The 72,089-nt window shown below is 40.2% G+C and overlaps 2 long non-coding RNA genes across 3 annotated transcripts; both read left to right on the forward strand.

Annotated features, from left to right (window-relative positions):
- Positions 1-865: 865 nt before the first annotated feature.
- On the forward strand, positions 866-45,954 carry LOC141410313 (uncharacterized). Of its 2 annotated transcripts, XR_012434923.1 has the most exons (4): positions 866-972; positions 37,064-37,145; positions 37,454-37,507; positions 43,863-45,954. It is a non-coding gene; the product is annotated as an uncharacterized lncRNA (long non-coding RNA). The 2 variants fall into 2 exon arrangements; XR_012434922.1 differs by lacking the exon at positions 43,863-45,954 and having other exon boundaries at positions 37,454-39,290.
- Positions 45,955-51,373: 5,419 nt separating this feature from the next.
- On the forward strand, positions 51,374-57,631 carry LOC141410314 (uncharacterized). Its single transcript, XR_012434924.1, has 2 exons — positions 51,374-51,565; positions 57,123-57,631. It is a non-coding gene; the product is annotated as an uncharacterized lncRNA (long non-coding RNA).
- Positions 57,632-72,089: the final 14,458 nt, after the last annotated feature.

Genomic DNA, 72,089 nt, shown 5'->3' on the forward strand with positions numbered 1-72,089 from the left:
TCCAGAATCTACAAAGAACTTAAACAAATTTACAAGAAAAAAAAAAAACAAACAACCCCATCAAAAAGTGAGCAAAGGGTATGAACAGACACTTTTCAAAAGAAGACATTTATGTAGCCAACAAACATATGAAAAGAAGGTCATCATTACTGGTCATTAGAGAAATGCAAATCAAAACCACAATGAGATATCATCTCATGCCAGTTAGAATGGTGATTATTAAAAAGTCAGGAAACAACATATGCTGGAGAGGATGTGGAGAAATAGGAATGCTTTTACGCTATTGGTGGGAGTGTAAACTAGTTCAACCATTGTGGAAGACAGTATGGCGATTCCTCAAGGATCTAGAAACAAAAATACCATTTGACCCAGCAATCCCATTATTGGGTATATACCCAAAGGATTATAAATCGTTCTACTATAAAGACACATGCATACATATGTTTATTGCAGCACTATTCACAATAGCAAAGATTTGGAACCAACCCAAATGCCCATCAATGATAGACTGGATAAAGAAAATGTGGCATATATACACCACAGAATGCTATGCAGCCATAAAAAGGGATGAATTCATGTCTTTTGCAGGGACATGGATGAAGCTAGAAACCATAATTCTCAGCAAACTGCAGGGGCCTTTGAAAACAGTATGCTAAGAATAGATAGGGCTCAAGGACAGTATCTCCAATTGAACTTTTAATGAACTCCCGTAGGTGCCAAGAAGGCGGGCAGATAAGGAAGAGCATAGAAACAAAGAACTGAGTAGAAGGTTACATCTGGGAAAAGAAAGTTTGTTTTGCATTGCATTCTTTCTGCTGACGTGGGGTTTATGGAGTATAAACAAAGTGAGGCGGAGGCTCTGAGCACGGCCGCCATGTTCTCTGTGTGTCTTTGTCTTTTGTGTGTTCTTTCATTCTCCACCACCCCCGGCACGGACCCCAACAAGTGGCGCAGCGAGCAGGGTCAGCATGGGTGAGTAGGGGAGAACAAGAAGGGGAACCCCCTAGGGGCGGGTAAGGCCCAGATATTGTTAAGGGGAACCTTCTTAAGCTTTCATTATGGGGAATTCCATCTCTCTGGCCTCAGAATATTTACGGCTGTTTCAAGGACTGTTGCTGTCTATAGGAGTAGAAGTGAAAGAAAAAGACTTTGAAGTGATTGTTTGCTCATGTTGAACAACATTGTTACTGGTTTCAGTATCAGACTAAAGTGCAGCTGAATCGGAGAGAATGGTTACAGGTAGTAAAAACTCTGCTTAGAGCTCTCCAGTTAGGGGATATTATGCCTATAAAATTGTGGACCTTGTGTGACTCTATCACTCAGACATTAGAGTTACTTGAGACTGATTCAGAGTGTGGTAATGTAGCCACAGGAGGAAAGGTATCTGAGGATTTGGAAAAAAAAATAATAATAAATCTGAAATGGAGCCCATTTGTGCCAGGATAACAGAGGATGGTGGGGGTAGCAAAAGGGGGAGAAGAGAAAAAGCCAGCTCTTCCTTCTTCTAAGGGAAATTCTGACCTGCAGTGTATTATGGAAATGCTTCAACAAATATTACAGATACATTCTTCTAATTCACCTTTGTGAGCTTTCCCTGTTTCTTTTCCTTCTGCCCTGTTAAAAGAGGATTTTCCAGTGCCTCCAACCCCCCAGCTTCCTTATCTTTACCTTTGTTTGGCAAAGTTGAAGCCCTGTTCACATCAGACATACTTTAAATTTATACTAAACACCTGTTTAATATGTCAAAACCAGTGTATATGTATATCTTGTTGTTTGTTAAAATATTATGAGTATTTCAATAGTTAATAAATAAGCACATTAATATTAACTATTAATATTAATATAGTATTAATAACCCCAGCTAGGAAATTGTTATGTTATAGGGGTACATAGGTTCCACCAATTTACACTCCAAACAGAAGTTGAGTATTCAAGCTGCTTAACACATTAACTACCTCTTGATATTTTCTGTGTTTTTAAATTTTAACCATTGTATTGTGTATGTAATGATTCTCAATTTGGTATTAATATACATATTTCCTAGTGAGTAATGATGTTGGACATATAGGCTTATTGTCATTTCCTTGTTCTGCTACTTTTGGTTGGGTTATTTGCCTTTTCTTATTAATATGTTGAGATTCTTTATATTTGGGGATATGAGTATTATTATATATTATATATACTTTTAATTAAAAAAAAATTTAAGGAGCTGGATCTGTTTCCAATTATTTGTGCTTCTTTTGCTCCTAATACTCAGTTTTCAAATGGTGGCAATAATGTCCAATTTAATGCCTTACAAATTAAATTTTTAAAAAGAAATGAAAGCTGCCATTTCTAACTATGGACCTCAATCTCCTTTTATCCTTGGTCTTCTTGATATTTTTCATCAGAAAATTTGATAATTCCTATAGACTGGAAGACTTTGGGGAAGGCTTTTCTTGATCGTTCTCAGTGGTTACAATTGCACAGCTGGTAAATGAACAAGGCACATGTATAGGCTAGGAAAAATATTATGTGTGATCCCCCTGGACCCACTGAGGAACAACTCACAGACACGGGCCAATATGCTACTCTTAAAGCTCAGGCTGGTTTAGATGATGTTGCCTTTACTCAAATCAAGACTTTGTTTTTAAGGGCCTGAAATAAAGTAGAGATAACAGGAAAAACTTCCCTTTCCTATGTGAAGATTTTACAGGGCACAAATGAACTATATCCAGATTTTGTAGCCCGTCTTCAGGATGCTGTCTTCAAAATTGTGGGTGCTGGCCTTGCTTCAAAAATTTTGTTACAAACATTGTCTTTTAAAAATGCTTATGCTGACTGTTAAAAATTGTTAAAATCATTAAAGGCCAATGGGGCCAATTTAGATAAATATATTAAAACTTGTGTTAGTGTTGGAGGGGCTATTTATAATGCTCAATTATTTGCTGGAGCTTTGTCTAAAGCCTTAAAAGGAAATAACAAACAAGGTGTTTGCTTTCAGTGTGGTAAACCTAGACATTTCAAAAAAGAATGTCATAAAAATTGAACACTTTTATCCCTCAAGGCAGAAAGCTGCCTTCAGAGGTGTACAAATATTGTGGTAAAGGTCGACATTGGACAAATAAATGTCATTCCAAAACTGATAAAAGTGGAAATTTACTGTCTCCTCTCCTGGGAAATGGGAGCCGGGGCCCACAGGCTTGGGGCCCCAACAATTACAATACAAGTCTACTACAGTATTCAGTGAGCAATGGCCTACAACATTAAGGAATAAATTCAAGTCCTCCTTAAGGATCCCACACCTTACCCCAGTTTCTCAGCTTTATGCGGCAACTAAGCAGAGTGCCGCTGCTGACTTAGCTATTACTCAGCCTTATACTTTGTCTCCTAATAGAGGAGTATATAAATTAGTTATTAGAGTGTGTGGCCCTTTGCCAAAAGGACATGATATTACTAATAAAATTTTTATTTTGGTACAAGTTTCACAATTTATACGCCTAGAGGCAGGGGAACGTATTCTCAATAGAGAGGGTTTCGTAGCACAGAAAAAACTGTTTTTTGGAAAACTTTAGTTTCTAATCAAAAGCCCTTATGTTCATTGCACATTAATGGGATAGTTTTAAAAGAGTTAATTGATACGGGGGTGAATATGTCTATTATTTGTTTAAATTAGTGGCCTATACAATGGGAAAAAAGACAAGTTTCAGTTATACTCACTGGCTTGGGTGCTGCTTCTGTGATTTATCAAGACGTAGAACCTTTAACCTGTGTCGGTCCTAAAGGTCAACAAGGTCAAGTTTTTTTTTTTATTTTTATATTGTTCCTATCAATATTAATTTTTGGGAACAAGATCTTTCACAACAATTTGCTGCTTTTTTAAACATTCCTCATATTTCCTCAGCTGCCAAAAATAAGATGTTCAAAATGGGTTACAATCCTTTAAACTCATAGCCACCACTCCTATTTAGGTGAAACAGTGACCATTATTTAAAGAAATACTTAGGACTCTAAAAGAGTAAGTCAAAAAACAAATGGCCGAGAGGAATATAAAGCCACGTATTTCTGCATGGAATTCCCATCTTTGTCTTGTCTTAAAACTATAAATGTTTACATTAAACCTAGGGAAAGTTTACAGCCTGGTCTTCCTAATCCTGCCCTTATCCCCCAAAGTTAAAACCAGAGAAAAGCAGCAAGATGCTTTTGTATCATTACAAACTCAGCTTTCTTTCTACTCACTTAATATTGCCACAGAAAAAATTTAACTGGATTTTCTTATTCAATATTTAGGTTATACCTTGGGGGCACAAAATATTCGACCCCAAAAAATTCAAATTCGACGTGATCATTTAAAAACATTAAATGATTTTCAAAAGCTTCTAGGAGACATTAATTGGATGCGTCCTGTTTTAGGAATACCAACATATCAGTTATAACATCTTTTTTCTATTCTAGAAGGAGACAGTCACTTGGACAACTCACGCCATTTAACTCCTTTGGCTTTACAGGAACTCCAGCTTGTTGAAGAGCAACTTCAAAAGGCCCTTCCTTTTGTTTATTTCATACCTTACCTTTTCCCACAGGAATGATTCATCAAACTAGTCAACCAGTAAAATGGATCTTTTTGTCCAATAAAATATCTAAACGCTTGGCTACTTATATCGATCGTTTAGCTGAACTGATCATCAAAGGATGGCATCACTGTCGACAACTTTGGGGAGGAGATCCTTCCTTAATTATCTCTCAATTCACTCATAGTCAGATCACTTATCTTCTTGCAACTTCTGATTCTTGGCAAGAAGCTTCATCAATCTTGAGTTACAGTTTATCCTTATCCCTCGGTGCAATAGGGAGAATTGTTTGCTATTCTCATGGTCTTACTTGATTTCACTACTACTGGTTGTAACATTGTTAGTGATTCTCAATCCGCCGTTTATGTTACTTCTTATATTTCTCAGGCCACTTTACCTCTTTGTGCTACTTCTTCTCTTCAGAAATTCTTTTCTTTGTTATCCTTTACTTTGAGCCAACGTCAAGCTCCTTTATTCATCACTCATCTTCGTTCTCATTCTCAACTTTCTGGACCATTAGTTCATGGTAATACTCAGATTGATTTGCTTTTAATCGGCCACCTACATGCTGCAGAACAAAAATATACTCTACATCACACTAATAGTTCTGGCCTTCAACGATGGTTTCATTTAACTCACAAACAAGCTCGTTCTCTTATTCGAACTTGTCCTTCCTGTGCTCCTTTGAGCATTCCATCCTTCCATCCTGGGGTTAATCCACGAGATGTCCCTTCTTTTGGACGATTAAAATGTTCATCATACAATTGATACCTTTTCTCATTTCTGTTATTACTCATCTCTTAGTTTGTTTCACCATCATGGGCATTCCTCTTATACTTAAAACTGATAATGCCCCTGCTTATGTCTCTCATAAATTACAAGTTTTCTTACAGCAATACAATATTCAACATATCACCGGTATCCCGGGCAACAGTCAAGGTCAAGCCATCATTGAGCGCGCAAATTTAACTCTAAAAACTTAACTATTAAAACAAAACAAAAAGGGGGAAATGAGCCCCCCAGAAACCAGATTTTGAAACCAGATTTTGAAGGTTCTTTTTACCTTAATTTTTTTTGAATCAATGGAGACAATTGTAAGATTCCGCTGTCGTAACCCATCTTTCCTCACCTCCCTTGGTGATAGTCCCCGCTGACAGTTTAAAGGTTTGGTATCCTAATGAAGAAGGTAAGTATGTTCAAGGGCAAGTTCTAAAACAGGGATGGGGCTATGCTCTTGTCCTTACAGGGAGCGGACCTGAGTGGTTTCCTACAAGATGATTGAAACCCTGTTGAAAAGAAAACTGGATTCAGCATGCATTTCTTCCTTTGTTAGATGTGCCTCGGCAGGGGACTTATTTCTCTTAGTGAGGCTTTGTATGAATATTGGACTTATATTCCCTTTCCGCCCTTGTATCAGGGAGTCGCCTGAGGGGAGGTGGAAATTAAGGTTTTCACCAATGACACTACTTGGATGCCATCCCCCTATATAGACAAGGACAATATAGAATGGGAAACGGGAATTATAAACAACACATATCAATTTGGAGTGGAAGGAGTTCCAATATGTATGGGAAATAGTTCTCATTGTCTCCGAAGATCGCATGAAGCCTGGGCTGTTCATTATAATCATAGTCATGTGGCTGCTAATACTGTTATTATTGTAACTAGAAGTTTTTAATATAATCATACTGTATATAGTAATGAAACTATTCCTAGTTCTTTACTTTTTTGTCCTATTCTAGAGGTTTCTCCTAATATTGAGGTGCTGGAGTGAGAACAATGTCGGGGAACTAAACCCCGGATTTTATTAGAATACAATGGGATGCAAATAACTGATTGAAGTGTGCACAGTGATTTTCAAACAAAATTTAGTCACATACCTTTGAAATGACACTGGGTAAATAAAAGTATTGCTGCTAACAGTAATGAAACTATGGTATGGCGTGAAGGAGGCCTGAAGTACAGAGTTATTTTTGGAAGTTGTTATCTGCAGGCGATGCCATTAGCACTTTTGTGGGGAATATGCCCCTTAATCTTTCTAACCCAAATAACTCCTTTCATATTCAGTTATATCGAAATACCTCCTGATATATTATTGCTTATGTCCGTAAACCCTACCTATTATTAGCAGGGAATTTGACATGGGATAATGATGCGGGGATTGTTAATTGTACAGATACGTGTACATTTTTGTCTTGCCTCAATCATTCCTGGTGGCACAACTTTACTGAGGATATTTATATCCTCAGGGCTCGTAAGGAAATTTGGCTACCTGTTAACCTTACGCGACCATGGGGGGCATCACCTCTTGAGACTTATATTTGGACTTCTCTCCAGCGAACCCTCCGTGCCCTTGGACTTATAATTGCCTCAGTGATGAGCCTTGTCGCCATCGTCTCCACTGCGGCCATAGCAGGGCTCACTCTTCATCAAAGCATACAAAATGCTGAATTTGTGCAGCAATGGGACGAACAATCTCACCGGTTATGGCTTCAACAACGAAACATTGATTCTCAACTTGCTGAAAGATTGGACAACATGGAACAAGCCTTGACATGGCTTGGAGATCAGCTCACTGTCCTCAGTACTCAGATAACATTACAATGTGATTGGAACTCCACTCAATTTTGTGTAACACCTGTGCTTTTTAACATCTCTCAAAATTGGACCGTAATCCAAAAATTATTAATAGGCCATAAAAATATTAGTTTGGACATCCAAGAGCTCACTCAGAACATTTCTGAAGCATTTCGACAACAATTACATGTGTTGTCCGGATGTGTAACCCTTCAGGAGCTGGGTCAGCGCCTTGCTGCCTTTAACTCATGGACCCAGATGAAGACATGGATTTCTACAATCTCTGGAAGTATATTGCTTTGGGCACTTGGATTGGGTCTACTTCTTTTGGTGATTCGATGCTCCCTCCATCGCCTCCAAAAACAAAAGAAAACACAAGAACAAATATGGGCTACCTTTTTAGGATTGAGGCAAAACAAAAAAAAAAGGGGGGAAATGCAGGGGCCTTTGAAAACAGTATGCTGAGAATAGATAGGGCTCAAGGACAGTATCTCCAATTGAACTTTTAATGAACTCCCGTAGGTGCCAAGAAGGCGGGCAGATAAGGAAGAGCATAGAAACAAGGAACTGAGTAGAAGGTTACATCTGGGAAAAGAAAGTTTGTTTTGCATTGCATTCTTTCTGCTGACGTGGGGTTTATGGAGTATAAATAAAGTGAGGCGGAGGCTCTGAGTGCGGCCGCCATGTTCTCCATGTGTCTTTGTCTTTTGTGTGTTCTTTCATTCTCCACCACCCCCAGCACGGACCCCAACAGCAAACTAACACAAGAACAGAAAACCAAGCACTGCATGTTCTCACTCATAAGTGGGAGTTGAACAATGAGAACACATGGACACAGGGAAGGGTACATCACACACTGGAGCCTGTCGAGGGGTGGGGGGCTAAAGGAGGGATAGCATTAGGAGAAATACCTAATGTAGGTGATGCGTTCATGGGTCCAGCAAATCACCATGGCACTTGTATACCTATGCAACAAACCTGCACATTCCACACATGTATCCCAGAACTTAAAGTATAGTAAAACAAAAAGAAAAAAAGAAAAAAAAAAAGAAAAAAAGGATATTTAAAAGAAGATATCAGCCCGGGCTGCAGTGAACTCAAGGCTAGACTAGGGTAGGAGATGCTTCCAAGCTCACTGACAGGATCGGCAGGATTCTGTCTCTTTTCTCATGAGTCTTTCCATAGGGCAGCCCACAATGTGACTACTTACTGCATCAGAGAAAGCAAGAGAAAGACAGAGAGAGAGAGAGAGAGAATGCGAACAGGACAGAAGTTAGTTTTATAACCTACCTATCTTGTAAGTGACATGCCATCACTTAACTACACTCTTTTTGCCAAAAGCAGGTCACTAGGCCCAGCCTACACTCAAGTGTAGGAGAATATTTAAGTACCAGGAGTCAGAGACTGTTGGGGGATATTTTAGAGACTGTCCTACCACTTGATGCATGGATATTTGTTGAATGAATGAATAATTGCATAAATGAGGTTGTATACTCTGATGCCAATCAAAATGAAGGATCAAACTATGGCATCTCTGACAAAGTCAATATACATCATTGTACACTTACAGGTGAAAGCACATTTCAATGGAGGCCCATTTTCAAAAGGATCTGGCTGCTACAATTAGATATTTTTGTAGCTTTGTTGAGTCAGTGGGACAAGAAGGGCACTTCCTTAAAAAGTTTATTTGTGTCTGGTTGGGTGCTGCCAATCTGGATGTGGAAGGCACATATTACCAGTGAACTGTCTTTGACTCGCTCAAGAAGATTCAGACTTACAAAAATCTTAGACATATAAAAAAATCTTTCCTTGATTAAACAAAAAAAAGATTATTAGCACCCTCCCAAAACGCTTTTTGAAGTAATACATTTATCCAATAGACATAAAATAAAGACTTTTGGCTGCAAAATGAGTGAATACAAATGGCAAATATGAAATAACTTTTGCAGTTATCTACCTCAGTGTGGACACTGCATTCAGAAAGTATGCTGTGAAACCATGCTAAGTATCATGTCTGAGCCAGCCTCAAAGTGAGAGTCACTGAAACAAAGATTCCTGTAAAATACCTGCATCAGGAATTCCTAGCCAGAGCAACTAGGCAAGAGAAAAAAAGAAAAGCCATCCAAATTGGAAAAGAAGAAGTCAAACTCTCTCTCTTTACTGATGATATGATTCCATATATAGAAAAACCTAAGGACCCTGCCAAAAGGCTCCTGGAACTGATACAAATTCAATAAAGTTTCAGGATACAAAATCAGTGTACACAAATAAGTCACATTTCTATACACTAATAATGTTCGAGCTGAAAACCAAACCAAAACACAACGACATTTACAATAGCCACAACACATGAAATATCTAGGAGTTCATCTAACAGGGAGATGAAAGATCTCTACAAGGAGAGCCACAAAACATTGCTGAAAGAAATAGAGACAAAACAAATAAATGGAAAACTATTCCATGCTCATGGATTTGAAGAATCAATATTGCTAAAATGGCCATACTGCCCAAAGCAATTACAGATTCAATGCTATCCCTATGAAAATACCAGTATCATTTTTCACAGAATTAGAAAACAAACTTCTAAAATTCATTTGAAACCAAAAAAGAGCCCTAACCTGAATAGTAAAAGCAATCCTAAGCAAAAAGAACAAAGTTGGAGACATCATATTACCTGACTTCAAACTATACTACAGGGATACAGTAACCAAAACAGCATGGTACTGGCACATAAACAAACACATAGACTCATGGAACAGAATAGAGAACCCAGAAATAAACCTGCACACCTACAACTATCTGATCTTTCACAAAATTGACAAAAATAAGCAATGGGAAAAGGACTCCTTATTCAATGAATGGTGCTGGGATAACTGGGTAGCCAGTTATCATACACAAATTAACTCAAGATGGATTAAGATTTAAATGTAAGACTTCAAATGATAAAAATCTTAGAAGAAAATCTAGGAAATGCACTTCTTGATATCAGCTTTGGAAAATAATTTATGGCTAAGTCCCCAAAAGCAACTGCAATAAAAACAAATATTAACAAGTAGGACCTAATTAAACTAAAGAGCTTCTGCACTGCAAATTACCAACAGAATAAACAGACAGCCTACAGAATGGGAGAAAATATTTGCAAACTATGTGTCTGACAAAGGTCGAACATCCAGAAGCCACAAGGAATTTAAATCAACAAGCAAAAACCAAATAATCCAATTTAAAAATGGGCAAAGGACATGAAGAGACACTTCTCAAAAGAAGCCATGCAAGTGATGAACAAAAATTGAGAAATGCTCATCAGAGAAATGCAAATCAAAACCAAAATGAGAACCTGTCTCACACCAATCAGAATGATTATTTAGAAGTAAAACATAACAGATGCTGGCAAGGTTGAGAAGAAAGGGGAATGCTTATACACTCTTGGGGGGGATGCAAACTAGTTCAGCCTGTGTGGAAAATGGCTTGGAGATCTTTCAAAGAAATTAAAATAGAACTACCATCTGACCCAGCAATCTCATTATTGGGTGTATATCCAAAAGACAACAAATCATTCCACCAAAAAGAGACATGCACTCATGTGTTCATTATGTCACTATTTACAATAGCAAAGACATGAAATCAACCTAGGTGCCCATCAGTGGTGGATTGGAGAAAGAAAATATGGTACATATACATCATGGAATACTATGCAGCCATAAAAAAGAATGAAATCATGTCCTTTGCAGCAACATGGATGCAGACAGAGGCCACTATCCTAAGCAAATTAACTCAAGAATAGAAAATCGAATACTGCATGCTGTCACTTATAAGTGGGGGATAAACATTGAATACATGTAGACATAAAGATGGGAAAAAAAGACACTGGGGACTACTGGAAGGGGGAGGGAGGGGAGTGTGGGCTGAAAAACCACCTATTGGGTACCATGCCCACTACCTTGGTGATGGGATCATTTGGACCCCAAACCTAAGTGTCACACAATATACCCATGTAGCAAACCTGCACATGTACCCTTTAATCTATAATAAAAGTTGAAATTATATATATATATATGTATAAATCAAGTTGGAAAAAAAACTTTAAAAGAAGTTTTTTAATTAAAAAAGTCTGCAGCACAGCTCTCTCAGTGTCCCATCTTCCTCCCAGGATTTGTGGTTGTTGATTATGCCAGATTTCTGAAACAAATCCTTGCTACAGCCAGCACTGGCCCTACCAGTAGGGAGGTTAGGTGTGTGAAAGGAAGACAAATCTCGGGTCCCCAAACTCACTAAGCCTAAGGGAAAAGTCAAGCTGAGAACTGCATAGGGAAAACCTACCTCCCATTTTAGTCCTAAATAAGATAGCTACAAAGATAAAATGCTACATTCCTCCCTCGTGGTGGTCACCACTGGATGTCATCTGAGGGCTGAGGAATCATTGTCTTGCTTAAAAGCCTCCGCTTTCTGTGATTGGTCTTGAGTTGGGGAGATGTGTAGAATGTCCCGTGAGGGCTGGGTAGGTCCCTTGGGGCTGTGAATGGGCAAAGAGCCTCCACCACCACAGCTTGGCTGGCTTTTCCACTGGACCACTGTTGTACATCAACTGCATCGGGCATATAATCTCAGATTCAACTCCCAATCCCATTAGGGGTGATGCTACCATTTCACAGATGAGAAAGCCAAGGCTTAGGGAGAGCAAGTAACAGGATTTGAGTGCAGCATCATCTAGCTTGATTGCCACAACATGATTCCTATTCAGGGTCTGTTCTGTCCTGGGTTGAATAGTGACCCCTCACCCCCAAATTCACATCCATCTGGAACCTCAGAATGTTACTTGATTTGGAAACACGGTCTTTGCAGATGTAAATAGTTAAAATGAGGGCATACTGGATTAGGGTGGGCCCTCAATCCGGGGACTGATATCTTTATCAGAGAAAGGAGATGGAGATTCAGACACAGATGCACACACAGGGAAAAAGTCATGCCAAGAGGGAGGCAGTGACTGGAGTGATGCATCTGCTACCCAAGAAGGCCATGGACTGCTGGGAACTACCAGGTTCTGGGAAGAGAAAAAGAAGGTGATATGTTTTGGTTCTGTGTCCCACCCAAATCTCATGTTTAATTGTAACCCCCACGTGTCAGGGGAGGGATGTGGTGGGAGGTAAGTGAGTCAGGGGGAGGACTTCCCCCATGCTGTTCTTGTGATAGTGAGTGACTTCTCATGAGATCTGATGGTATAAAAGTGTGTGGCACTTCCCTCTTTGCTCTCTGCCTCTCTTGCTTCATGATGGTAAGACATACTTGCTTCCCTTTCCCCTTCGCTATGATTATAAGTTTCCTGAGACCTCCTAGACATGCTTCCTTTACAGCCTGGGGAACTATGAGTCAATTAAATCTCTTTTCTTCACAAATTACCCAGTCTCAGGTAGTTCATTTTTTTTTTTTTTTTAAAGAAGTTCCAGGATACATGTGCAGAACGTGCGCAGGTTTGTTACATAGGTATATGTGTCATGGTGGTTTGCTGCATCTATTGACCTGTCCTTTAAGTTCCCTCCCCTTGCTCCCCATCCTCCAACAGGCCCTGGTGTGTGATGTTCCCCTCCCTGTGTCCACGTGTTCCCATTGTTCAACTCCAACTTATGAGTGAGAACATGTGGTGTTTGGTTTTCTGTTCCTGTGTTATTTTGCTGAGGATGATGGCTTCCAGCTTCATCCATGTCCCTGCAAAGGACATGATCTCATTCCTTTTTATGGCTGTGTAGTATTTCATGGTATATATGTGCCACATTTTTTTAATCCAATCTATCACTGATGGGCATTTGAGTTGGTTCCATGACTTTGCTATTGTAAACAGTGCTGCAATAAAAATACGTGTGCATGTGTCTTCATAGTAGAATAATTTATAATCCACTGGGTACCTACTCAGTAATTGGATTGCTGGGTCAAATAATATTTCTGGTTCTAGATCCTTGAGAAATTGCCATACTGTCTTCTACAATGGTTGAACTAATTTACATTCCCACCAACAGTGTAAAAGCGTTTCTGCTTCTCCACAGCCTTGCCAGCATCTGTTGTTTCTTGACTTTTCAATAGTTGTCATTCTGAGTGGTGTGAGATGGTATCTCATTGTGGTTTTGATTTGCATTTCTCTAATGATTAATGAGGTTGAGGTTTTTAAAATAGGTTTGTTGGCCACACAAATGTCTTTTGAGAACTGTCTGTTCATATCCTTTGGCCACTTTTTGATGGGGTTGTTTTTTTTTTTTGTTGCAAATTTGTTCAAATTCCCTGTAAATTCTGGATACTGTACCTTTGTCAGATGGGTAGACTGCAAAAGTTTTCTGCCATTCTGTGGGTTGCCTGTTCACTCTGATGATAGTTTATTTTGCTGTGCAGAAACTCTTTAGTTTAATTAGATCCCATTAGTCAATTTTGGCTTTTGTTGCAATTGCCTTTGGTGTTTTTGTCATGAAGTATTTGCCCATGCCTATGTTTTGAATGGTATTGTCTAGATTTTCTTCTAGGATTTTTAATGGTTTCAGGTGTTACGTTTAAGTCTTTAATCTATCTTGAGTTAATTTTTGCATAAGGTGGAAGGAAGGATTTCAGTTTCTGTTTGAAAGTAATATCTACTGTATTTTTTCAGAAGTGCCTCTTTTTTATATAAGGTATAAGGAAGGAGTCCAATTTTAGGTTTAGGCATATTGTTAGTCAGTTTTCCCAGCTCCATTTATTGAATAGGAGATCCTTTCCCCATTGCTAGTTTTTGTCAGGTTTGTGGAAGATCAGATGGTCGTACATGTGTAGTGTTATTTCTGAGGTCCCTGTTCAGTTCCATTGGTCTATGTGTCTGTTTTGGTACCAGTACCGTGCTGTCTTGGCTACTGTAGCCTTGTAGTATAGTTTGAAGTCAGGTAGCATGATGCCTCCAACTTTTTTTTTTTTTTTTTTGCTTGGGATTGTCTTGGTTATACGGGGTCTTCTTTGATTCTGTATGAAATTTAAAGTAGTTTTTATTCTAATTCTGTGAAGAATATCAATGGTAGTTTGATGGGAATAGCATTGAATGTATAAATTACTTTGGACAGTATGGCCATTTTCATGATATTGCTACTTCCTATCTATGATGATGGAATGTTTTTCCATTTGTTTGTGTCCTCTCTTATTTCCTTGAGCAGTGGTTTGTAGTTCTCCTTGAAGAGGTCTTTCACGTCTCTTGTTAGCTGTATTCTGAGGTATTTTATTCTCTTTGTAGTCATTGTGAATGGGAATTCATTCAAGATTTGGCTCTCTGCTTGTCTATTGTTGGTGTAAAGGAATGCTTGTGATTTTTGCACATTGATTTTCTATCCTGAGACTTTGCTGAAATTTAAGGAGTTTTTGAGCTGAGATTATGTTTTTTTTTTTTTTTTTTTTAAATATACAATCATGTCATCTGCAAACGGAGACAATTTGACTTCCTCTCTTCCTATTTGAATATCCTTTATATCTTTCTCTTGCCTGATTGCCCTGGCCAGAGCTTCCAATACTATGCTGAATAGGAGAGGTGAGAGAGGGCATCCTTATCTTGCACTGGTTTTCAAAGGGAATGCTTCCAGCTTTTGCCCATTCAATATGATATTGGCTGTGGGTTTGTTATAAATTGCTCTTATTATTTTGAGACATATTCCATCAATACCTAGTTTATTGAGAGTTTTTAACATGAAGGGATGTTGAATTTATCACAGGACTTTTCTGCTTCTGCATCAGTTTTTTGAGGTGCTGCTGGATTCAGTTTGCCAGTGTTTTATTGAAGATTTTTGCATCAATGTTCATCACGGATATTGGCCCTAAGTTTTCTTTTTTTTGTCGTGTCTCTTCCAGGTTTTGGTATCAGGATAATGCTGGCTTCATAAAATTTGTTAGGGAGGAGTCTCTCCTTTTCAATTGTTTGGAATAGTTTCAGAAGGAATGGTACCAGCTCCTCTTTGTAATTCTGGTAGAATTCAGCTGTGAATGCATCTGGTCCTGGGCTTTTTTTGGTTGGTAGGCTATTAATTACTGCCTCAATTTCAGAACTTGTTATTGGTCCAGTCAGGGATTTGACTTCTTTCTGGTTTAGTCTTGGGAGGCTGTATGTGTCCAGGGACTTATCAATTTCTTCTAGATTTCTTAGTTTATTTGCATGGAGGTGTTTATAGTCTTCTCTGATGGTAGTTTGTATTTCTGTGGTGTTGGTGGTGATATCCCCTTTATCATTTTTATTATGTCTCTTTGATTATTCTCTCTTTTCCTCTTTATTAGTCTATCTAGTGGTCTATCTATTTTTTTAATTTTTTCAAAAAACCAGCTCCTGAATTCATTGATTTTTTGAAGGGGTGTTTATGTCTTTATCTCCTTCAGTTCTTTTCTGATCTTAGTTATTTTTTGTCTTCTGCTAGCTTTTGGATTAGTTTGCTCTTGCTTCTCTAGCTCTTTTAATTGTGATGTTAGGGTGTTGATTTGAGATCTTTCTAGCTTTCTGAGGTAGGCATTTAGTGCTATAATTTTCCTTCTTAACACTGCTTTAGTTGTGTCCCAGAGATTTTGGTATGTTATCTCTTCATTGTCACTGGTTTCAAAGATTTGATTTCTGTCTTATTTTCATTATTTACCAGGAGTCATTCAGAAGCAGGTTGCTCAGTTTCCATGTAATTGTGTGATTTTGAGTGAATTTCTTAATCCTGAGTTCTAATTTAATTGCACTGTGGTCTGAGACTGTTATTATTTCAGTTCTTTTGCATTTACTGAGGAGTGTTTTACTTCCAACTATGTGATCAGTTTTAGAATAAGCGGCACCATGTGGCACTTAGAAAAATGTATATTCTTTTGATATGGGGTGTAGTGTTCTGTAGATGTCTATTAGGTCCACTTGATCCAGAGCTGAGTTCAAGTCCTAAATATCCTTCTTAATTTTCTGTCTTGTTGATATGTCTAATCTAATATTGACAATGGGATGTTAAAGTCTCCTAATATTATTGTGTGGGAGTCTAAGTCTCTTTGTAGGTCTCTAAGAACTTGTTTTATGAATCTGGGTGGTCCTGCATTGGGTGCATATATATTTAGAATAGTTAGTGCTTCTTGTTGAATTGTTCCCTTTACCATTATGTAATGCCCTTCTTTGTCTTTTTTGATCTTTGTTGTTTAAAGTCTGTTTGGTCAGAGACTAGGATTGCAACTCCTGCTTTTTTTTTCTTTCCATCTGCTTGGTAAATTTTCCTCCATCCCTTTATTTTGAGCCTATGTGTGTCTTTGCACATGAGTGGGGTCTCCTGAATACAGCACACCAATGGGTCCTGACTCTTTATCCAATTTGCCAGTCTGTGTCTTTTAATTGGGGCATTTAGCCCATTTATGTTTAAGGTCAGTATTTTTATGTGTGAATTTGATTCTGTCATCATGATGCTCTCTGGTTAGTTTGCACACTAGTTGATGCAGTTTCTTCATAGTGTCATTGGTCTTCATATTTTGGTGTGTTTTTGCAGTGGCTGGTACGAATTTTTCCTTTCCATATTTAGTGCTTCTTTGAGGATCTCTTGAAAGGCAGGCCACAGTATTTGCTTGTCTGGAGAGGATTTTACTTATCCTTCACTTATGAAGCTTAGTTTGGCTAGATATGAAATTCTGAGTTGAAAATTCTTTTCTCTAAGAATGCCAAATATTAGCCCCCAGTTAATGTCTTCTGGCTTGTAGAGTTTCTGCTGAGAGGTCTTCTTTTAGTCTGATGGGCTTCCCTTTGTAGGGAAAGCCTAGTGACCTGGCCTTTCTCTCTGGCTGCCCTTAACATTTTTTCATTCATTTCGACCTTGGAAATCTGATGATTATATGTCTTGGGGTTGATCTTAGTGGTATTTTCTGTATTTCCTGAATTTGAATGTTGGCCTTTCTTGCTGGGCTGAGGAAGTTCTGTTGGATAATATCCAGAAGTGTGTTTTCCAGCTTGTTTCTGTTCTCCCCATCTCTTTCAGGTACTCCAGTCAACTGTAGATTTTGTCTTTTTATATTTCTTTGAGGCTTTTTTCATTCCTTTTCATTCTCTTTTCTCTAGTCTTGTCTGCATGTCTTATTTCAGCAAGGTGGTGTTCAAACTCTGATATCCTTTCTTCTGCTTGGTTGATTCAGCTGTTGATACTTGTGTATGCTTCACAAAGTTCTTGTGCTGTGTTTTGCAGCTCCATCAGGTCGTTTATGTTTCTATCTAAACTGGTTATTCTAGTTAGCAATTCCTCTTTTTACCAAGGTTCTTTGTTTCTTTGCATTGGGTTAGAACACGCTCCTTTAGCTCAGCGTAGTTTTTTATTGCCCATCTTCTGAAGCCTACTTCTCCATCTCAATTTGTCCATCTCATCCCCTGCCCAGTTCTGTGCCCTTTCTGGAGAGACATTGCAATCATTTGGAGGAGAAGAGACCCTTTGGCCTTTTGGGTTTTCAGCGTTTTTTTGTTGATTCTTTTTCATCTTCATAAGTTTGTCTAGTTTTGATCTTCGAGGCTGCTGATCCTTGGATGTGATTTTTGTGGGTGTTTCTTGTTATTGTTGTTGATGCTGGTGTTGTTGCTTTCTGTTTGTTTGTTTTTCTTTCAATGGTCAGGTCCCTCTTCTGTAGGGCTGCTGCAGTTTACTGGGGGTTCACTTTAGGCCCTATTCATCTGGTTCACTTCCATGCCCAGAGATATCACCCAAGAGGCTGGAGAACAGCAAAGATGGGTGTCTGCTCCTTCTTCTGGCATCTCTGACCTTGAAGGGCACTGACCTGATGCCAGTAGGATTGCCCCTGTATAGGGAGTCTGACATCCCTGTTGGAGAATCTCACCCAGTTGGGTGGCATGGGGAACAGGACCCATTTAACGAAGCACTTTGACTGCACTTTGGTGGAACGGGTGTGCTTCGCTGGGGGAAACCCACTTGTCTGGGCTGCCTGGATCCTTCAGAACTACCAGGAGGAAAGGCTAAGTCTGCTGGTCCACAGAGACTGCAGCCACCCCTCCCGCTAGTGGCTCAGTCCCAGGGAGATCTGGGTTCTGTCCCTCAGTCTTTGGCTGGAGTTATTGGAGTTCCTGCAGGGAAGCCCTATCCAGTGAGGAAGGATGAGTCAGGGTCAGGCCTGAAGAAGCCTCTGGCCACAGTCTGCCACAGCCTGCCACAGCCGGTGTGTTGGGCTGTGGGGGATACATCTTGGGACCAAGCCATCCAGCCTCCCTGGCTCCAGCAGGAGAAAAGCACAGCCTGGAGCCATAGAGATGGATACTGTCCTTCCCCGGCCCAGGAAGCTTAGCGTGTTAGGTTGTTGTGGGTCCCAGTGCTGGCTGCTGCCCCTCCCCCAAGGGGCTCAAAGGGCTTAGACAGAAGGTAGCCACAGCTGTGGTGCTGGTCACTTCTCCCCCTGGAGCTCAGAGCTCCGTAGGCTTAAGCAGATTCCAGCCCAGAGGCTGATGAGAATCTGTGAGGATCCGGGGTTAGGATGCTAGGCCCTGGTGATGTGGGTTCCCAGGTGGGATCTTCCAATCCATGAGTTGCACAGTTCCCTGGAAGAAAACACTGTTTCCCCAGCAGGGTTGCAGCTCACTCACTGCCTTCTTTGGCTGGCGGGTGGGGACTTCCCTGCCCCGGGAAGCTCTTAAGTGGGTTGCCGCACCACACTGCTCTTCCTCTCGGTGGATCACTCCAGCCGCCTAGGCAGTTCTGATGAGAGAACCCAGGTAACCTGGTTGCCGGTGAAGCGCTCACACACTTATGGTTCTTTTTGTTGGAACCTCCAATCACAGCTGTTTCTAGTCACCCACCCATCCTGGCCCCCCGCCCCAACCCAGGTAATTCTTTATATCAGTGTGAAAACAGACTAATGCAGAAGAATTCTACCTTAGGGGCTTTGGAGGAACGTAGTCTGCTAACACATTGGTTATGGACTTCTGGCCTCCAGAACTGTGAGAGAATAATTTTTTGTTGTCACATGCCACCCCGTTAGTGGTACTTTTGTTATGGCAGCCCTAGGAAACTAATATAAAGTGCCTGTAATAGGCACAAGCTCACGTGTCCTGAAGGCTACAGGACTTTTAATTCCACCATTTCAGCCTAGGACCCCAAATAAACATTTCACATGAAGAAGCCTCCCACGACCACAATTTTCTTTCCTGTGTCCCCTTACTCTCTTCTTTAGGGTCCACGTTTCTTTGTATCAGGGTTGACATTTTAATACACATTAAGGATTCTTCAGGAAGTAAGAGATTCCGTCCAGGACCACAAGGCCCACCCATCTTTCTTCCCAGCGTCTTCCACTTCTCCTCACCTGGTCAGGTGGGTCCCGAGATGCCCAGGGCTGGATGCCAGACACCCCAGCTGCCCAGGTACTCCTGGCCCGTCGGAGACCCACATTTCCAATTCACTGTGGGGTGAATATTCAAAGGGAACCACTTTCTTTCATCTTTATCTATAGGATATCTCCCAAATTACATGTTTGTTACTGAGTTCGTGGACATCATCAAAGAGAGCCAGGTTCTCTTTAAATATCTGCTGGGTGACCTTCCTCCATAGAATTCAAGAAAAAAACAAAAAATGACTGTCTGGCTATTGTCCTCCGTAAATCTTGTTCCAGCAAGTTCTGCATCCACTTAACTTTATGAATTTGGATTCTGTGGTTTGGATTCCATCCCCACTCCTCCACCATCTTTTTCCCAATTTAAACCATTCTAATCCAGGATTCCAGACAAAGTTGGGGGCTGGGGAAGTTAAATCGATTGTCTTATTCTTTGTCTCTTGCTGCCCCCTGCTGGTCAAATTATTGCTTTCTTTTTTCTTTTTCCTGTTTAAGGAGATGAATGGACAAGTTCCTTAGGGATGAGTGGGTGAGGGAGAAGCAAGCGTCCTAGATGACGAGAGAATGTCAGACAGGTTTCATTATTTGAGGTGGTTTTTTTTTTTTAATGAATAAATGGGAATTGTGATATTTAAAGCATGTTTAGCTGATTGGTCTTTTTTTATTTTTAAATTTTTAACTTTTTTTTTTTTTTTTTTTTTTGAGACGGAGTCTCGCTCTGTCACCCAGGCTGGAGTGCGGTGGCCGGATCTCTGCTCACTGCAAGCTCCGCCTCCCGGGTTTACGCCATTCTCCTGCCTCAGCCTCCCGAGTAGCTGGGACTACAGGCGCTCGCCACCTCGCCCGGCTAGTTTTTTGTATTAGTTTTAGTAGAGACGGGGTTTCACCGTGTTAGCCAGGATGGTCTCGATCTCCTGACCTCGTGATCCGCCCGTCTCTGCCTCCCAAAGTGCTGGGGTTACAGGCTTGAGCCACCGCGCCCGGCCATTTTTAACATTTTTTAAGAGACAGGATCTTGCCCTGTTGCCCAGGCAGGAATGCAAGCCATCCTCCCAATTCAGCCTCCTGAGACTGGGACCACAGGCGTGCGCCACCATGCCCAGCTTAATTGGTCTTTTTAAACACACACAAATACAATATACTATAATGATGCGTCCCCAGATCATTTGATTTCTGAAATTATCAATTCAACGTAAACTGCTGGTGGTATGGGTCACAATCTTCCTTCAATCTCCTTAGCACGTCTGGGTCTGCAACTGCATCCAGCACTGCACTTAGCACTGCATTTGGAATGACAGCGAGGCATTTTGCTACCTGCTGATGGGTTTCCCACCATAGAGTGAGGAAGCAGCCTGGACTGACCCTCAGAGAGCCTCCAGGGATGAGGTGGGGGAGGGCGGATACAAGGGAGTGGGAGGTGGGGGAGGGCCAAGTCTCTGGGGATCAGTCTTCACAATCACACCCAATTCAAGGTGAAAGGCTGTGTGCCCTTTTCCCCTGGAAGCCATCTGTGTTAAAAAACGTCTTTTGCGGGTAGTCAGGCCTGTGAAGTGCTTCTGTTCAGAGCTTCTCTGGGGTGGTGCGTTTTCCAGAGCGGAAGGCCATCAGAAGCCAACCCCTGAACCCGAGGACTTGACTGCAAGAGCAGAAGGAAGACCACTGAGACCACCTCAATGGAGCAGGCTACCCAACACGAGAAAGCCAGGGCCCGCAGCTACTTCCTGGGCTACTGCAGCTACTGGAACAAGGATTTCTGCTCAGGGTTTCAGACCGAGGACCTCACCCTGGAGAGTCAAGGCCTTTTGGGAAAATGCAGTTTCCTACCAGCAACAGCGGGTTCACCCTGCTGTGTATCCCAGGAACCATGCAGCTTCGAGATCTGCTCCTCCTTCATCCCTTCCCCGTCACATTCTCAGTAGGTGCTCAACATAATTCAGTTAGCAACAGTATTTGCTTTTCACTGTGAGTCAGTTCCAATGGACTTTACCATTTACACAAGTTGATCTAAGATGTAGGACAGTGAAACAGAATGATATTTAAGTTGAAGGAACTGAAATTCCAATGTGTGTTGCACTTCTCACCTGTTCGTGGATTAAAATTCAAGCCCACATACTCATCTGCCCAGACATCTCTTGTATTCCATCAGCTGCCCGTCTTGTCAATATCTCCAATGCTGTGCCTTCTTCCAGATTCACTTCTACCCCAGGGAGAAGCATCACAGTCCACCCTGATTAAGAGTAATTAAGGCCAGGCATGGTGGCTCACATATGTAAGCCTAGCATTTTAGGAGGCTGGGGTGGGCGGATCACTTGAGCTCAGGAGTTCAAGACCAGTCTGGTCAACACAGCAAAACTCCATCTCTACTAAAAATACAAAAAAAATTAGTTGGGAGGGGTTGTGCACGCCTGTAGTCCCAGCTACTCGAGAGGCTGAGGCAGGAGAATCGCTTGAACCCAGGACACGGAGGTTTCAGTGAGCCAGGATTGTGCCACTGCACTCCAGCTTTGGTGACAGAGCAAGACTCTGTCTCAAAACAAACAAACAACAAAACAAGCAAACGAACAAAAAGTAATTGAGAGTAGGGCTCTGGAAACTTTTATTGCAAACATCTACACACAGAATCAATGAAAGTGTCTCCCTGAATAAAGAAAGTCCAATTCATGTGTTGTCAGACTTGAGTGGTGGGTCCCATGTTGTGTAAGGGTGCACTAATTATGCCCATTAGGATCACATGTGGATCTGGGATGAGCTGGGGAAATCTTATCCTTTCCTATACTGTAGATAGCCAGAGAAGCACAGGAGGGAGGACTTCCACCTCTCACATGAACGATTTCCATAGCCTTTGTATTAGTGGCAACTTGCTTGTTTTCCTTCCACCCTTAGAATGTGAGTTCCAAGAGAGCATGCTTGAAGCTACCTAGTTTACCACAGAGCGCAACGATAGAACTATCATGGGCATATAGTAAGTTCTCAATACTTATTTGTTCATGGTCTCTCTAACTCTGAACAGCAACTACTAAACCCAATACATTTTCCAGGCTGCAACCAGAACAATCTTTCTAAAACTCAAACCTGATCAAGACCCTTCCTTATTTAAAATTATTTAATGACTTCTCAGTTGCCACGGTAACGTCAAAAGCCTAGGTCTGCATTTTAGCCACACTGAACACTTATGTCTTTCTAAAGGGCCGTACTTCCAGGCCTCCAGGCATCCATGCCGGCTGTTCCCTCTGCCTGGAATTCCCTTCTGCCCCCTCTTGAACAGTGGTGACTCCTTCAGGTCTCAGCTCAGCTGTCACTCCCATTGAGACATCCCCAGGGTGACCAATAATTGCAATATACGGCAATTATTTTTCTGTATTTCCATTTGAAGTTGAGCCTGCGCCTACACCATCATATCCACCCCCAACCATGGCAATGGACATGATGGTGTCTTTATAGCAGAGGCAAGTAGGGCTCCAGAGGTTCTAATTGTGGGGGTCACCCCTTACTCCTCAGCACGTTGAGAGTGGTAACTCCACAGCCAGGCAAACTCAGGTTCAAATCTCCACATTCACTTTGTTTATTTAGCCGTCCTATGCTTGGTTTCCATCCGCAACATGGGGCTCATGATTATATATGGATAAAACTAGGTGGAGTCCTTTGGGGGGCTGGCAAATTGTAAGTGCCTAGTTAATGAATGTTAGTTGTGATTATTAACCATCACTTTTGAGCTCCCTGCATTTTGCTTTCTCTACTTATAAGCTCTTGCAACCTCCTCTCTCTCTTTAGGCTTCCACTAGGGTGTTGGCTGTTACTCATCATGTTACTTTAAAAAATGAGCGTATCACAAAGAAAAGAGACATAACATTCTAAAGCAATTACTCTCTTCTACGATTTCCTGGAGCCCAGATGCTCTACTTTATTTTGGAGCCTGGGGAGGAGACAGTTGTGCTTAAAATTTATCAGACCTCTCCTCTCTTTTGGGCTTTCTTGAAGCCTCCCTTTATCAGGACTGGATAGAAAAATCAGTTTGATGAGGTCATCCTTCTCTGTGCTTACAAGTCTCAAGAGGGCGATTGTATTTAGAATAACTCCACGTGGCCACTGCCAGGATGATGAGAATAGCAATAATTAAGTTAGCAACCATAAAACCTTTTATTGATAGCACTTGTTACTACAGGATCAAAATGATTATTCGTATTTCGCTGCTGGTAGGTGGCAGAAGCTGGCTTTGAAGACAGGTCTGTCTAATCTTCTCTTACACAGAAAAGGTCACAAGATAATCCTTCCTCACCTGGGACTGTATGATTTTTGTGCCAAGCCATACAGTGTTGCATATTGGATCTCTCCTGGTGAACTACCAATTTCTTCCTGTCCCTGAGATCCACAGGTGCTGCTAGGGACAGGCAATACTCATTTCATGGAACTGTGTATGTCTGAGAGAGAGTATGGGCATGTGTGTGGGCATGTGCATGCAGGCACAAATGTGTATTTATGTGTTTCATTGGTATAATTCAAGTCTCTGGTTAAGGGTTCTATATGCTAATCATCCCACCTTTTTTTTTCCAGTTCAACCTTTCAAAATGAAGTCACACAGTCTGGTTGAATAAACGTCATGAAGTAGTTTATATTTTCTGAAAAATGGATTCACTCTGATCTTGAGTTGGGGGGTGGGGGCACGGATAAAGTTGGTTTGCAGTCTGTATCCACCCTGGAACCCATGAAGAATTCTCTCTATGTAGAAATTTGCATCATGACATATTAATTGCAAGAATAAAAGTGTTCTTAAGCAATGACTAGAAACAGTAAATTCTAAAACTGCCTAAATTTCAGCCTGGGAGTGATTTAGTCCAGTGGTTCTGACCTGAGCATGCAGCAGAGTCACGTGGAGGGCGAGTATAAAATCCCAGATTGCTGAGATTGCTGCTTGTGGGGTAGTGAGCTCCCCCTGGAGTTTCTGATTCAGTAGGTCTGGGGTGGGGCCTGAGATTTGCATTTCTGTTTTTTTTGGTTTGTTTATATGTTTGAGACGGAGTATCCTCTTGTTGCCCAAGCTGGAGTGCAATGGCATGATCTCAGCTCCCTGAAACCTCTGCCTCCCAGGTTCAAGCAATTCTTTCACCTCAGCCTCACGAGTAGCTGGGATTACGGGCACGCACCACCACGCCCGCCTAATTTTTGTATTTTTAGTAGAGATGGGGTTTCACCACACTGACCAGGCTGGTCTTGAACTCCTGAGCTCAAGTGATCCACCCACTTCAGCCTCCCAAAGTGCTACGATTATAAGCTTGAGCCACCACACGGGGCTTAAGATTTGCATTTCTAACAATGCTCCCTGGAGGTGCTTGTCTGGGGAGCACAGTTTGAATGCCACTGGTTAGACCAGTGGTTCTGAGACTTGGCTGCATATCGGGATCACCTGGGGAGCTTAAAAGTTAATGATACCTGGAGTCCACCCCAGTGACTCTGGTTTAATTTATATGGAGTACGACCTGGGCATTAGTGTTTTTTTTTTTTTTTTTTTTTTTTTTTTGAGACGGAGTCTAGGCTCACTGCAAGCTCCGCCTCCTGGGTTTACGCCATTCTCTTGCCTCAGCCTCCTGAGTAGCTGGGACCACAGGCGCCCGCCACCGCGCCCCGCTAATTTTTTTTGTATTTTTAGTAGAGACGGGGTTTCACCGTGGTCTCGATCTCCTGACCTTGTGATCCGCCCGCCTCGGCCTCCCAAAGTGCTGAGATTACAGGCGTGAGCCACGCATTAGTGTTTTTTTAAAAGCTCCCAGTTGATTGTCATATAGCAGACTTTGAAAGCCACTGATATGGGGGAGAGGGGGAACCTCTTATCTTAAGAACAATGAGGGCTTTGGACACCCAGAGTGCAGGAGTGGTAGAAGGGCCCCTTCACGTGTTGGTTGTCCTGGATGGGAATAAACAGATGGGCAGAGCAGTCCTGTGCTCAGTCTCCACGTGCAGGACTGGCTAGCAACAACTTTGCCCAGCCATGGTTCTCAGGCTCCTAGAAGGCTAAAAATATTTCTTTACAGTAGGCGTTAGTAACTTTAGGGTTCTTAGTTATATGTAAGAAACTTGCCACTAACTAAGCAGGAAAGGATTTTGGTAAAGAATATTGGGAGACTTGAGGTTAGGCTTCCAGGAGGGATGCACAAACTGATGCTACAATGCTTTGAGAAGGACAATGCCACTGCTTCCCTGCCCAACACTAGAAAAACCACTGTGGCCAAAACCACTGTCCTACCAATACCAGGGCCTTGCCAGGAACTTGACATTGTGACTCTCGGGCACTTCTGGAAGCCAGATATCTCAGTGCTGCCCTCACTAGTAAAACAGTAGCTCCAGGGAGCCTCCTCCTAACTGGAAGTGAAACCTTCCTAACTGGAAGTGAAACTGTCCCCACAGGGTTAACAAGAATTACATACTGAGCTCTAGGCAGATATACAGTTATAATTAAGCATTCATCAGACTGCATTCTGGCCCACCTTCTTATAACAAAAAGTCACAAAACTGTAGACACTGACCATTTGAATCCCTTGTTTCAATAGATAGGATCACACATTGGAATCACAAGGCTTTTTCCTTAAACATTGCTTCAGATGTTTTTCATATCCTGAATTCCGGTGGAACAGCCGTTTGAAGATCCCCATAGAGGAATTGAATCAGCATGAGAATGCAGTTTCTTCACCTCCCCATCCCATGACTTCACCCTGCATTCTCAGACCAATCAACGATCCCTACACCTTGACCCACTCCAAACCCCTTAAAGTCCCTATCCCCAAACTCCCCAGGGAGGCGGATTTGAGGTTTCTTCCCATCCCCTCAGTTGGCAGCCTTACGATGAAAACATTCTCTGCTGCAGCCTTAGGTGTCGGTGTATTGACTTACTGCGCATTGGGCAATGGACCTGTTATAGTCACATAACTCTCAGTTGAGTGGCTCTGAGTAGAGGAGTCCCTGTTACATGCTTTTTCCTGGCTAGGAAACCCAGGGATACTGGTTCTTACTGAATCTGGCCATGTATGGCTGTGAATTCTTCCAAATATATTATAGCAAAGATCTTCTGCAGCCAGGGAAGGTGACAAGGTGTAATCATCGTTATTATTGTTCCACAGACCATTGGCTCCTGTTTTCTTCTCTTCTAAGCTGCCATGGCCTCTATCAGTGTTCTCTACCCCACAAGCAGCAGGGAAACCAGTCTTCCCAGCTATTTCCATTCTCTGTTTCATGGGTGGGTTTCACTGTCAATCACTGTTCTTTTCAAAAGTCAATATGCATAGAGACAGCGTGAAAGGAAAGAACTACTGTACCTGTCTTATGTGAAAATGCTGCCTCTTTGGCCAGATCAAAGGAGATGAATAGACTCAACATTCCAGTATGTTGTTCAGACATTGATTCTCATGCTAGGAATGCCAAGGGTGAAGCCATTTGTAGTGCTGCTTCCTGGGGCTGTTCTGAACTCCTGATATAAAATAGAAAAGAGGATTTGACAACTCAAATGGAGTTGGAGTACATCTCACTGTTTGAGCTGTGTGTGGTGGCCTGGCCTTCCTTGTTAGAAATGAGAGCCGATGGCAGGTCTTCAAGGTAGAAATTTCATTTGCATCTCCAGAAGTCACATGTATGTGGCTCTGGACTTGCCACACTCTGTGAAGGCAGGGTGTGTCTTTCATTTTCATCTTCTCCAGGTCTGGTGATAGCAGTATTTTTATTAACCTCAATTTGCAGATAAGGAAGCCCAAAGTAGGGAGGATAAGAAACATGCCTAAGCTCAGATAAAAGTGATTTAAACCCAAGCTGACTCCAGAGCCATCACTATTTCACAATAAAAATGATTTAATATATTTATTCTGATTGTATCAATTGTTTATTGCTCTTGTAAACATTCAAACAATATAGGAAAATGCAAGGGGAAATAGTCAATTCCTCAGAAATCTCATCAGTTTGAGATAAAAAACATTCATATTTTGGTAACTATTCTTTTTTTGCATCGGTTTATGCATGCATGCACGTGCACACACATGTTGCATAAATAGAATTCTTACAAGAATGATGGCTCCTGAAGCTCTTGTTTGCTGGTCAGTGTAGCTCAAACAATCCTCTGTTTCCTTGTTTAAGTGGGTGAAGACGAAAATTTGCTCTAAGCAAATAGAGTCCTTTGTGGCCTGCCAGCCTCTTTTCTGTATATGGACTGAGCTGTGGCACTGTGGAGATGGGAGCGAGTGTGTCGAGATTAAGAGCAGAGGTACAAGAGTTAGACGGCAGATACCAAGAGCTCGGCACTCTCACCGAATAGCTGTGCAGACTTACAGGAGTTAGCTAACCTCTCTGTATCTGAGTTTCCTCAGATATGAAGTAGGGGTGATACCTACCTCATAGGGTTGTTGTGAGGATTAAATAAGAAGATATAGTAGTCCCCCTTATCTGCAGTTTTGCTCTCCAAGATTTCAGTTACTCACCGGTACAGTTCAACAAAATATTTTGAGAGAGAGACACCATTCACATAACTTTTATTACAGTATATTATTATAATTGTTCTATTTTTAGTTTTTGTTGTTAATCTCCTACTGTGCCTAATTTATAACTTAAACTTTATCATAGGTATGTATGTATAGGAAAAAGCATAGTATGTACAGGAAATAGCATAGTATATATAGGGTTTGGTAGCATTCACAGTTTCAGGTGTCCACTGTGGGTCTTGGAATGTATCCCCTGTGGATAGGGAGGGACTACTGTATGTTAAAACTTAGAATATTTTTCCAGCCAAAGTAAAGACTTCATGTTAACTGATATTATTAAAATACCCACAGTGTATGTAAATCCAGAAGGTACTCAGGTGAATTATTCTTTACCAAGGAGGTACACATACTTTACATTAAAAAAATGTTTTTTCTCATAATACTAGTGATGGTACTGCTTGTTCACTCCCAAGTATAAGATCTGTGGGCTGCAAGGGGTTTTTGTAAATTGCTGTATTTTTTCAGGGCATGAAAAACAAGAGGATATAATGTTGGAGAGCTACGGCAAGGCCATGAAGTGGATGGTTTATTCATTTATTTGTTCATTTATTCCTTCATTCATTTATCCACTGCTTGATAGTGCCAGGCACATAGTAAATATTTGTTGATTAAAGGGATAAATAAAAATAACTGAATTAAATATTTTGTTTAAACAAATTATGCCCTCAAGGAGCTTACAATCCAATGACTCATTATGTTTATTTATTGGAAACACGCACACACGCACACACGCACACACACACACACACCCTTTAAGAGATCAATTTTCTGACAGCAAAATAGAGTCTTCCAGTTCAATTGCTTTTTCATTTAAGCCGCAAGGTACATATGGATGAAAATTGCCCAGAGACATCTAAATTAACCACACTTGTTTATTTTGTTAGGTTTACAAAAAGTAACAGATAATGAATTTCAAAATCGAGTCCAAATGTTGACCACCCAATTAGATGGAGTGGAAGTTTTCTCCAGAGTTAAAAATCACACAGGACCCATGCAGGAAAGACGCTGCCCTTAGGAAAGTGCACTGAGGCAGGGCTGTCCCCACAGGAAGGAGGAAGAGCCATCACAGCTAGGCAGAGATAATTCTATTTTGCACGTGTGCCTTTGGAAAACCAGTTGAGTGCTCCCTTATGACAAAGAAGAAAATGCTTGATGGTGTAGTGAATACTTCATTCTTGGCCAAACCCAATCCCTTTCTGGCATGTTTATCTTGGTGGAGCAAGGATGAGGTTTGCCAAGGTATGTGCACAGGTTCCTAGTGGATAATAAAACAGATGCTGAGGGTAAATGTCCTCCAGCATTCAAGTAATTCACTTGAATATGCAAACTGCTTTGAGTACACAAAGAGTATTTTAATGAATTTTTCCTGCTCCTAATCTCAGTGTCATTATTTGCCTTATATTAATTACTTATTACCGCAGATTCAGCAATAATTTTTCTCCTGTTGTTAGAAACATCATTGAATTTTATTGCTAGCCTTGTGTGTTTGTTAATAACCACCTTGGGGAAAAACAGCAACATTGGACTAAATATTCAAGGTGTTTTCTTCCAGATTTTATGACTTACCGACACAAAGCTTTATGTCAATTGTAAGAAATGTTTCTCCATTTTATTAAACTTGGGACTCCTTCAAGAAAATGTCACTGACCAGAATAAAATCCATTGTTGGTTCTAGGGCCTCTACTATTGTATGGGAAAAGATCAAAATAGCAATGTCAGCTATTGAAGAAGGTAAAACCCATTCCATTTACTTTTCCATTATTTGCTAAGTGAATTCAGTTGTAACCAAAAGAGGTGATGGAAAAACAGTATGTTATTTCTGTCTCTTTTGCAATGCTTGGCACTGGGGCTTCATGTAGTCTTTAATAAGACCTTGAGGAAGGTGCTCAATGAGTGTCTGAGCTGCAAGCCCTGTCACACTGGCTGCTGCACATTCTACGTCTTGCCTTGTTCCATCTGGCTGTGGACCCAATCTAATGCTTTGTAAAATGGATCTTTCCAGGAACATATGTTTCTTCTTTATATTAAATATACAAGAGAGAGAATCAATTAAAGGAAGAAATTTTACTAAAACTGATTGTCTTTGAAGATGCTACATTTCAGAGAGGTTATGTTCACTGATTAAATAAAATAAAACAGTTGTCTTTGGGAGAGTCTATAAGGTTCTAAGGGCACCATTAAGAGACTCTTTTTTGATATATGAAACACTTAATGGGTATGATTCTCATTTCACAAACTCCAGCATAAAAGAAAGAAAACATTGTGCATTTTCTGTGACTCAACTTCATTTTGGATTCTGAACTCTCCTCATTCCATTGGACTTAGGTCAGGAAGGGTGGAATCTGGTTACTGAGGAAGGTTTTTGTGGGAAATGTTTTCCTACTCTTTTTTTCCAGCTTCATTGAAGTAGACTTGACACACAAATTTTGTATATATTTAAAGTGTACAAGGTGATGGTATAAATTGTGAAATGATTACCACAACTAAGCTAATTAACACACAATAACTTCCCAAAGTTAGGATTTTGTGGGGTGTGTGTGTGTGTGTGTGTGTGTGTGTGTGGTGAGAAGACTCAAAATCAACTTTTTAAAGTAATTTTCAACTATACAATACATTGTTATTAACTATAATCACCATGCTGTACATTACAGCTCCAAAACCCATTCATCCCACATAACTGAACCTTTGCACTCTTTGGCCACCATCTCCCATTTTTCACCCCTCTCCCCATTCCTTGGCAACTGCCATTCTACTCTCTGCTTATATGAGTTCAACTTCTTTAGAATCCAAATGTAAGTGAGATCATATAGTATTTGTCTTTCTGTGCCTGGCTTATTTCACTTAGCATATAATGTCCTCTAGATTCAACCATGTTGTCGCAAATGGCAAGATTTCCTTCTTTTTTAAGGCTGAGTAATAGTCCAGTGTGTGTGTGTGTGTGTGTGTGTGTGTGTGTGTGTGTGTGTCACATTTTCTTTACCCATTCACCCATCTATGGACATTTAGGTTGTTTCCATATTTTGGCTATTGTAATAATGCTGCAATTGAACATGGGGTGGAGATATCTCTTCAAGATACTGATTTTATATTCTAATTTTAATAACCCATATCTGAAGCATGGATTTTGGTACTGAGTGTTGCAATTTAAGGACAACCATTGCAAAAACTCAACGTAATTTAGGCACAACAAGATGCTATTTCAATGGATGAAAGTTTTGAAATTATAGATCTTCTTTCTTCATTTCAGACAAAAATCTAAAAATAGGTATCTTGAGCTCAATAAAATTGCTTTGAAATCCTTTCTTCTATGCCTATCAACATGCCTCTGTGAGATTGGTTTTTTATTTAGTTATTATTTTTTTGAGATGGAGTCTTGCTCTGTTGTGCATGCTGGAGCACAGTGGCACGATCTCAATTCACTGCAACCCCTGCCTCTTGGGTTTAAGCGACTCTCCTGCCTCAGCCTCCCGAGTAGCTGGGATTACAGGTGCCCATCACCACGCCTGGCTAATTTTTGTATTTTTAGCAGGGACAGCGTTTTGCCATGTTGGCCAGGCTGGTCTCGAGCTCCTGACCTCAGGTGATCTGTCCACCTCAGCCTCCCAAAGTGTTGAGATTATAGGCATGAGCCACCATGCCTGTGCTCAGCCCTGGTGTTTCTATTATGAATGCGGTGAAGCATATATATATATATATATAATTTTTTTATTTTTTTGAGATGGAGTCTCTCTCTGTCTACCAGACTGGAGTGCAGTGGTGCAATCTTGGCTCACTGCAAGCTCCGCCTCCCTGGTTCATGCCATTCTCCAGCCTCAGCCTCCTGAGTAGCTGGGACTACAGGCGCCCGCCACCACGCCTGGCTAATATTTTGTATTTTTAGTAGAGACGGGGTTTCACCGTGTAAGCCAGGATGGTTTCGATCTCCTGACCTCATGATCCGCCCGCCTTGGCCTCCCAAATTGCTGGGATTACAGGTGTGAGCCACCGTGCCAAGCCTATTTTCTTTTATTCCTATCAACATACCTCTGTGAGATTAGTTTCTCTTCTCTGAGTGCCATGAAGTCAAAATATGTAAACTATTTAGATACATATTATCCTCTGTGAGGATTTTTTAATCAGTCTGACATAGATGATATAAATTATTCTGCAAGAAGCAAATCCATTTGGTCACAAAAACTGATGTACATGGGGTGTAAGTGCACATATAGGATGCTTAATATGGGTTATATCAATCATGAATTCTTTTATTATGATTGTTGAAACAGAAAGTTTCAAGTGTAATTGCAGTTCTGTTTTAATCACCTATACTTACTTTTGATGAACAGTATTCACAGTTTTTTTGTGAGTTTCTTTCTGTTTCCCTGGGTGATAACCCAAGTCTCTTGGCTCCTGCTTCCTCACCACATCTCTTCTGTCTTCTTTACTGCCTTTCAATGTCTGTGCCTTAAGAAAGTATATAGTTTTTGTCAGGAATTAGATGATCTGGGCTCCAGTTCATGAAGCAGTTGTGTACCTTGGCTAAATCACCTTTCTGGCTTTCAGTTTCTCAAATCCAAAATAGAACAGTAGGAGAAAATATTTTCTGGCACTTTTTGATGGAAATAAACTTTTTGGAAGATTAATATAATGACGGTGTGCAAAATGATTTGAGAGGAGAAAGAGCCTACAGAGACATGAAAATTCATCTGGTTACAAGGTTTATGCCAAATATCTATAATTTAGTATACAACTCCAATAGCTTTCTCATTATTACAATTTTTAGAAGCAATTCTACTTTGATTTAATTTAATCTTCAGGTATTGGGTCTTCCTTGCTATGCAGTGGTTTCATATACAAAGTGCTTTCTTCTTTAGTGAGCTTATATGCCTACTATCAAGATTAATAGTTCATCTTTTCAACTTTTTGTCTGTTTTAACTTTTACCTACTTTCTGGGCTCCACCCTGATGCCAAATTTCCAAACGTCTACTTCTGTTTGTCTGCAATACAAAGCAAGCCTTTGCTATGCTACTGGAGCAAAGCATAGATCAAGAGAGGGAGCCAACTACAGACTTACATATGCTCCAAAGTCAGGCAAACCGAAGTCCTTGAGGATCTCAAAGAATTTGAAACCATATATAAAATAAACAAATGCAAATGGCACATTTCCCAGTTATATAGGGTCTCCGTGGATTTCTTTAGATCCAAAATTTCCCCTTGTTCTTTTCTCAGGGGAAATAGGGCCAGAGTTTGATCTTTTGCTGAAAGGTTATATACCAGGAGGGAAGAATAAAAGAATAATAGGGAGTTGGGGCCTTTGGGGAAGTAAAAGTAAAAGTAAAAGTAAAAGTAAACATCCCCCTGGAAAATAAACGTTGGGTATTGCAAACCTCAGGATGCTACCTTTTCACGAATGAGCTGTTCCAAGTTGTGGTGTCATACTTGAGCAAACCTCTTTGAAGATAATTGGCCAATATTAAATGAGCCATCTTGAGTTGTAAAAATTATTTTCATGTTTTAATCAGTGATATGTCTATTTATCTACTCTTTCTCACAGTTTTAAGATTCTAAAATGTAAATTTTAATATAGATCCCAAAGGCTTATAATACAATTATAATACAATGCTATCTCTCTCCCTCTTTCTTTCTCTCTCTCTCTCTCTCATGCTTATGATTGTTTCAGTTTATCTGTTGCCGCATAACAAACCACTCCAACTTAGTGGCATAAGAGGTAACCATTTTGTTATATTTATAGGTTTGATGATAGGGAATTTAGGCAAGACAAAACAGGGGACATTTTGCTCTATGACATCTGAGGTCTCAGCTCTGAAGACTCAGACAGCCTGAAGTGACATGAAAGTTTGGGTGTTGGTGCCTATGGAAGTTTCTGCACACAAATGACTTGTATCTCTAAGTTGAATGCTAGCTCAGCTGACTGTTGACCAGAGCATCTACATGTGGTCTCTCCATGTGGCTGGATTTCCTCCCTTTAGGGCCTCTCAGGGTCATTGGATTTCTCACATGGTGTGGCTATAAGAGTAGGTATTCTAGTAAACAATCTTGGAGATTAAAAAGCTGTGTGACCTTTTATAACCTACCTTTGAAAATTGTATAGCGTTACTTCCACCATACTTTATAGGTCAAAGCAGACATAACCTTACACAGATGAAAGAGTAGATATAGACCCTCACCCACCTCTTGATGGGAAGAGCATTGAAGAATTTGTGCCCATATTTTAAAACCAATTGATCTTCACTTTTATTCTGCATGCATGTCTCAAGATTTTGAAACTCCTAAGAGGCATGAATCAATGTATTCCCAGGAAATAGGAGGTAAACTGGTAATTTAACATACAAGGTAGGCCCCTGTCTTTCAGGCCCAGGGTGTGTGTCTCTGACTGTCCTCTGAAGAGAGGAGACTGAAGGGAATAAACCTTTCAAGTACCACCTCACCTGAATACAAGAATAGAATATCTACTGAACTCTGGCTTGAATATCTGCATGTGGATGGATTTAGGTAATTGCTTCAAAGTTATACAGAGCTGGAAGTGGAAGACAAGGAATCAGGCATGGGACCCTGATCTCCTCATTCTCCTGCATGCACAGAGGACAAGATTCATCCCTCTGAGGGCAAGGCCTGGGCGACAGCAGGTGTTTCCCTCTTCCAGCCCAGACAGGTTGCATATTAGCTCTCATTACCCCTGAGAACAAATGGGTCTGACTCTGAATTGCTTCTTTCCAATCTCCAAGACTTTTTCCAGCTCACAGGAGGGAGAAGAGAAGTCTCAGTTCATCTGGGAAGAGCATTGCTGGTTTTATTATACTTCACAGAAGCTGAAAGGAAGCAGTTAAGATGGTTTCAGACAACGTCAGCTGTAAAGATGTACATCAAGTCTGCTGATGGGGGAAACTGAGGCTGGTGAGGTGACCAGTGGACAGGAAGTCACGAGATGACTGTCTCTTTTTTTCCTTCCTTTTAAAATTTATTTTTAAATTGACAAAAATTGTATATATTTATAGTGTAAAACATCACGTTTTGAAACAGAGATGCTATATTAGGCCATTCTTGCATTGCTATAAGGAAATACCTGAGACTGAGTAATTAATAAAAAAAAAAAAAAGAGATTTAATTGGCTCTCAGTTCCACAGGCTGTACAGGCAGCATGGTGCTGGCATCTGCTTGGCTTCTGGGTAGGCCTCAGGAAGCTTTTACTCATGGCAGAAGGCAAAGGGAGAGCCAGCATCTCACATGGCACAGGAGAAGCAAGAGAGAGTTGGGGGATGGGGAGGTGCCACACTTTACAAAAACAAGATCTTAGGAAATCTCACTCAATATCATGAGGACAGCACCAAGCCATGAGGGATCTGGCCCTATGACCTAAACGTCTTTCACCAGGCCCTACCTCCAACATTGGGGATTACAATTCAACATGAGATCTGGCAGGGTCATATAGCCAAACCATATCAGATACATTGTGGAATGGTTAAATCAAACTAATTGACATATGTGTTACATTATATACTTATTTTGGCGAGAACAATTAAAATCTACTCTCTTAGCAATTTTCAAGTATATGATATATTGTTATTAACTGTAGTCACCACGTTGTGCAATGGATCTCTAGAACTCATTCTGCTTGTCTAACTCAAATTTTGTATCCCTTGACCAACATCTGTATCTTCCTAACCACTGCCACCCCCAGTCGCTGGTAACCACCATCCTGCTCTCTGTTCCAGTGAGTTCAACCTTTTTACACTGCACATATAAGTGAGATCGTGTGGTTTTGTCTGTCTGTGCTTAACAGAGGTGACTTTCTGTGTCATGATTGTTCCTAGGCTCAGCCATGCTTCTGGTCCAGGTCTTTTCCACAAACATCATACTTCCCCACCACCACCACACTTTAAAAACTTTAACAAGGCCACCTGTTATACAAAGAGACAGTTCCAGGTCGGCTTTGTCATGAAGTCTTGAGTGGATGCTGGGCAAGTTATTGACCATCTTAGGTCCCTTGCAGCTCTAGCTCACCATGATTCAGAAGAGATAAAGGTAACTTGGTTTCTGAAAAATGTTGGCCATGTATTCAAAGGTAGATCAGAGAGGCAGGTTACCTTAATGTAGAGTTACCAAACATTACATGAGATATGCTTATACTGAAAAAAAAACTCTTCATTGTTTACCTGCAGTTCAAATCTAGCTGATCATCCCATATTTTAGTTTACTAAATCTGGCAACCCTACCTTAATAGCTACAAGTGTGGTTAGAGTGTGTAGATCAGGAGGAGTCAGCAAAGGTTTAGTGTAAAAAGACGAGATAACAAATATTTTCAAATGTGCCATTTTAATGCAAAAGCAGCCAGATGATATATAAATGATTGGGAATAACCTTGGTTCAATAAAGCTTTTTTTACAAAGCCAGGTGGCAGGCCCTCATTTGCTAACCCCTTCTCTAGAGCTAAACTACCTAGGTTTAAGTCAACTCTGTCATTTATGAGATACAGGAAATTAAGCATGTTACTTAATCTCTTTGTGCCTCAGTTTCCTCATCTATAATATGGGTCATATTCATAATGTACCTGCCTCCTAGGGCATAAAATGGTGTCTTTATATATGAAGTGTTCAAAGCATACAGTAAGTGCTATGAAAAAAGAGTGCATGCCACTTTGTGTTGTAGGATTCAAGTATCTCAGCAGAGTGGCCAGAATAATCATAGTTAACATTCATATAGCACTTGCCCTGTGCCCAGGCACTTTACATATGTTAACTTATTTAATCCTCAGGATAGCCTAGGCGGTAGGTAAGTTATCACCATCATCATCATCATCATCATCATCCCCATTTACAAATGAATCAACTGTGGCCCAGAGAGTTAAGCGGTTTGCCTAAGGTCACCTGACTGGCAAGTAGCCCTGTTGGGGTCTGAACCCTTGTAATCTAGCACCAGAGACTATTCATTCACCCGGACCCTAGAGGGAAGAGATATGAGGTTAACAGGAAGATTAGAAAATGTCACGTTAAGTGTTTGCAGTGATATTTGTCAATAAGTTGAATATAATTTATTTTCAAGAAAATAGTCTTCATTTTGTGGGTTTCATTTTCATAGTCTTCATTTTTGTGGGTTTGTTTCCTGTTCTTCTTCAGTTCTGAGGACAATGACCCCTGTCTGTGATGCCCCACTGAATTCACAATGATCCACGTGCAGACTCTCCAACCCTGGAAACATGTTAGTATTTTAAATTTCTGGGGTATGAACTCTTTTCCTTTCTTTCCTCTTCCCCTGGGTTTTTCTCTTGCTTCTTTCACCTTCCTGCTCCTCCCCACCTTCTTCTCCCCAAACTTCTTTTCTCTTGTCCTTCTCTACAACTTATTCGGGCCTGAAAAGAAGCCAGGGAAAAGATATTTGCTTTGGGTGAAGAAGAGAAAAATAAAAGATGAACTAGCCAAGTCAAAGAATAACTCCGATTTTCCACAAAGGGCTACTTCATGGAAAGACTGTGACTTACAGTGCTTTATACTCTCTCTCCTCTTTAGGAAAAACAAAGTTGATGTAAACAGCTGGAGACTGCAACTTGAAAAACCAAGAAAGTAAGATGAATAAAACTTCCTGTTTTCCTCTCCTACTCTGGCCTACAGGGGGTTGGCCTACAAGGCTTCTTTCCAAACCAGATGTTCCATTCCCAAAGCTCCCTTCAGAATCTCTGCATATCAGTTATTCTTTACACAGCACCACCAGACCTTAGATTCAATTACCATGAGCATGCTTCAGCCAAGCGTCTGCTGGGACACAGGCCCTCTTAGGAGAAGAAAGCGAAATATGGTCAGCATATGACATGAGCTCAAGGAGGCAAACACTCTACTATCATCGTCTAAATTAAGCAACATTAACAGAGCTCCTCCTACAGGCCATGTACTGTGGCAAGACTCTCATCTGATCTGCACCATTAGGTAGATACTACTACTGTCCCTATTTTATAGTTGGAAATCTGGCCTGGGAGAGCTGAATTAATAAATTCGTGACCCTGAAAAGGCCCCCTCAGCTCACCCAGTAAGACCCCCTCCACCTCTTCTCACTCTCAATCCTGCCTTCTTTAGAAAACATGAATGTACGGAAAAGAAACGTAACGATAGAGAAGCCCTGTTCTCTAGGAAGGGGATATTATCGCTTCCATCACTTCGGCTCCTGCCTGGGTTTCTGGGCAGGCTGCTTTTCTCCTTGGCTACTCATCTTCTTTGGAGACATGCTGTCATCGATTTTAAAGGTCTGTCTGCATCCTCCATGGTCACACCCAGCTGATGGACCCCAGGACACACTGCCAGTAATAATGCAGACTTTCTCCAGCCCCTGCTCAGCCTCTTCCCAGCGTCTCTGGCTGAGCTCTTCTCGAATATGTAGCCTAGCGCACAGGGGACATATCGTCTTCATGGTAAAATGCTTAAGTGCTCGAACAGATCTTAAACATTAGTTTCAAGCATGAAACTCGTCTATATTTGGCCTTTTCATATTGAGGGACAATCTGCCAATAGGATTTGTGATGGGGCTGTTATTAACAGTCTCTTCACTTCAAAACGGGGCACGATGTACTTTAGGGTGAAGCTGATTTTTGGCTGTTGGGTAATTATTAGTAGCTAACAATACCTGGTCAATAAAAATGTGTTTGCTTGTTTGTTTTGTGAGATCATCAACATTTTACATAATTTTCTTTTTTTTTTTTTTTGAGACAGAGTCTTGCTTTATTGCCCAGGCTGGAGTGCAGTGGCGTGATCTTGGCCCACTACAACCTCTGCCTCCCGGGTTCAAGCAGTTCTCCCGCCTCAGTCTCCAGCTGGGATTACAGGCGCACACCACCACGCCTGGCTAATTTTCGTATTTTTAATAGATACGAGGTTTCACTATGTTGGCCAAGCCTGGTCTTGAACTCCTGACCTCAGGTGATCTGCCCGCCTCAGCCTCCCAAAGTGCTGGGATTACAGACATGAGCCACCTGGCCTGGCCCATAATTTTCTAATTGTAGAGGATAACAGGGTTAGCTTTCCAACCAGTTAATGAGTACCCAGCAGCAGACTTCAGGGCTTTATTGGTTGGCCTCCATATCAGGTGCAGCTTTGAGCCCTCCCTCTCTACAGGTTGCCACGTGTCCCAGTAGTGAGGAAGAATATGGTCACTTGCAGTTGCCCCTCCAACTTCTGCACCATGTTTTTCGAGGAAAAGAAATTCAAAGCCTTTCTCACAAAGTTTAGGAACCCCAAGTGTAGCTTCATTTCTTCCTTTTAGGCAAAAGTACTGTAGGCCTGTGTCTCATGTTCAAAACCTGGGAAACACTGATGTAAATGAAAAAAACAAAGATAAACAAAACAGATTTCTTAACTGTAGAAGTTCTCTGTGCTATTAATATCCTGATGTCTCTCTGAATCTTCAAGAAGGACATGTAAAGTATAGTTTCCTAAACTTTCTTGACCTCAGAATACCTCGGAACCTCTTATGATATTATTGTTCCATAGACACTGCTTTATTCTGTTCGTGCTGCTATAACAAAATACCACAGACTGGGTAATTTATAAACAAAAGAAATTTACTTCTCATGGTCCTGGAGTCTGAGAAGTCCAAGATCAAGGTGCTGGCTGGTGAGGGCCCTGTCTCTTTGGTTCCAAGATGGCATCTTGTGGCTGGATCCTCAGGAGGGAAGGGATGCTGTGTCCTCACATGGCAGAGGGGATGGAAGGAAAAGAGATGGAAGACTCTCTGAAGCCTCTTTTATAAGTGCTTTAATTCATTCCCCAAAGGCCCTGTCTCTTAATACCACCTGATATGGTTTGACTGTGTCTCCACTCAAATCTCATCTTTAACTGTAGCTCCCATAATTCCCACGTGTCACGGGAGGGACCCAGTGGGAGGTAATTGAATCATGTGGACAGGTCTTTCCTGTGCTGTTCTCATGATAGTGAATAAGTCTCATGAGATCTGATAGTTTTATAAAGGGGAGTTTCCTTACACAAGCTCTCTTTCCTGCCACCACATAAGATGATCCTTTACTCTTCCCTCCTCTTCTGCCATGATTGTGAGGCCTCTCCAGCCATCTGGAACAGTGAGTCCATTAAATCTCTTTCTTTTATAAATTACCCAATCTTGGGTATGTCTTTATTAGCAGTATATGAACAGCCTAATACACCACCACAATGGGGATTAAGTTTCAACAGGAATTTCAGAGAGAATATACATTTAAGACTGTAGCAAACACATTTTGGGAAATCAGGAAGTAGCCATAGTGGCTGCCATGAATTAAGAACATATGAATCTAAGTCCAATACTGGGTGTTCTGCATACATTTTCTGATTTAATATTAACCACATCCTAAAACACGGGTCTTATGATCACAAGGCTTAGAGAACTTCAATAACTTGCTCAGGGACGCATAGACTGACATGGTAATGCAAGGGCTGCTACCAAATGTTCTGACCAAATGTTTTGAATCTTCTGTTCTTCTTTTTCCTTAAGAACCTTTTTTTAAAGATACATTTTAAACACAAAAGGGAATAAAGACCCATATAACAAACATTCATCTTTCTACCATGCAAAATTAGTAAGTTTTAAGTTTAGTCAGATTTGGTTCTAGTCTTTCTTTCTTTTTTAAAGTAAATAAAATATTACAGATTAGTCATATTTGCTTCTTATCAAGCTGCTTCCCTGTTATAAATGAACCCCAATCCCAGGGGTGGAGGAAGGCAGCAAAGTTGTAAAGTGCAACAGCCCAGGCTCTTTCTTAGCTGTTCTTTTGCCAATTGCAAACAAACATTTTCTCCTATTTCTTGTTTCCTCACTTCTGTCTTGAGTTCCCTTCTAAATTTGAGGCACGAAGAGAAATATTTTAAAACAATGCAATATGCAAACCTGAGGTGAGTCACCAACACATTGGTCTACAATTAAGAAAGAAGACAGCATTGGGGTTCTCAAAGCAGCAAGTAGAACACAGGGGGATATTCTCAGGTGTGACTGATATTGTATGTGCTAAAGATACTGAAAATGCTCAGCACTCAGGATTTTTGCTAGCGACATCCTATGGTTTAGCCAAAGACATGCTCTACAGTGTGTGTACAGAGTGATACCATGCTAAAGTGTATTAACACATGCAGTTGCTCCAGCCCACCCAGGCTAAGGTAAAACTCCATGTCATTCTTATTAGCCTTAATTGATTTATTTTTCTTAAGTAGCACTCCTCACCACTTGACATTGCATTTTTGTTTATCATTTCTTGTCTGTCTTTCCTACTAGAATGTAAGCTCTATGAGGGCAGGGTCTTGCCTGTTTGTCACTATAGTACCCTCTTACCTGCCTTTCTTTGTGTTAGTTCATGAAATATTTCTGGAGAGCATGAGAGAAGTTATCCAAGCAGGAAATAGAAAAAAAAAAAAAAAAAAAAGCAGTATGTCAAGAAATCAAGGGAGAATCGAATTTGATATCAAGGATTAAATATGAGTATATGATACTGGAGGGGAAGAGAAGAAGACACTACGGCTGGTGTTGTTCACAGGAGCCTGTTTCCACAGTAGGTAAAACTGGCCACTCAGAAGAACTAAGCTCCCATGCTCTGTGGAACATTTTCCCAGTGAAGAATCCTGATGCCCATTAAGGGAGGGAGGGACAAGAAATAGAGCTCTGCACCTCCCATCTTCAAAGTACTGAGGTGGGTGTGTGATGACAGGTGGTGCTAAATTAAAAGGCACATTGATTCTGTCTGCCATGGTAACAAATGATGCCCAGTGCTCTGTGGTTTGCAGCAACAAAGCTTTGCTTCTGTTGGATGTGACTTCGCTTGGGATACAGGCTGAAGGAACCCCTGTTTATAACATGCTACTCTTATGGCAAAGGGCTTCTGTTTAAATGTGGCATAAGTTATATCTATTTCCGCTTTATTGGCCAAAGCAAGTTACATGGCCAACCCCTATGTCAATAGGACAGGGCTGCATATTTTTTTCTCATAAGAGACACTGAATATTCATGGCAACAGGTAGGATGTATACTTCTGTTGTACAAAGGGAGAGTAAAGAGTTGAGAGCAATAACACAATCTACCCCCCAAAGTTTTCCTATGGCCCTGGAGCCTAAAAACCATCAAACCCATTTCTCCTGCCTCCCTAGTTGTAGGAGAAGGAAGGATTAAGAAAGAAAAAATATAAAATGCTGTTGTGGTCACTTAAAACAGGGGTAGAAATATCAGGGACGTGGAAAATCAGGGGCACAGATGGATCAAACATCTTTCCCTCTATTTGTCACTTTGGAAGTTAAGAAGGTGTGGTGTTGAGCCAGCAAAATCGCAGCTATCAAAGAATGTGGTTTTATGCACCACAGCTTTGGCACTAGATTGAGAATGTGGTAGATTGCATTATTATTTTCCACTTTTCACTACCTCTCTATGTGAGTGGCTTATGCTTCTCTACCGTAGGGATATCAAGATATATCTATATCTATCTATATTTATTTATTTATTTTACCTCCTCCACAAGAACACCAGTGTCTCAAACAGCCTGATCATGGAAAGAAGGAGGTATCTGAAACAGAACTGTAGTTCCCATCCAAGGTGAGCAAGGAGATAAGTTTTTTGTTGTAAGTCACTGAGATTTGGGAACTGTTTGTTACTGTAGCACAATCTAATAAAAAATGAAAGCCAGTTGAAACAAATAATAATAAAAAATTGTAAATTTATTGATAACCTACTTTTCCCAGATATTGTTCTTGGTCTTGTGCATGTATAGACAGAATGTTTGTTTCCCCCCAAATTCATGCTAATAATTAATGTCTAATGTGATAGCATTTGGAGGTGGGGTCATTGGGAGGTGATTACATCATGGTGGTAAAGCCCTCATGAATGGGATTAGTGCCCTTATGAAAGAGACCTCAGAGAGCTCCCTCAGCTCTTCCACCATGTGAAGATGCAGTGAGAAGACTGCTGTTTATGATCCAGAAAGCCAGTCTTTACCAGATACTGAAACTGCTGGTGCCTTAATCTTGGACTTACAGCCTCCAGATCTATGAGAAATTTCTACTGTTTATAAGCCACCCAGTTGATATTATTTTGTTATACCTGAACAGACTAAGATTCTCATCTAATCTCCCAACAACCTGAGAAGGAAGAAACTATTTTAATCTCCATTTTACAAATGAGAAACATGAGACACAGAGAGGTTGACGAACATTGTCAAGGTCACATATAGAAAGTGAAAGGACAGCTGAGACACAAACTCAAGCAGTGTGACTGTAGAGCACCTAGTATGAGACAAAGTGAATCTTATATTTAGTAGAAAGAGTGTGCTTCACTAGTAATCTATTCATCTTATTAAGAAGGTCTTCAAATAGAACCAGTGGTGTGCAGAGTGGGAAGAAGAGACTGAAACTCGTTGTGTTGGTTAGAATACAGATCATACCGATTAAAAAAAAAATCCAAAATGCAGTGTTTCAAATAAGAGAGAAGTTGGCATTTCTCCAGGGAACAGTTAGGTATGAGCATTCCAGAGCTGGGGTGACTCTAGAATGCAGGCTCATACAGGAAGTCAGTTCCTTTGAACGGGTTGCTCTGCCATCCCTTTAGATACTGTATTTGTCCACACAAGGTCAGAGCTTGCTGGTCAGCAACGCATCTATATTCCAGCCTAAGGAAAAAAGGAAGAAAGGTGTAAGCAGGCCTTTTTCTGCATTCAGGAGACCAGGACAGAGATACAATTATAGGCGCACATGCTGTTTGTCTAAATACTTCCAAATTATTAAACAAACAAAAACACTGCCAATGAACCTACTATTTTGACAGTATGCCTTCTTAACTGCCTGGAAATCCAGGGGCAAATTTAGGATTCTCAGACCTCTTGGAATTCTGAACTGGATATGACAGCATAGGGAGAATTCACACCTGACCCTGAGCTTATGGCTGACCACATTTTCTCTTCCACTCCAGCTCCATCCTGCACTGCCAGCATCCTTGCCCAGAAGGTAAAGACACTCTTTTGTCGGTACACCTCCTCACTATACAGCTGTTTCTCAGTGAGCCTTCGTCCTAGGAGTGAATGAACTGGTGGCATGGTTTACACTCAGGAGGATAGATCCACAGAAGAAGCTCATGCAGGCTCTGGAAACAGGTTCAGAGACATTTGGACAAGGAATTCTAAGGTTCCATGGACTTAAAGCTTGGTCTAGAAGAACAATAGAAGAACAAAGGTCCCTTCGGTCCTGCAGAATTCTCATCCTATAGGGAGGGACACATCCAGGATAGGGCCTTGAAAAGTACAGGCCTCATGGAAGGCAATCCTGTTGCCTGGGTCTAAAACTGGTACCAAATGCAAATAATTACTTTATTTGAAATTTAGCATAGATGTTAGTAACGTAACTTCTGCTCACATTTAATTGGCCAGTACCCAGTCACATGACCACACCTAGCTTCATGGGAGGCTGGGAAATGTAGTCCAGCTGGGCAGCCATGTGCCCAGCTGAAATCTTGGAGGACATTATGTTACTAACATTGAAAAGAGGGTAATGGATAATGGAGGCAGGGGTAATCAGTGGCATACAAGAAGAACACGTGAAAAAGGAAGAAGTTCTCATAATTTTCAGTTGAAACTAATAAGGAAGTAGGTCAAGAATAATATTCATGGTTTTGGATACCAAGGTACAGAGCAGTTCTTCAGTTATACATCAGTGTATCTTAATTTATCATGAGGTAAGTTATATTTTGTTATTAACAATACTATAGTGCCCAGTGGGTTCACCTTGACCACTGCCTAGACAGAGCTCATTTATCAAGACAGGGGAATTGCAGTAGAGAAAAAGTAATTCATGCAGAGCCAATTGTGTGGGAGATCGGAGTTTTATAGTACTCAAATCAGTCTCCGCGAATATTCAGGGAGCACAGTTTTTAAGGACAACTTGGTGGATGGGGGGAAGCCTGTGAGCCAGGAGTGCTGATTGGTCAGGGATGAAATCATAGGGAGTTTAAGCTGTCTTCTGGCACTGAGTCATTTCCTGAGTGGGGTTACAAGATCAGATGAGCCAATCTGAGTGGTGCCAGCTGATCTGTCAAGTGCAGGGTCTGCAAAATATCTTAAGCACTGATCTTAGGAGCAGTTTAGTGAGGGTCAGAATCTTGTAGCCTCCAACTGCCTGCCTCCTAAACCATAAATTCTAATCTTGTGGCTAGTGTTAGTCCTACAAAGGCAATCTAGTCCCCAGGCAAGAAGGAGGCATGCTTTGGGAAAGGGCTGTTACCGTCTTTGTTTAAACTATAAACTAAATTTCTCCCAAAGTTAGTTCAGCATACACCCAGGAATGAACAAGGACAACTTGGAGATTAGAGGCAAGATGGAGTTGATTAAGTTAAATCTTTTTCACTGTCTCAGTCATAATTTTGTGAAGGTGGTTTCAATACAAAATAAATTTTGTGAGTTTTTTTTAAGTTACATTAGTTTCAAGTTATCCATATCATGTCAATTAAGTCATTTCTGTGAGGCATAAAGAGATAGAGTCCAAGCTATTGTATAAACCCTAGGGCTGATGTTATCTATACTAGAGCCAGTTATGAGTTTCTATGTCTGAAATGTATTGCTAATAGTTATGTCAGAAGTGTTCTAACCAAAGCGACTCCATTTTGAGTGAGGGCTAGGAAAATGAGGCTGAGACTTGCTGGGCTGCATTCTCAGAAAGAAAGGTATTCCTAGCCTCTAGATGTTTACCGTTAAGGGAACAGATTAATAATGTTTACTAAACAGACCCAGACTTGGGAGCATCCTAATATCCCAATATCTGGAGAACAAAGGCATTCCTAATTTTGCTTTAAAGATAATAACATCAATTCTTGCAAAATATAGTAACTAAGAAAATTAATTTTTTATCACAAACCCTTGTAGCAGAGCACATCTCCTCATGATATACAAGCATCGTACCTAGGGTGGATGTGTTCCTCCTCTTACTTTCAGGAGCATCCTACGGTGTCTGTGGAGTAGCTCTCCTTTCATCACTGTACTTTCTTAATAAACTTGCTTTTGCTTTGCACTGTATACTCTCCCTGAATTCTTTCTTGAATGACATCTAAGAACCCTCTCTTGGGGTCTGGATTGGGACCCCTTTCCTGTAACATATTTCTGGAGACCACAGAAGAAATTCTCCCAACCCAAACGAAATAGACTGCAGCACTGATTGGACGACTTTGGATAAGTGGTGGGGTACCTGGGTAAAGAATGAGATGGGATTAGAGGCCCAACTTAGGGTAGGTAGAGTCTCTCCTAAGACCGAGTGGATTGGAGGCCCCTCTTAACAAAACGGCAAGGACGCTTAACTGACCTCAGATTAGAGGCCCAACTTAGGAAGGTTAGAGTCCCTTCTAAGATTTAGGGGGTTAGAGGCTCCTCTAAGTAAAGTCCTTCTTGGCTGAAAATTGGTTTGGCACCTCAAGCTATGCTCTTCATATTAATCTGCCTTGTCATCCTTGCTGCATAAATCAATGTCTTGGTTGCTGTCTGTGTTTCAGTGTCATTTTCAGGAGACTTTATTTAACTAGTCTTAGGGATTTTACCTTACTCATTTCCTATGTGACTCCTGATTTCTGTCCACTCGCTTGTGAAACATTGGGACAAAAATCATTGAATGCTTCATCTCTAAAATTGCTGATTGAGATCGATATTTAACAGCTATGAGCAATAAGATCAGATAGATGTAGCTATGTTTTGTTGCTGCTATGCAGACTATGTGTGATTGAGAAGCACTGGGATGGAAATCAGGGGACTTTTCTCTGCTGTTTGTCTCATTTTGCACATGAAAAACTTCTTTCCTTTCCTGGATTCGGGCAAACCAGCTTTACTTGTCCAATCCACACTGCCACTATTGGCCAGAACCTGCTTGCTTACTCTGGTCATTCCCATCTAAATCCTCTTCATTTCCTTTTCCTTATTCAACATTTTTGTCAAAGTCCTTGTGATTTATTTAAGATTCATGTCTCAGCTCACTAACATTATATGGATAATGTGGAACATGTTTGATGAGAGGAAAAGAAGAAAAAGAGCTGGACATACTAGATGATCCTTTAATGCAACACCCACCCCGCCCCACGCACTGCCCTCCCGCCCCAGAATTGGCGGGCAGTTTCGGGTGGAGCAACACTTCCTTCTGTCAACTCTGAAGGTTCAGATGTGTTGGTCCTTTCTCCCTGTAGTCCACCTGAAAGTTGTATTGAGAACCATTCATCCCCTCCTTTGTACCCATCTAGTCCCACTCTACACCCACCCACCACTCCCTAAGGAACTTAGCCCAGTGAGTACTACTTATAGTGGAGCCTCCTGTCAACCTCCAAAGCCAAACCTTTGTCCACTTGGAGGTGGCAAATGGGGAAGAAGGCATTGTGAGAGTACATGTTCCCTTTTCCATGTCTGATTTGGCTCTATGTAAAGAGAAATTTGGTCATTTTTTTGAAGATCCAATAAAATTCATAGGTAAGTTTGAGAAATTAACTCTGACCTATGGTTTAATTTGGCAGGATCTGCATGTTTTGTTGTCTCTGTGTTGTACAGTGGAAGGGAAACAATGCATTTTTGGTACAGCTAGGACCTATGCAGATGAGGTATTGGCTCGCAACCTGAACCATACGATATATTAAGCAGGAGGTACAGGAGTTCCAGATCAAGATCCAGAGTGGAACTATTAACGGAGCAGTGAGGACTTGGGGAGGAGAAATCATAGGGTCACTTGTTTGTTGGAAGAGATGAAGAAGTGTATGAAAAAGCCTGTTAACTAATAAAAGGTTAAGGAAATTTCTCAGGGTAAAGAGGAGAATCCAGCTTTGTTTCAAGGGTGTTTAGTTGAGGCCATCAGGAAATATACTAACACTGATCTTGCCTCAAGGGAAGGACAAACCCTTTTGGGAACACATTTTATAACCTACTCTGCCCCTGATACTCATAGGAAACTAAAAAAAAGCAGCTATGGTCCCCAAACTCCTATAGGACAGCTTTTGGATATGGCATTTTTAGTTTTTAATGACAGGGACAAAGCAGAGGAAGCCGAAAGAGCAAGAGGAACTTCCCACAACGTGCAGCTCTTGGCTGCAGCCTTAAGCTCACTTCCCACATGGGGTTACCCTCCTGGCTCTTGGCTTGAACAAGGGGAACTGAAAGGTGGGAAGCTCAAAGCTGGGCATCTAAGTCACTGCACCTTGAGCATAAATCAGTGTATACACTATAAAAAAACTGGCCACTGGAAGAGGGGTTGCCTGGCATCCTGAAGGGAGCCATCGACACCCAAACCAATGATGGCCGAAATAGCCAGGCAAGCCCAAGAGTGACAGGGCCCAGGATGTTCCGTCACAGCTCCTGTTGGACAACATATCTCCGGATGAGCCTTGGTAACCCTTGACATGGCAGGTAAGAACATTAACTTCCTTCTGGACTGCTTACTCTGTTTTGACCCATTATAATGGGCTTCTGTCACCCCAAAACTGTATGGTCAAGGGGATAGATGGACAAGCCCATAGACATCATTTTACCTATCCTCTAAGCTGATCTTCAGGGAGTTTGGTTTTCTCCTGAATGCCCCATTCCCTTGTTGGGAAGGGATTTGTTGACTCAACTGCAAACAGTAGTATCTTTTGGAAATCACAGGTAAACAAGAAATTCCTCCTTCTCCTTTCCTTCGAGTAAATATCAGGCTTTGTTGCTAGATGCTCCTGATATAAGACTTAAAGTATGTCAAACTTTGAATCCAGCATCTATTTGCCTGAATCCACAGGTGCCCTAGATCATTCTTGTATACAAGTTATGGAGCAAGTTTACTCCAGTCATCCATATTTAAAGGATGAGCCTCTAGGTAATCCTGAGGTAGAATGGTTTACAGATGGAGGTAGCTTTGTGCACCAGGGAAACAGGAAAGCTGGGTATGCTGTTGTCAGTGAACACCAGGTAACTGAATCTTAGGCCTTACTAGCTTCTACCTCAGCTCAAAGGGCAGAATTAATAGCTGTTATTAGAGCCCTGCAATTGGGAAAGGACTTAAGAATTAACATTTATACTGATTCTAAGTATGCCTTTCTGGTACTTCATGCTCATGCTGCTATCTGGAAGGAACAGGGACTCTTAACTGCTAAGGGTTCTCCTATAAAACATCAGTTAGAAATTCTAAATCTACTGGGTGCTGTTTTCCTGCCCAAGGAAGAAGCTGTAATTTATTGCAGAGGACATCAAAAAGGAGACTCTAGTGTGGCTAAGGGAAATTCTTTTGCAGATGCAGCTGCTAAGGCAGCAGCGTTAAAGGAGCTAGTTGGGCTTGTCCGCATGCTAATGCCCCAAGCCAGGATAATGACAGAACCTAGGTATACTAAAGAGGAACAAGAATGGGCTAAAGGCCAGGGTATAATGCAAGATCCTTCTGGCTGGTTTATCAATGAAAACAAACTGTTAATACCAGGTGCTCATCAGTGAAAAATAGTTAACATTTGCATGAATGTACTCATTTGGGAAGAGATTCCCTATTTCAATTAATGTCCCAGCTTTTTATAGGAAAAGGCTTACTTAAAACAATAAAGTGGGTAACTCAGGCTTGTGAACTGCGTGCCTGGAATAACCTAAATAATCAGTCTTTACCTCCTCCTCTAGTAAGGCCTGTTCAGCATAGGGGAACATACCCTGATGAAGACTGGTAAACAGACTATACTCAGATGCCCACATCTAAAGGGTTTAAATATTTATTAATATTTGTTGACACCTTTACGGGTTGGATCAAAGTTTTTCCTACCCAGTCTGAAAAGGCAAATGAGGTTTCTAAACTCCTACTAAAGGAAATAATTCCTAGATTTGGGCTGCCTAGGAGCTTACAGAGTGATAATGACCTATCTTTCACAGTGATAATTAACCAAAACATATCTTCAGCCCTAGGAATTCAGTACCGCCTTCACTTACTATGGAGGCCACAGTCTTCGGGAAAAGTAGAAAGAGCTAGTCAAACTCTAAAAAGGACTTTTGCTAAACTATGCCAAGAGACATCAGAAATCAGACTGTCTTTATTGCCTGTAGCCTTATTATAGGTTCGAGTGGTCCGTAAGGGAAATCTGCAGCTCAGCCCTTTCGAAATAATGTATGGAAGGCCTTTCTTAACTACAGTCCTCTTAATAGACATAGATAATTTCAAGCTGTAGAATTATGTGATTAACTTAGGACAAGTGCAAAACGCACTCCTTGAATATGGAAATCAAAGACACCCTTTCCCCATGAAGGAAGAACTAAGCTGGTTGTGACAACCCAGTTGGGAGACTGCATCCTATTAAAAAGTTGGAGGGAAGGATCCCAGCAGGTCAGCTTTCTCCAAAATGTAAGTGACCCCAGCAAGTTCTCCTTAGCATCCCAACTGCAGTTAAACTTCTGGGAATAAACAGCTGGGTCCACTTATCTCAAATTAAACCTGTCTCTTATGAAGTCCCACAGGCCAACAGAACACAAGAGACTGATCCTGTTTATTCCTGTGAGCCAATCAGTGACCTCTGACTCCCATTCAGAAAAAATGAAAGGGATGGGTAACATAAAGATATGGATTGGCATTCTACCTTTGGATATGTAGCAGGACGAGTGGCAGACAAAACTCCTCAGACACCAAGTTAAAGAAGGAAGGGGTTTATTCGGCCGGGGGCATCAGCAAGACTCCTGTCTCGAGAGCTGAGCTCCCTGAGTGAGCAATTCCTGTCCCTTTTAAGGGCTCACAACTCTAAGGGGGTGCATGTGAGAGAGTCATCATTGATTGAGCAAGCAGGGAGTATGTGACTGGGGGCTACGTGCACCGGTAATTAGATTGGAACAAAACAAGATAGGGATTTTCACAGTGCATTTCTATACAATGTCTGTAATCTATAGGTAATATAACCAATCAGGTCAGGGGTCGATCTTTAACTACCAGGCCCAGAGTGTGGTGCCGGGCTATCTGCCTGTGGATTTCATTTCTGCCTTTTAGTGTTTACTTCTTTCTTTGGAGGCAGAAATTGGGCATAAGATGATATGAGGAGTGGTCTCCTCCCCTAGATATAAGTTGGAATCATGCAGACAGTTACTTATTTACTGATGGGCATAGACTTTAGCCTCTCTACGTAATCAGACAAACTGTTAGGTATGTGGACATTTTAACAGTGGCCCAAGGGGGAACTTGTGCTTTGATCAAAACTGAATGTTGTGTGTATGCTCCAAACTATTCACATAATATTACCCAGGCTATGAAAGCTGCAGATACTCATATCTATGCCATTGATGCACTATCAGTTGACCCTATATATGCTTGGTTCCAAGAACTGCCCAGTTCTTGGAAAGCCTTTCTGTTTAGTTTCCTTGGAATGATTTTACTTATTTTGCTTTGCCGTTGTGGGATATATTGCGGTTGTACTCTTTGTGTAGGAATGCAAGACACACTCACTCAACACTTTCTTAAATTGGACACTTATTAATCTTTCAGATATCACCTTTTGTCAGAACTTGGAGTTATGAATGACCACCATACCAACACTCTCTGACTCAGCTTCTCTCTACCCTGAATACAAGAGACCCTAATAGTTAGGCAGGCATATCATTGCCCCTATTGAGCCTGAAGAAGTTACAGGAGATGGATCTTCATCCCTCTGCAACCCTTAGGATTAAAGGTCCTCTGGTAAAGGGATGGGGAGATATGTCAGAGGCATTCAAACCAGAGCAACTCCATTTTGAGTGAGGGTTGGGAAAATGGGGCTGAGACTTCCTGGGCTGTGTTCTCAGAAAGAAAGGTATTCCTAGCCTCTAGATGTTTATGGTTAAGGGAGCAGATTAGTAAAGTTTACTAAACAGACTTGGACTTGGGAGTGTCCTAATATCCCAATATCTTGCGAATGAAGGCATTCCTAATTTTGCTTTAAAGATAATAATATCAATTCTTGCAAAATATAGTAATTAAGAAAACTAATTTTTTATCATAAACCCTTGTAGCAGAGCACATCTCCCTATATATACAAGCATTGTACCTGGGGTAAATTTGTTCTTCCTTTTACGTTTAGGATTGTCCTACTATGTCTAGGAAGTAGCTGTCCTTTCATCACTGTACTTTTTTCATAAACTTGCTTTTACTTTGCACTGTGGACTTGCCCTGAATTCTTTCTTGTGCAAGATCCAAGAACCCTCGCTTGGGGTCTGGATTGGGACCCCTTTCCTTTAAGAGTTACAACAATTATAAATTGTTACAGGCCTCTACTTCTCCCACGAAGGTGAGGTGTTGAGTCAGAATCTCAATATGCTCCTGTTTGTGTGTATTATAAATGAGTATCATATGCTATGTGTATCATTATATAAAACAAATTGTAAATAAATGGCATAATATGACAAAATGACATTAAAATCTTAACACAAGGAAATAAGTATAATCTGTATTAAGGACCAAAACAATAACTGTAATATGACCGTCTTTTGAAGAATGAGGTTTATACATTTGGAAAAAAGACCCTTATTTTTCTTTTTTTTTTTTTCTATTCTTTTTTTTTTTTAATTTATTTATTATTATTATACTTTAAGTTGTAGGGTACATGTGCATAACGTGCAGGTTTGTTACATATGTATACTTGTGCCATGTTGCTGTGCTGCACCCATCAAATCGTCATTTACATCAGGTATAACTCCCAATGCAATCCCTCCCCCCTCCCCCCTCCCCATGATAGGCCCCGGTGTGTGATGTTCCCCTTCCTGAGTCCGAGTGATCTCATTGTTCAGTTCCCACCTATGAGTGAGAACATGCGGTGTTTGGTTTTCTGTTCTTGTGATAGTTTGCTAAGAATGATGGATTCCAGCTGCATCCAAGTCCCTACAAAGGACTCAAACTCATCCTTTTTGATGGCTGCATAGTATTCCATGGTGTATATGTGCCACATTTTCTTAATCCAGTCTGTCACTGATGGACATTTGGGTTGATTCCAAGTCTTTGCTATTGTGAATAGTGCTGCAATAAACATATGTGTGCATGTGTCTTTATAGCAGCATAATTTATAATCCTTTGGGTATATACCCAGTAATGGGATGGCTGGGTCATATGGTACATCTAGTTCTAGATCCTTGAGGAATCGCCATACTGTTTTCCATAATGGTTGAACTAGTTTACAATCCCACCAACAGTGTAAAAGTAAGAACCTTATTTTTCAATAAGGATTGGAGCTTACAGGGTGGCCATTCTGACAGGCTGGGTGGTGTAGCCTCTGGCCAGAAGCCAGAAACAGACACCTCAAGGGTGAGAAGAATAAGACAGAGATTTGTGCTGAATCAGGTGGGCAAATATACGTATTTAATTAGTTACATGAGGAATCATGAATATTTATGAAACGAAAAATATGTGCATTTACAACTGAGCTGAAGCCTCTCCTTGAGACCCATGTTAAAAAAAAAAAAAATGGTAGTGGTAGCATGATCCAAGGGAGGCGTTTTCAGCCCTCTGACGTCAAAGCGTGAAGCGGAGGACACAAAAACCCTCACTGCACATCCTCCCTTAACCAGCCAGAACCACTCCTTGTCATTGGCCTATCAGGAAGGAATGCTGGTCAGTTGTTTTGTTAAAACTGCAAAAGGGAGAGGTAGCGCTAGGCAGTTGGTTGATATCAGAGATGCAGCAAGTCTTTCCAAAGGGCTAGTTTCTTTCTTTTTAACCCTTAGGGAAGACCCAAGGAGAAAATATAATGAGGTATGTCTGACCTCCCATCCCAGCATGGCTGGGAACTCAGTTTTCAAGGTTTCTCTGGGGTCCCTTTGGCCAACATGGTTTTCATTCAGTTGGTTGAGGGGCTTTAGGATTTCATTTTCATTGTCCATGGGTAGGACATTTCATTGTCCATTTTGAAGAATGACTGAGGACATTCTTCAAAAGAAACATGTATAGTAGGAGAACGGAGGTCAGCATTGCATGCCGATAAGATGTATATCTGGATGTAAATCCATGAATATGAAATTGTAAGTTCAATGATCATTATTTGAGAGAGGCTATGAGGGGAGAGCAAACCCAATGCTTCAATTGTGGAATTTTACTGCGATATCCAGCTAAATAGCAGAATAAGTGAGATATTACAATGCAAATGAAGCACATACACATGCACAAACACAACTAGCGCAGTAAAAATGAGTGGTGATGAGGGCCCTCAGCTATGCAGATCTCTGCAGGAAGTCTTGGTCCGCTCAAAGAAGATTATTAGGCAAATTCTTGATTGCCATTTTGAAAATGTGCTCTCAGAAGTCAGGAATAATCAGGGAAATGGTAACTGTGCACTTGGTATCAATCAAAAATTTAAAAGTGACCATGGAAGTAAAAGTGAGTCTGGAAAGAAAATGATCACGTATCTTGGAATAATAATAACAATGAAGGAAATATTGATTATATACAAGTACATACAGACTCTAGAAACTCAAAGAACTAATAACTAATAACATAGTCAGTGTATTAGGCAATTCTTTGCACTGTTATAAAGAAATACCAGAGATTGGGTAATTTATAAAGAAAAGAGGTTTAATTGGCTCATTGTTCTGCATGCAGAACATGTTCTGCAGGAATCGTGGTAATGGCATCTGTGTGGCTTTTGGGGAGGCCTCAGGGAGCTTTTACTCATGTAGAAGGTGAAGGGGGACAGGAGTGAGCGAGAGAGTGGGGCAGGGGGAGGCACCACACATTTAAAATGATTGGATCTTGTGAGAACTCAGAGAGAGCTCAATTATCACCAAGAGGATGTCCCAAACTATTCATGACAGTTCCACCCCCGTGATCCAAACACTTGCCACCAGGCCTGCTCCACCTCTAACATTGGGGATTCTATTTCAGTATTAGATTTGGGCTTGGACGAATATCCAAACTATATCAGTCACATACTAAACAGAAAGGAAAAGAAAAAAATCCAGCTTAGGGAGGATGGGGGCTGATATTTTTTGACTCTGCGTTCCCATCCAAATCACATCTCAAAATATAATCCCCACGTGTCAGGAGATGGGTGTGGTGGAGGTGATTGAATCGTGGGGGCACACTTCCTCTTTGCAGTTCTCGTGATAGTGAGTGAGTTCTCATGAAATCTAGTCGTTTGAAAGTGGGCGGCACTTCCCCTTTGCTTGCACTCTGTCCTGCTCCACCATGGGAAGATGTGCCTTGCTTCCCTTTCTCCTTCCACAGTGATTGTAAGTTTCCCGAGGCCTCTCAGTCATGTTTCCTGTTAAGCCTACAGAATTTTGAGTCAATTAAACCTCTCTTCTTCATAAATTACCCAGTCTCAGGTAGTTCTTTATAGCAGTGTGAAAATAGACTAATACAAAAAAATTGGTACCAGGAAAGTGGGACATTGTTATAAAGATACCTGAAAATGTGGAAACGACTTTAGAACTGGGTAATGGGCAGAGGTTGGAACAGTTTGGAGCACTCAGAAGAAGACAGGAAGATGTGGGAAAGTTTAGAACTTCCCAGAGACTTGCTGAATGGTTGTGACCAAAATGGTAACACTGATGTGGACAGTGAAATCCAGGGTGAGGTGGTCTTATAAGGAGATAAGGAACTTATTGAGAACTGTAGTAAAGGGCACTCTTGCTTTGCTTTAGCAAAGAGACTGGTGGAATTTTGCCCCTACCCTAGTGATCTGTAGAACTTTGAACTTGAGAGAGATGATTTAGGGTATCTGGCAAAAGAAATTTCATGGCAGCAAGGCATTCAAGATGTGGTCTGACTGCTCCTAACAGTATAAGTTGTGAAAGGAAGATAAATCTTGGGGCCCCAAAATTACTAAGTTAGGGAAAAGTCAAGCTGGGGACTACTTAGGGCAAACCTGACTCCCATTCTATTCAAAGTCATTCCTCTGCTCACTGAGAATAAATGCGTATCTGATTGCCTCCTTTGGAAAGGCTAATCAGAAACAAAAGAATACAACAGTTTGTCTCTCATCTACCTGTGACCTGGAAGCACCCTCCCTATTTGAGTTGTTCTGCCTTTCTGGACTGAACCAATGTACATTTTACATATATTAATTGATGTCTCATGTCTCTGTAAAATGTATAAAACCAAGCTGTATCCCGACCACCTTGGACACATGTCATCAGGCCCTCCTGAAGCTGTGTCATGGGTGTGTGTTCTCAATCTTGGCAAAATAAACTTTCTAAATTAACTGAGACCTGTCTCAGGTACTCAGGGTTCACATGGTCATATGTGTTTACAAAGAGACGGTCTGAAATTAGAACTTATGTTTAAAAGGAAAGCAGAGCATAAAAGTTTGGAAAATTTGCAGCCTGACCATGTGGTAGAAAAGAAAAACCCATTTGCTGAGGAGAAATTCAGGTGGCTGCAGAAATTTGCATAACTAAAGAGAAGCTGAATGTTAATAGCCAAGACAATAAAGAAAAGGTCTCCAGGATATTTCAGAGACCTCTGCTGCAGCTCCTCCCATCACAAGCCCTGAAGCCTGGGGAAAAAATACCTTCATGGGCCAGTCCCAGAGGCTAGCTGCTCTGTGAAGCCTCAAGATATGATATCCTGTATCCCAGCTGCTCCAGCTCCCACTGTAGCTAAAAGGGGCCAAGGTACAATTTGGGTCATTGATTCAGGGGATGAAAGTCCTAAGACTTGGTGGCTTCCATGTGCTGTTGGGCGTGTGTGTGTGTGGTGTGTATGTGTGCAGAAAGCTAGAGTTGAGGTTGGGGAATCTCCACCTGGATTTCAGAGGATGTATGGAAATACCTGTTGTAGGGGCAGAGACCTCATGAAAAACCTCTACTAGGGAAGCGTGGAGGGGAAATGTGGGGTTGGATACCCCACACAGAGTCCCCCCCCTGGAGCACTGCCTAGTGGAGCTGTGAGAAGAGGGCCACTGCCTTCTGGGTCCCAGAATGGTAGATCCACTGACAGCTTGCACCGTGTGCCTGCAGGCAATCAATGTCATCCTATACAAACAGTTGCAGGGACTGTACCCTGAAAAGCCATAGGAGTAGAACAGCCCAAGGCCTTGGGAGCCCCCCGCTTACATGAGTGGGGCCTGGATGTGAGACATGGAGTCAAAGGAGATTATTTCAGAGCTTTAAGATTTAATGACTGCCCTGTTGGGTCTCACACCCACATGGGGCCTAAAGCCCCTTTGTTTTGGCTAATTTCTTCCATTTGGAATGGGAGCATTTACTCAATGCCTGTGCCCCTATTGTATCTTGGAAGTCACTAACTTGTTTTTTTTTTTATTTTATAGGCTCATAGGAAGAAAAGACTTGCCTTACCTCAGATGAAAATTTGGACTTGAGATTTTGGGTTAACTCTGGAATGAGTTAAGACTTTGGGGGACTGTTGGGAAGGCATGATAGCGTTTTGAAATGTGAGAAGGACATGAGATTTGGGAGGGGCTGGGGCAGAATGATATGGTTTGTTTTTGTGTCCCCACTCAAGTCTCATCTCAAATTGTAATCCCCACATGTCAGGGCAGGGACCTGGTGAGAGGGATTGAATCACTCGGGCAGACTTCCCCCTTTTTTTTCTCATGATAGTGAGTTCTCATGAGATCTGGTTGTTGGCAAGTGTGTGAAACTTCCCCACTTTGTGCTATGTCTCTTTCCTTCCTGCTCTGCCATGGTAAGATGTGCTTGTGCCATGGTTAGATGTGCTTGCTTCCCCTTCTTCTTCCACCATGATTGTAAGTTTCCTGATGCCTTCCTGTTAAACCTGCAGAATTGTGAGTCAATTAAACCTCTTTTCTTCATAAATTACCCAGTCTCAAGTAGTTCTTTATAGCAGTGTGAAAATGGACTAATTCAGACACTTTCCCTATCACAAGATAGCCATGAAGAACCTTGATGAAGAAAACATCAAGATTGAGGATGTAGCAGGAGTGAAGTAAAGAAAGCCTTTCTGGCTCCATGAGGAAGTCTCTGAACTTAATTTTTAAATAAATGTGTAAAAGATGATATGTGGGTCATATAAGCACAGACAAATACAAAAAGTGGGGCATGTTTTTATCAAAATAATGTTGAGAGGGCTAACTTCTGAAATGTGGCAAGTTTTGTTTAAAATAATTTAATTGGCAGAATGACAAGTGACAGCAAAGATAAGGAGTGAAGGAGAGAATAGCTGGGATCATGTACAAGGAGGGATTTTTAAATAATGGTGGAAATTAACGTGATTCTAGACAAAAGAAACATCAGTGAGAAGGTGAAAGACATATTGGTTCAGAATATGTCTTTGTCTATTCAGCCTTCTATTAAAAAAAACCAACCATAGACTGGGTGGCTTAAACAAGAAACACTTATTTCACACAGTTTTGGAGGCTTAAGAAATCCAAGATCAAGTTGCCATCCGATCAGATGTCCAATGAAGGCCCCCCTTCTTGGTTTGCAGATGATCACTTTCTTATTGTGGTGACACATGGTGAAGAGGAGAGAGGGAAAAAGCAATCTCTCTCTGCCTTTTCTTATATGGTCACTGATCCCATCAAGAGGGCTCCATACTTCTAATTTTTCCTGTCTTAATTCATTTTGTGCTGCTCTAACAGAATACCATAGAATGGGTGATTTATAAAGCATAAAAATTTGTTTCTCATAGTTTTTGAGGCTGAGAAGTCCAAGATTAAGATGCAGCATTCTCACGTGGCAGAAGACAAAAGAGCAAGAGAGAGCCAACTCCCTCCATCAAGCTCCTTTATAAGGGAACCTAATCCCATTCACAACAGAGGAGCCCTCATGGCCCAATCACCTTTTAAAGTCCCACTTCTTAATACTATCACAATGGCAAAACCTGAATTTTGGAGAAGACTCATTTAAGTAATAGCATTCTATCCCTGATCCCCCAAAATTCATGTTCTTCACATATACAAAACACATTCATTTCATCCCAATAACTCCCAAAATTCTTAATTCATTCCAGAATCAACTTTAAAGTCCAGTTCAAAGTTTCATCTAAACATCATGTGGGTGAGACTCAAGGTATGATTCATCCTGAGGCAAATTTCCCTCCAACTGTGAGCCTGTGCAATCAAACAAGTTATGTATTTCCAAAATACTGTGATGGGATAGGCACAGGAAAGACGTTTCCATTCCAAAATGGAGAATGGAAAAGAAGAAAGGAGTAACACATTCCAAGTAAGTCCAAAACACAACAGAGCAGGCAACATTAAATTTTAAAGCTTAGAATAATCTTCTTCGACTTCATATCTTACCTTCCAGACACACTGGGGCAGGGGTTGGGCCCCAAGTCCCCAGAGTAGCCCCGCCCCATCCCCATAGCTTTGCTAATGCTTCAGATCTCATGCACTGAAATTACATGCCTACAGCTTTCCCAGGTTGTTGCTGCATGCTGGTATCTCTACAGGTCTGAGGTCTCAGGGACAACCTTGCTCATAACTCTACTAGCATTACCCTAATGGGGACTTTCCGTGGCAGCTCTGACATGATGTTATGTCTCAGCCTAGGCCCCAGAACTGTTCAAGGTATCCTTTGAAATCTAAGTGGAGGAAGCCATGACTCCACAGCTCTTTTGCTCTTTGGGGCTACAGAATTTGCACCACGTAGATGCTTCCAAGGTTCACAACTTGCACACTCCAGAGAAGTGACCCGAGCAGCATCTAGGTCTGCTTGAGCCACAGGTGGTGCAGCTAAGGAGCACTGCATCAGAATTCAGGGAGCATAGACTGAGGTGGCCCTGGGCAGTGAGCCCTGAGGCTCCAGTTGTTCCTGGGCCCCTCCCCTTAAGCCATTCTGCCCTCAAGGACCCAGCACTCTGGGCCTGTGATGGGAGCAGCAGTCTTGAAGCTCTCTAAAATGGCTTCAGGGTCATTCTCCCATTGTCTTGATGAATATCACATGACTTCCTTATATCCATACTGCTTTTTTTATAAAATGGTCACTTGGGCCAAATCCTTGGCCCAAACACAGTTTTTATTCTTTACATGGCCAGGATAATTTTCCAAAGGTTTACATTCGGCTTCCCTTTAGATTATACATTTTGTCTTTAAATTGTTTCTTTCTTCTCACATTTTACTATAAGTGGTTAAAAGAAGCCACACAGCATCCTGAACACTTGATAGCTTAACGTTTTCTTTAACCAAATATCCTAGTTTATTGCTAAGTTTTGCCTTCCATAAAGTCCTAGAACAGACAAATTCAGCCAATTTCTTAGCCACTTTATAACAAGAATGAGTTTTCTTGCAGTTTCCAATACCTTGTTCCTCATTTCTGAGACCGCATCAGAATGGCCTTTACTGTCCATATTTCTACGAACATTGTGTTTATAATAGTTTAACTCATCTCTAAAAAGAATGAGGCTTTCCTTAGAGGTTTCTTCTTCTGAGCCTTCACCAGAATCACCCTTAATGCTGTCTTCACAGCAAGACAGCTTTTCCTGATGTTCACTTCAAAATTGTTCCTGCCTCTAGTTATTACCCAATTCCTAAGCTGCTAACACAGTTGTATGGTATGTGTTATAGCAACACTCTACATACCAATTTCTGCCTTAATCTGTTTTGTGCTACTATTACAGGATACCACAAATTGGGTGATTTACAATTAACAGAAATTTATTTCTTATAGTTCTTGAGGCTAAGTCCAAGACCAAGATGCCAACATGCTCACATGGCAGATGACAAACGAGCAAGAGAGGGCCAACTCCCTCCATCAAGATCTTTTATAAGGTAATCTAATCCCATTCACAACAGAGGAGCCCTCATGGCCTAATGACTTTTCACTTAATAGTATCAGGTTGGCACTACCTAAATTTTCGAGGGGACACATTCAAACCTTTGCACCTCCCATAGTCACCATCTCTAAATATCATCACATTGGGGATTAGAGTTTCACGTATGAATTTTGGAGGAACACATTCAGTCTGTAGCAAAGTGGTAATGGAGCTTTTATACCTTTTCCTGAAATTATAAGATTCTTCTTATATGCACACATATATAGATACAAACACACATACAGTTACATGTGTAAAGAAAACTAGACTATATCACTAAATGCTAAGACTCTGTGCAGTGGTCTATGGACATTTTAATTTTTTTATAATTTTCTACATATTAAATAATAAATATATGTATTTCCTTAAAAATTATACAATATAGAATACATACATGGTTGTAAAAAATCAAGCAATAAATACATATACAGGCTCCCTTCACCAAAACCTGAGATCTTAGTTTTTTCCTCAGAGCTAATATTCCTTATCAGTTTGGCAGGAATCTTTCCAGATCCTTGTTTAAGCCATTTATCTACACATAGGTTAATTGTGGTCATTTGTAGATACAGTACCACACTAAACACTATTCTGCGTTTCATTTTTTTCAGTAATGATATTTCTTAGCAGCCTTTCCATTTCACTATATATAGAATTACTTTTTAATGTAATAATTCATTCATTCAACAAATGTTAAGCACTTTGATGACAGGTTTCAATGTTTGCTGTATATTTTGTAACTTTAGGCCTTTGCTACATTTTAAAAAGTTTCAACTGCTGTAAAGAATTGCAAAGTATGTAATTGTATCAGATTATGTTTGCCCTTTCTGTACTGATGAACATTTTGTTAGAAAATTTTTCTTTATTACAAACAAAAATTCTTAAACATATATTTTCAAGCAACCGTGTGACTACAACTCTAGACAAGTAGAATTGCTGGTTGAAAGGGAATATAGTAAGTCCTCCGTGTCATTGATAGGTTCTTAGAAACTTCAACTTTAAGTGAAACAGCATATAACAAAACCAATTTTTTTTCTCATCAGTATTATAATGAAACATCATTGAAGGAAATTTTATTCAACTACCTGCTATACGTTGTTTCACTTAAGTCACCTTTTCCAGGAGTTTGCCGATGATGTTAAGTGAGGGTTTACTGTATACTATTTACTAGTATAATAAAAGAGTCTCTCAAATCATAGCCAAAAATACTTCACAAATTCATGTTCTTAACCAGCAATGTATGTTACTTTTCTATGCCTTGGATAACAATGATATTTTAAAGTAATTATTGAGCACTTACTATGTCTCAGGCACTAAGTGCTCTGCATATATCAACTTACTTATTCATCAAAACACTGCTGTGTGGTAGGTACTATTTTTATCTTTTGTTTACAGGTGAGGAAATAGAGGCCAGGGAAATTAAGCAAATGCTCAAAGTAACACAGTTAGGAAATGGTGAAGCTGGAATACTAACTCAGGCAACATGATCCCAGAGCTTACATTCTGCCAGTCAAATGGAAGAAAAATGAAATGCTGTTTCTATTTGAATTCCCTGGACAATCTGAGCTCCTCCACAGTGTTTTAAGTTTGCTGAGCTTTCATTTCCCTCTTCTATGAATCTCCCATTTGTAACCATTGCTTATTGTGTCAGGCTGCTTCCTAAAATAGAACTTAGCGATCCTTTCCTCCCAGTACCCACACTCTAGTATAATCACCTCCCCTTTAATCCGGGATGAAACTAATGATTTACCTCTAACAAACAGAATATTTACAAAATGATGGGATTTCATTTCTGAGATTAGATTACAAAAATGTGACATCTTGCTGGAGCTCTCTCTGGCTTTCTCTCATTTGCCCACTATGATGAGGCCTGCTGGCATGCTGTGAGCTCCCTTTTGGAGAGACCCAAGTGTCAAAGACAGCCAATAAGGAACTGAGGACCTCATCCCAGCAGTCCACAGGAAGCCACATCCTACTCTAAACGATGTGAGTGATCTTGAATGTGGGTTTTTCTCCAATTGATCCTTGAGGTGACTGCAGCCACACTTAGTTACCATGATTGTTTAATTATCTGTAATTTACTTCTGTAAGTGGGATGGACTAAGGACCTACTTTCCTTTTGCTCCAAGAGGATAGCCAATTGTTGCAATACCATATGATGAAGAGTCTAATTTTTGGTCATTGATTAGGTATATCACTTTCATGTGCATGCAAATATGTTTTTCTTACTTTTTGTCTGTCCAATAATCTATTTGTGTACTTGTGTCTTAATTTTGTCTTGAATTTGATGAGCTGATAGTATATTTTGATATCTGGTAGTCCAGGTTTTGTCACATTACTGTTTTCCAAAACTCTATTATGAAATTGAGAATTGGCTTGTAACTTCCATTAAAAAATCCTGTTAATATTTTCAATGGAAATGCATTACATTTATAAATTAATTCAGAGTATGTAAATACTTATATATTTTATTATAATATAAATATACAATATTTATAATATTGTATGTTCCATTCTAGAAACATGATACATTACTTCACTTATCCAGGTTTTCACTGAAGTGAAGTTAATGGTTTCCTTCATGTACATCTTGCACATGTATTGTTGTTGCTGTTATTAGTGGGATCATTTTCCTTTTAACTGGTTACTGCTGCTACATAGGAAAATCCGCATTGATTTGTATATTTCATATTTTGTCACAGGATTTTCTGTTGTTTTTCAGTGGTTGCTGCTGCTCTTAGTCTGTGCTTTGTTGTATGTGTCTGTGTTAGTTTAAAATGAGGAATGAGTGCTGAATTTTAGTAAATAGTTTTAGCAGTGATTAAGATAATCACGGGGACTTTATTCATTATTATCACAATTGGTAGTTTTTAAAAACATTTTGAACCATATTTTTGCAATTTTAGACTAAATTCTACATAACTATGATGTAATATTCCTTCAAAACACTACTGAATTTGATTTGCTAACACTTTATTTATGATAGGGATTTGCTGATATTTTATTTAGAACTTTTGCATCTGTATTTAAAAGTAAGATTAACTTGCTATTTTCTTTCTTTGTACCAACTGTGTCTGGTTTTTAAATTAGTATTAGGCTAGTTTTAACACTGAGATAATATGTTTTACTTCTTTTTAATATTCTGAGTAAGTCTTTGTAAAATAGGACTTACACATTCTTTGAACTTTTAAAAAAATATCACCTGTAGAACCATCTGGTTCTGGTGACTTTTAAGGATTTATTGTATTACTTTTAGAATTAAAAATGTTTTCCAGACATTAGACTAAAACAGTTTGGTTTATTTTGATTCCGTTTACTACATTTCTAAACTTATTTTTCTCTCAAAAACTTTCTAATAGGTTTATGGTTTTTATTTGGATTAATTTAGTTTCTTAGTAACTTTATTTATTTATTCGTTTTTATTTTCTTAGACGGAGTTTCACTCTTGTTGCCCAGGCTGGAGTGGAATGGTGCGATCTTGGCTCACTGCAACCTCCGCCTACCGGATTCAAACAATTCTCCTGCCTCATCCTCCCACGTAGCTGGGATTACAGGCATGTGCCACCATGTCTGGCTAATTTTGTATTTTTAGTAGAGATGGAGCTTCTCCATGTTGGTCAGGCTGGTCTTGAACGCCAAACCTCAGGTGATCTGCCCACCTCAGCCTCCCAAAGTGCTAGGATTACAGGTGTAAGCCACTGTGCCTGGCCTATTTTTTTTTTTTTTTTAATAAACTCCTTTGCAAAGTTATTGGTTTTGTATATCACTGTAATATTTCATATTTGGGCTGAATCCATTCACTATTGAAGAAAGACTACTTAAGGTTGATATTTTTGGCTTTAGTTTTCTAAATTAACATAATAATTAATTCTGGAAAATCTGCATACCTATTTTAGTATTAAAATTCTATATGTAAGTAGAGAAGTGGCCAGGCGTGGTAGCTCATGCCTGTAATCCTAGCACTTTGGAAGGCTGAGGCAGGCAGATCACCTGAGGTCAGGAGTTCAAGACCAGCCCGGCCAACATGGAAAAACCCCGTCTCTACTGAAAGTATAAAATTAGCCGGTTGTGGTGGCAGGCATCTGTAATCCCTGCTACTCGGGAGGCTGGGGCAGGAGAATCACTTGAACCCAGGAGGCGGAGATTGCAATAAGCCGAGGTCGTTCCACTGCACTCCATCCTGGGTGACAGAGTAAGACCCCATTTCAGAAAAAAAAAAAAAAAGGAAAGAAGTTATTTTCCCTGTAGCTCAAACAGATATGTTCTTGATTTACATGATAATATAGTTGGGGGAAAACATCAGATTAAAACAAAGTGTGTATATATTCACACACACACACACACACACACACACACAATATTCATTAAGACTTAAAACCATTGGAAACAGAAAGTATGCGTTACTTTCAATTATAAAACACAAGACTCGTAGCAACGTTTCCCTTCCCTGGGAGGCTGAGGAAAGTTGATTTGGGCCCTGCTGATCTGTAGTAAGGATCATAGATTATTGTCTTCAGTGCTTAGATTCTTTCAGAAGGTGTAATGATTTTACACTTTACCTGATACAATTTCATACACTCTGAGCCAGTAATAGGACTTGAGCCTCACACAAAGAAAAACAGATGAGGCAGCAAACCTGAGATGAGGGAAAAGGCAATGGTAGTGTTCCATCAGATATTAACTTAACACATGAAAATCACTTCCATTTACTTTTCTTTTTTAAAAAATTTATTTTTATTTTTATTTTGAGATGAAGTCTCACTCTGTTACCCAGGCTGGAGTGCAATAGAATGAGCTCGGCTCACTGCAGCCTCTGCCTCCCAGGTTCAAGTGATTCTCCTGCCTCAGCCTTCCAAGTAGCTGGAATTACAAGCATACACCACAGTGCCTGGCTAGTTTTTGTATTTTTAGTATAGACAGGGTTTTGCCCCATTGGCCAGGCTGGTCTTGAACTCCTGACTGCAAGTGATCCACCTGCTTCAGCCTCCTAAGGTGCTGGGATTACAGATGTGAATCACTGCACCTGGCTCCATCTACTTTTTAAAAAGAATAAATACAAGTTTAAACCATTTTTTTACATTTATTTGTTTACAATAGTGGCATTTATGGTGATAAAACCTTATAGAATGCATTACAAGTGATTTGAAGGCTTCAGTAACTTTTTCCCTTTGTGTTTTAGTCTCACCTGTGCTTCCAATCCCTAACTCCCCAGCCTTGCTCACGCAATTCTCCTGAGCATCTTTGAACTACAATTTCAGCCTCTTCCAGAGTCTGACAGTCCCTATGAAAGCCAGCATCAAGAACTATTACTACATCGTGTTGAAATTAATCTTACTGTCTTTAGCTTTGTGTGCCTTCTAAATTCAATTGTTCTGAACTATATTACTCTGATTATATTGGTCTTACGTTTCCAGAACTTGTGTATGATCTGGCTTCTGCCTTGATTTGCTAATGGTACACCAGTTTCCCACACTGGAGTTAAAATTTTTCCCTGGGGACTAACCTTAGTGCAGTTCATTTGGCTATACCTCTGACCTCTTGCCTGTTTCTCTCAGATCTCCTTCTTTCCTCACATCCTCATTGCTAGAGATGTGGGTCCTACATGCAAAAGTTGTATACATGGTTTCATATACCCGATTGACCAGAACACAGTCATATGGCCTAGCTTTGAAAGGCCTGTGAATTGTAGTCTTTAGATGGGTAGACATATGCTCTGTTAAAACTTGGGTTGGGCTATAGTGACATTGGCAAGATGGCAGAATAGAATACAATGTGCTCATATCTCTCAACAACAAGAAGTCTACACCCATCTACAGACAAAAGTCTGTCTGTGAGAGCCTCAGAATTCAAGTAGGAGGTTTTGAGATCCTGGTGGAGCCTAAAACCTAGGAAGGCTGATTTGAGATTGCAGGCCAATAACCAGGTAGCAGACCTGCCAATTGTGCTCCTAGATTCAAACCCATTCCCCTTTGGGTATGGCTACAACCCTGTTTGTCCTTGATCCTGTGACTAAAACCATCTGCCAAAGGTTTAGAAGGAATCATGCACACTACTGCCTCAGCAGAAAAGCTTTTCTGCCTGCCATCGTTCTCAAGACTGGATCTGATAGTTACCCTATAACTTGGCTGAGCTCCCTCAGCATGGTTCCTACTTATTACTGCACATACAAGGATCCTGAGCAAGACTCACTCATATTTCATATCCATCTAAGCCTCCAAAATGTACCTTCTGTTCTCCATCCAAAAGTAGAGACTGAGGGGGCCAGTCTCAGCTTGCTGCACTCAGGGAGCTCACCCACCCTTGTGGGGAACTGCTGGGGAATGCATACTTGCCTGGGCTACTGGAAAAGCCTCACAGTTGTCTGTCCCACAGCAGCTCTTAAGGGGCCAGTTTCCACTCTCTTATCATAATCAAGGAGATCTTGCCTGAGCAGAAGAATGCTCACAAGCATACACATCAGGGCCACTAGGGTAAGCCCACTGATTCCCATTCCATAGTTTATCATGAGGGTACAGTCAGAGAACTGTCTCACCTGTTCAGAGATCTGCTATGAAACGCATGCCTGTCTGGGCCAATAGTAGAGACTTTCACACTTGGCCCCTTTGGTGTTATCCTACACAGCCTGGGTATACTCTTTGGGTATTCCCCAGGTCCATCTAGGCCAAGGTGCTGTATCAACCTTAGAGCCTTTGCAAGACTCACAGCCAACACAGGTTCAGGATATCCACTAGTGCTGAAATGACTTCAGTGATTATGGGCTCTGATAATAGTCAGTCTGCTTAGATTTCTGGACAGACCCACTGAAGAAAGATCAACACAAAGGCAAACTTCAAAAACTGGAATAAATACCCAATTCTTCAGTGCACAGACATTGACATATGTCACACAAAATAAGTCCAGAAAAATAACATATGTCCACAAAAATAAGAACAATCAGGGAATTAGGATTTTACCAAATGAGCAAAACAAGGTGCCAGTGACAGACCTTAAAGAGATGGAGACATGTGATCTGACAGACAAAAAATTCAAAATCTCTACTTTAAGAAAATTCTGTGAACCTCAAGAAAAGAGAAAAGAATTCAGAACTTTATTTTAAAAATTTAACAGAGAGATTAAAATGTTAAAAAATGAAACAAAAATGTGGAAGCTGAAAAATACAATTAGTGAAATTAAAAAATGCAATAGAGAGCATCAAAAGCAGAATTAATCAAGCAGAATAATCAGTAAGCTTGAAGATAGACTATTTGAAAATACAGTGAGATAAAAAAAGACCAAATAATAAAAAGGAACAAAGAAAGCTTACAGTACCTATGGAATTGCATTAACAGAGAAAACATTTGGGTCACTGGAATTCAAGTGGGAGCAGGAAAAGAATAAAGGGTAGAAGTCTTACTCAAAGAAATAACGGAAAACTTTCCAAACCTAAAAAAGGATATAAATATCCAGGTAGAGAAGGTCAAAGGTCACCAATCAGAGTCATTCCAATTAAAACTACCCCAATACATGTTATAATCAAAATTGTAAAGGTCAAAGACCAAGAAAGGATGCTATATTGGTGAGAGAAAAGAAGTAAATAACAAATAAGGATATTCCAATATGTCTGGCAATAGACTTCCCAGCAGAAACCTTGCAGGCCAGGAGGAAATTGGAATAATATAATTAGAGTACTGAAAAAACACAAACTGGCAACCAAGAATACTGTACTCAGCAAAGCTGTCATTCAGAAATTAAGGTGAGGCAAAGACTTTCCCAAACAAAAGGTAAGAGAATTTGTCATGACCAGACCTCTCTTATAAGATATGCCAAAGCTCGTTCTTCATACTGAATGAAAAGGATACTGATGTATAACAAGAAAACATTTGAAAGTATAAAACTCACTGGTAAAAGTGTGTATACAGAAAAATTCAGAATACTCTAACACCATAATTTTTGGTGAGTAAATCACTTATATCTTTAGTATGAAGATTAAAATATAAAATTATTAAAGACATAATAGGTAAGACAATTTGTTAAGAGATAGGCAATACTAAAAGATACAAACTGTAATGCCAAACACTCAAAATGTGGAGGGAGAATGAAGGCAAACTGTACAGGGTTTTATGTTTCTTTTGTTTGTTACCAAAGTGAAGTTCTAATCAGTTTAAAACAATTTGTTATAACTATAAGATGTTCTTAGTAAGCCGGTGGTAACCACAAAACAGAAATCTATAATAAATACACTAAAAATAAAAAGAAAGGAATCAAAACATCCTATTAGAGAAAATCACTTAACTACAAAGAAAAAGAGTTAGAAAAGAAGAAAGGAAGAAAGAATCTATAAAACAGCTAGAAAACAAGTAACAAAATGGCAGGAGGAAGCCCTTGCCTAACAATACTAACCTTCAATGTAAATTGATTAAATTCTCCAATTAAAAGACATTGAGTGGGTAAATGGATTTTTTTCAAAAGGCCCCAATTATATGCTGCCTACAAGAGATTCACCTCATCTGTAAGGATACTCACGACTGAAAGTAAAGGGATGGAAAAAGATATTCCATACAAATGGAAACCGAAAAAATAGCAGGTGTCACTCTATTTACATAAGATAAAATATACTTTAAGCCAAAACTGTAAAAAGAGACAAAGAAGGATGTCATATAATGATACAGGGGTGAGTCAACAAGAGCATACAACAATTATAAGTATATATACAGCCAACATTGGAGCACCTAAATGTAAAAGCCAATTTTAGTAGATCTAAAGGGAGAGAGACACTGCAATACAATAATAGTAGGGGACTTCACCATCCCACTTTCACCAATGAACAGATTATCCAGACAGAAAATTAACAAAGAAACATGCCAAATAAACCAGACTGTAGACCAAATGGACCAAAGATATTTACAGAACATTCCATCCAACAGTGTAGAATATACATTCTTTTCAACAGCACATGAGACATTATCCAGGATAGAGCACATATTAGGTGACAAAACAATACTCAACAATTTTTTTAAAAATCAAAATAATATCAAATGTCTTTCATGACCACAGTAGAATAAACCTAGAAATCAATAACAGGAGAAACTTTCAAAACTGTACAAATAAATGAAAATGAAACAACATTTTCCTGAATAACCAATGGGTCAATAAAGAAATTAAGAAAGAAATTTTTTAAATTCTTGAAACAAATGAAAATGGAAACATAGCAAACCAGAACCTAGAGAATACAGCAAAAGCAATTCTAGGAGGGAATTTTATAGCAATAAATGCCAACATCAAAAAAGTAGAAAGGTCTCAAATAAATAAAGTTGTACCTCAGGGATCTAGAAAAACAAGGAAAAATAATCAAAAATTAGTAGTCAGAAAGAAATGCTAAAGATCAGAGCAGAAATAAACAATATAAAGACTAAAAAATTACAAAAAATAAATAAAATGTTGGATTTTTGAAAAGATAAACAAAATTAACAAAATTTTCACTAGACTAACTAAAAATAAGAGAGATAATTCAAATAAGAGATAAAAAGGAGACATTACAATGGACACCACAGAAATACAAAAGATCATAAAAGACTATTATGAAAAATTATATACTGACAAATTAGAAAATCTAGAGGAAATGAATAATAAATTTCTGGACACATACAACCTACCAAGATTGAAGTATGAAGAAATAGAAAATCTGAATAGATCAATTATGAGTTACAAGATCGAATCAGTAATAAAAAGTCTCCTATCAAAGAAGAGTCCAGGACCTGACAGCTTTACTGCTGAATTCTACCTCACATTTAAAGAAGAACTAACACAAATTCTTCTAAAATTATTCAACAAAATTGAAGGGGAAAGAATTCTTCCAAACTCATTGTTTGAGGACAGCACATTGCCCTGATGAAAAAACCAGATAAAGACACAACAAAAAAAAGTAAATCAGAAGCCAATATCGTTGATGAATACAAATGCAAAAATGTTCAACAAAATACTGGCAAACCAAACTCAACAGCACATTAAAAAGAGCATTCACCACATCCAAATGGGATTCATCCCAGGGAAGCAAGGATAGCTCAACATGCATACATCAATAAACATGATACATTACATTAACAGAATGAAGAGAAACACCAAAAGATCATTTTATTAGATGCAGAAAAGGCATTTGATAATTCAACAGCCTTTAATAATTAAAAATCCTCAATAAACTAGGTATAGAAGAAATGTACTTAACAATAAAGTCTATGTATGACAAACCCACAGCTAACATCATACTGAATGGATAAAAGCTGAAAGGTTTCTGTAAGATATAAATCTAGAAAAGGATGCCAACTTTTAATATCTAGTCAACATTGTACTGGCACCCCTAGCCAGAGCCATCAGGCAAGAAAAAAACAATAAGGAACATTCAAATTGGAAAGGAGGAAGTCAAATTAGCCCTGTTTTGGAACAACATAATCTTTTTATATAAAAAAGCCTAGAGACTTTACCAAAAAAACTAATGGAACTAATAAATTTGGTAAACTTGCAGGATATAAAATCTACGTGCAAAAATCAGTAGCATTTCTATATGCCAACAGTGAACTATCTAAAAAGGCAATCAAGATTATAATCCCATTCACAACAGCTACCAAAACAAGTAGGAAAAAATTTAATTAAGAAGGTGAAAATCTCTACAAAGAAAACTATAAAACATTGATGAAAGAAATTGACAAGGACACAAATGGAAAGATATTTTATGTTCATGGATTGGAATAATTAATATTATTAAAATGTATATATTAATACTATCCAAAGTGATCTACCAAATCAGTGCAATCCCTATCAAAATACCAATGGCATTCTTCACAGGAATAGATAAAGCTATTCTAAAATTCATATGAAACAACAAAATAACCCAAATAGCAAAAACAAACTTGAGCAAAAAGGACAAAGCTATAGGCATCACACTAGCTGACTTCAAAATATACTACAAAGCTATAGTAACCAAAAGAGATGGTCCTGGCACAAAAACAGACACACAGACGAATAGAAGAGATAGAGAACCCAGAAATAAATCCAGGTATTTACAGACAATTTATTTTTGAGAAAGGTAACAAAACATTGGAGAAACAACAGTCTCTTCAATAAAGCATGCTAGAAAAAGTGGATATCAACATGCAGAAGAATAAGACTAGACCCCTGTTTCTCACCAGGTACAAAATCAACTCAAAATAGATTAAAGACAAATCTAAAACCCCCAAACTATGAAACTACTGAAAAAAAAAACCAGAGGAAATGTCACTTTATGACACTGGTCTGAGTGAGGAATTTTTGGATAGCACCCCAAAAGCACTGGCAAGAAAAGCAAATCTTGACAAATGGGATTATGTCATACAAAAATCTGCATGACAATCAACAGAATACACAACCTGTAGAACAGGAGAAAATATTTGCAAACTATGCATCTGATGAGAGGTTAATATCCAGAATTTATAAGAAACTCAAGTCAATAGCAACAAAAAAATAATCCAATTTGAAAAACAGGCAAAAA

Source organism: Macaca fascicularis, chromosome 5, assembly GCF_037993035.2.
Source record: "Macaca fascicularis isolate 582-1 chromosome 5, T2T-MFA8v1.1".
Classification (NCBI taxonomy): Eukaryota; Metazoa; Chordata; class Mammalia; order Primates; family Cercopithecidae; genus Macaca; species Macaca fascicularis.